The sequence below is a fragment of the Oncorhynchus nerka genome, linkage group LG2 (assembly GCF_034236695.1).
Source record: "Oncorhynchus nerka isolate Pitt River linkage group LG2, Oner_Uvic_2.0, whole genome shotgun sequence".
Lineage (NCBI taxonomy): Eukaryota > Metazoa > Chordata > Actinopteri > Salmoniformes > Salmonidae > Oncorhynchus > Oncorhynchus nerka.
Genome location: NC_088397.1, coordinates 63,132,040 through 63,204,128, shown reverse-complemented (window position 1 = coordinate 63,204,128; position 72,089 = coordinate 63,132,040). Strand labels below are relative to the sequence as shown.

General features: G+C 43.5%; 2 protein-coding genes and 1 pseudogene across 4 annotated transcripts; all 3 read left to right on the top strand.

Annotated features, from left to right (window-relative positions):
• The first annotated feature begins 3,866 nt into the window (after positions 1 to 3,866).
• Positions 3,867 to 10,444, top strand: LOC115139336 (solute carrier family 45 member 3-like). Its single transcript, XM_029676591.2, has 8 exons — positions 3,867 to 3,955; positions 5,730 to 6,439; positions 6,603 to 6,844; positions 7,264 to 7,376; positions 7,562 to 8,031; positions 8,216 to 8,481; positions 8,681 to 8,992; positions 9,107 to 10,444. The coding sequence occupies exons 2-8, from the start codon at positions 6,298 to 6,300 to the stop codon at positions 9,296 to 9,298; spliced, it is 1,737 nt and encodes a 578-aa protein (XP_029532451.1). The 5' UTR covers positions 3,867 to 3,955; positions 5,730 to 6,297; the 3' UTR covers positions 9,299 to 10,444.
• A 16,711-nt stretch (positions 10,445 to 27,155) lies between these two features.
• LOC115145853 (Krueppel-like factor 15) lies at positions 27,156 to 34,588 on the top strand (annotated as a pseudogene).
• Positions 34,589 to 55,305: 20,717 nt separating this feature from the next.
• On the top strand, positions 55,306 to 70,135 carry elk4 (ETS transcription factor ELK4). 3 transcript variants are annotated; one of them, XM_029676568.2, is made up of 6 exons: positions 55,306 to 55,825; positions 61,598 to 61,812; positions 63,549 to 64,262; positions 64,410 to 64,658; positions 65,319 to 65,444; positions 66,502 to 70,135. In XM_029676568.2, the coding sequence occupies exons 2-6, from the start codon at positions 61,606 to 61,608 to the stop codon at positions 66,547 to 66,549; spliced, it is 1,344 nt and encodes a 447-aa protein (XP_029532428.1). In that variant the 5' UTR covers positions 55,306 to 55,825; positions 61,598 to 61,605; the 3' UTR covers positions 66,550 to 70,135. The 3 variants fall into 3 exon arrangements, with proteins under 3 accessions (XP_029532428.1, XP_029532437.1, XP_029532420.1); XM_029676560.2 differs by having other exon boundaries at positions 55,308 to 55,825; positions 66,458 to 70,135; XM_029676577.2 differs by lacking the exon at positions 64,410 to 64,658 and having other exon boundaries at positions 66,458 to 70,135.
• The last annotated feature ends 1,954 nt before the right edge of the window (positions 70,136 to 72,089 follow it).

The following is a 72,089-nucleotide window of genomic DNA, read 5'->3' as shown; positions in this document are numbered from 1 at the left end:
TGCTAATTAGCTGCTAATGTCGCTATCATAAAGAACTACAAATGTCATGATGATCTGGACGAGACTGCCAAATCGAGCCAAAGGTAAGATTCTCTGGATGAATGCCTTATGCAAGTTTTACATTGAAACAATACCTTTTAGCAAAGGTGTCAGCTAGAGCTGCTGTGCAGGAGGGAGCTTGCAAGGATTTGTAGTCTTGCATGCCTACTTTTATGCTAATTAGAATGTTTGAATCTGAGAGTAAATAGTGCCGAATATTTTTATAAAAGTCACCTTGTCTGAGAGAGATTTATACGGTTATCAAAACATCACACCATGGTAAGCCTGCAGGAAACACTGCCCTTATGTAAATGTTTTCTAAATTCCTTATAGGATAAATGAATGGTGGAAAAACGATTGGAACCATTTCCCTGTTTGACCGCTAGGTTTTATGGGTATTATGAACCTTCACTGCGGGGCTCTATTCCAGGGGACTTTTCCTCCAAGGGCCCAACCTCGGCACTACACACTGTTAGCCACAAAGTGGCACTGTTTCCATGCAGTCTACGGGTGCATCACAGTAATCTAGTCTAGTGGCCTCATCCCCTTCTTTAACACTCATTTGTAGTCACAGAATAGGTGAAAACAATATGGTTTTAGATGCCCACTGGAAATATCACCTGTCTAGTCATCAGTACAGATGAAGGGAAGGAGAGGAGACAAGAAGAGCAAACCACTGTTGAGTAGACTATTGAGATGCACACTATCAATAGACTAGAATCCTCTATGCCAATCTGAATCATTCAACTTGATTGAACAATAATGAAACACAAACATCTGATTGGCAGCTGCAAATTCGTTGGTGGACATTTCACATCAATAGGACTGGACATAAAGAGGGCATTCCACTATACAGAAGCTCTGCTTTTGCAGACAATGTACCGGTATGTCAATCATTCTGTTATCATGAGCTATCAATATCAAATGTTTTGTGCATATTGAAATGGAAAGTATTTTGTTATCTAACTTACTTTTCCCCCCCAATGCAATTGCAGTAGACAGTCAGGCAGACTGTTACATATTCATTTGACTCAGCTACAAAACTTGGAAGCATCTCCAAGTACGCACACAGTCTCCACGACCTCTGCAGAATGAAGCTGCAGGTTCAACCACTGGAGTTTAAAAGGTACAGTAACCTTAAACGCATCTCTAATGTTGTAGAGTTTGATGCGGTGTGGATATACTGCACTTCAGTCAGTCAGTTAACCTAGAGCTCAAACAGTCTATCATTTTACTGGCAGCAATTTTGTTCTTCATTAGTTTTGATGTATTGTTTGCGATCTTGGTTTATTAGGCACGATTTTATAATGCTTTAGCCTATACACTGTAGAAAACATTAAGAACATCCCACTTTTGTAGGCCCATGGACCTTATTTTTTGAGGGGAGGGGGACTCAGTTGTGTTCTCAACTTACTGTTGAGAGTTAGAATAATAGAATACACAAGGTGCAATTTCAAAAATGTGGTTGTGCATCAGCAGTCACTCAATTAGTCCATGTCAGCAGAACATTCTTAGATTGGTAACATTTTTTTTTACTGGATGTGGGTACGCAGACCCACGAGCCACTGTGGCCCCTCAGGATGAGTTGTGTTTTTTTGTTGCACCCACCCCCATCAAAGTTGCCCTCCCCTTCATCTACACTGACTGAAGTGGATTTAACAAATTACATCAATAAGGGATCATATCTTTTACCTGGATTCACCTGGTCAGTCTGTCACGCGAAGAGCAGTACACTCAGTGTATAATGTCTTGACATTACGATTTCCAGAATGAGCTCTTGTCTGTGAATGAGGAACTAAAAACAGGTGTTTTATAACAACTTTGTGAGCAGACAAGGTGGGCTAGTATTCAAAATGAATGTGAGTTGTGCTCATTTCACACGTAGGCTACAGAAAGGAGGCTATAACTACAGTCATGTGAACTATTATAGGCTGTACAATCTTTCCATATGAATGTTGGCAAATATATTGAGATGAGTGAAATGTTTTGCTCACACAGTGGCTCGGCCATCCATCATCTCTGCTTTTCCTAACTCTCAGATTTTTCAGTCTGTCTTGATTTAATGGCATTTAACAGTAACAGTATAGCTTCCGTCCCTCTCCTCGCCCCGAGCTGGGCTCGAACCAGGGACCCTCTGCACACATCAACAACTGACACCCACGAAGCACCGTTACCCATCACTCCACAAAAGCTGCTGCCCTTGCAGAGCAGGGGGAACCACTACTTCAAGGTCCCAGTGCAAGTGAAGTCACCGGTTGAAACGTTATTAGCGCGCACCATCGCTAACTAGCTAGCCATTTCACATCGGTTACACTCACCCCCCTTTTGACCTCCTCCTTTTCCGCAGCAACCATTGATCCGGGTCAACAGCATCAATGTAACAGTATCACTTTAGTCCGTCCCTCGCCCATACTCTATTAGCGTGCACCATCGCTAACTAGCTAGCCATTTCACATCGGTTACACTAGAGAGTGCCAGACCTCTGTCCTTTCTCATATAGCCAGAATGTCACAACTCAGAAGATGCACTTTGGACTACAGTGGTGTATCTAAACACTTCACTGCACATTGGGGGCTGATATACTGGCCTACGTTCACACTGATGAAACCTCAGGGTGCTGTGAACAAGAGTTATCCCTCTTTCCTTTTTGTGTGGAGGGGGTAAACACACACATGCAGACATGAAGAGGCCTGCGTTGCTACACCCATGATTCCAGTTAACTGACTTTGTTTGTTTGTGTGACTGACCTCATGTGCTGATTCCCCTTCTCCTCTTTAACACTGTAAATGCCTAATTCAGCACTTTTAATGGCTGGCGCATGAACACTTTGATGTGTTTTTCTCCTTCAAAGTGCTTGTTTCAGCTTGAGCACTGTCATGATTTGCCCTACTACATGACTCATTTCTCTGCTCATGTTAAGCATTTCTTGATTATCCTGACATGAACATTATTCATGTCCATCTGGGATTTCTGTGCCAGTCAAAGGTAGTTGTGGCTCAGAGCTGTGTTTCTTTTGTAACATAATAACTATTAAATCCCTCTCATTTTGGATTTATTGAAGCAGTGACCTCCGACTGACTGTCCTAGTGGTTTAGGTTACTTACCTGTTGTTGTCACTGATACGCTTCGCTGACCGGGATGTGATTCTCAGCTTTATGGCTGCCTCAGTAAACATTCACTCGGGGCATGCTGTGTAGTGACTGACTGACAACTGCTTTACCTCTCTGCTGGGATATAATCAGGTCTTTAAACTGAGAGTCAGACACAAATAGTCTGTCTGTTTTTACAACAGTGGTCACCAACCCTGGTCCTGGAGAGCTACAGGTGTGTAGGCCTTTGTTACAGGCTAGCACTAGTCAAACAATCATTATGACCTTGATTTTTGGAGTCAATTGTGTTGGGCTGGAACAGAAGTTGTGTTGGGCTGGAACAGAAGTTGTGTTGGGCTGGAACAGACGTTGTGTTGGGCTGGAACAGAAGTCTGCACACCCTAAAGCTCTCCAGGACTAGGGTTGGAAACCATTGTCCTAAGCGATGTGTTCCTAGGAGTATGTGTCCTGAGAAGTGTGTTTTCTACTATTAGTGACAGCCGCTGTTCTGCTTTTGGCTGACACTGTCTTGTGGTGGTTAGCCCAGTCCCTACAAGTCAATTCTCCAGGACATGTAATGGGAATGCTGATATTCCAGTTCCCAACCTGATTCTGAGCCTGAGCCTGGCACTCCTGACAGCTCCCACGTCAGCTGAAGACAGGTGTGTAACCTAGGTCAATTTCTGATTACGCCTATAATTGCGTGGCTTATCGGAAACGACATGCACACACACACAGGACTTACTTCCTTCTGAGAGTTGACAGACATAGGCACATGAGGAGTGGACAGAAACAGCTCTACGAGTGACCCAGAGGAACGTTAGACTGTGAGTTTTGTAGTGATGGATTAGGCCATACTTAACAGAATTGAAGAAGTGTTAGCTATAAAATGTCTTTATTCATTTAATCATTTAAGTGTGGGAATTAGAAATGTCAAGATGTTTTTTAATAAATAATTGATTTACCTGTAAAAATAATGAAATGACAGAGAGCTTACTGTGAAATCTTATTATATATACACTACCATTCAAAAGTTTGGGGTCGCTTAGAAAACGTAGAAAATGCTTTTGAGAGAAAATCAAAACATTTTGTCCATTAAAATAGCATCAAATTGATTCGAAATACAGTGTAGACATTGTTCATGTTGTAAATGACTATTGTAGCTGGAAACGGCTGATTTTTTATGGAATATCTACATAGGCTTATACAGAGGGTCATTATCAGCAACCATCACTCCTGTGTTCCAACGGCACGTTGGACATGACAGAACTATGTATATTCCTCATTTAATTGGTCAAGTTGTCTCAATTGTGATGCCAAGTCTTTATAAGTCAGTTTCTTGTTCCTGATATAAGTCCGATAGCTTTATCTAGGCACAGTACACTAGGTATCCACGTATTGTGTCAGGGTTTGATTGCATTGTGTGTGAGGTGAGCTGGCAGCCAGGCTGAAAGAGGAGGACACACCTCAGTGTACACACTGTAGGATATCTCACACAAACAATCTTATCTCTGTGAAATGTCAACGGCGTATTGAGCATACCTGCAAGCTTTTTATTTTCAAAGCCTTTTATATTTAATTCAGCTTGTGTCATGCTGAGTTAGCTTTTTTGTGACCCTCAGAAACAACTTTGCAGACGACCATGTAAAACCCTCAAATGTTACTTTGAAAAAGCAGCACCGCACTGTCAACAGGGCTCTCGAGGGCCCCCCGAGTGGCGCAGCGGTCTAAGACATTTTAGTGCAAGAGTCCCTGGTTCGAGCTCAGTGCTTATTATTGAAAAAGTCTAAATCTGAGTTTTGGCATATAATGTTAATGATATGTTAGAGAAAGGCCATACTGAATGACTCAGAACATGAAGAATCCTATTTGTCTTGGTAAAATGCATTTTATAACATAAGGAAGCGAAATTTAATCTACTGATGAAATGACTGAGCTGATCCACAGAAGTATCACACACACACACACACACACACACACACACACACACACACACACACACACACACACACACACACACACACACACGTGACGCTCCCACATTGGATCAACTGTGAATCCTGTCCCTCAGTTCTTTAAAGCAGACATTTCTATCTGCACAATGTGTTGAATGTTAATGGTTGGATGACTGAAGGTACATAAAACTGGCAGGGTGTATGTACACAGTGATTTATTTGATTCCTTCCTGGAAAGCTACAGTATATTCCAGCTCACCTGAAGTGTCTTATTTGAATATAACACATCTTGGAATCTTAATCAATCGTTTTCCATCCTGTTTTCCCTGCGAGTTACAGGATGAGGCAGATAGATAAATGGAACCCTGCTTTCCCCCCTCTTCTCTGTCATAAGTGTTAAGCTGTAGCTTAACTACACACCTGTTTATAACCAGTTTATTCCGGTGGTTACTAAAGTTTCAGCATTTGTGACCCATCTAAAGCCCACCAATGAGTCCCAAGTCCAGGCCCACTAGTCGGGAAACACATGTATAAATGATTGTAGAAATAATTTGGAAGCTTGTTGCATCCAGTATGACTTATGATATTTGATCCTTTATCATGTTGTGACTATTCATGTTAGCCTGTTCTCCCTTACTTCTCTCAGGGCCCATGTTTCCATGTGTGGATTTCTCTGTTGGTTGGCAGAGTTGAGTTAACTACACCTACACTCACCAGGCATGACCACAAGACTGGAACCCTTTATCTTCACTGACCCTTCTCTACTACCTCCATAGGACAGAGAGAAATAGACGGAGCTAGACATACAACTCTCCCACTATCTCTGTCTGCCAGAAGTGCAATGTGAGTACAGACAACACTATACATGGGAAGCCATCCAGTCAGCTATCTTGTCTGTTATCCACTATCTTGAGTAAAGAGACATTGGGACCTCCGGACAGCAGCATGGGACACAAACACCAGCCTCCTTTCACTCTGCCCCACGTACTCATTTACATACGCAGGTCACTCAAGGACTACCCCCTGTAAGCCTAGACCCTTAGATTACATGGATAGAGAAGAGCATTCTGTCCTGTCCACACAGTCACTATAAACTCCTGTATCACAGTTGTCTCAGAAACTGTGTGGGAGAGAGACAGAAAGTAGGGGATAGACCAGAGAGCGAGATAGATAGATAGATATAGAGGTATAGACAGAGGAAGCATCTTTGAGTCATGCAGGGTCGTGTGTGTCAGCTGTTGCTGGTGAATGCTTTGACCTGTGGTCTGGAGGTGTGTATGGCTGCAGGGACCTTCTACATCCCCCCTCTACTGCTGCAGGCCGGCATGGAGGAACGCTACATGACCATGGTGCTGGGTGAGGCAACACTCTATGACCATATTGTCATTCTTGAATGACTGTAGTGTGAACACTGTATGACCATGGTTTGAATACATTATTTGTTCTTCAGCTCTGAAGTAGATCTCCTTCTCTTCCTTCCTGTTCTCTCTCTCTCTCTCTCTCTCTCTCTCTCTCTCAGGAGTGGGTCCAGTTCTGGGTTTGATCTTCGTGCCCATGATCGGTTTGTATAGTGACTCGTGGCGTGGACGTTTCGGTCGGCGGCGGCCATTCATCTGGCTCCTTTGTGTGGGGATTCTGCTGGGCCTGCAGGTGATGCCCCAGGCCTCTCACCTAGCTGCCTTGCTCTACCCACAGCACCCCCGCTGGCTGGAGAGGGTCCTGCTGGCGGGGTCAGCCTGTCTGCTGGAGTTCTCTGGGCAGGTAGAGCAGAAAATATATTGTTAAATAGTATAAATACACTAGTGCTGTATCTGTATCTGGGTTAGGCCATTATTGTAAATACAAATTTGTTCTTAACTGACTTGCCTAGTTAAAAAAAGGTTAAATAAAAAAACAAATCTGATTGAGTTGGAGTGAAGTAGTTTATGGGCTTGTAATTGCTGTAGTTTACTGGAATTTTGCTTAGATAGCATTGTGATATAGAATGTTTCTGACTATATTTGAATTCTTTATTTGAATTCAAACTGTCTTTTGCTCCTTACTGTGTGTGTGTGTGTGTGTGTGTGTGTGTGTGTGTGTGTGTGTGTGTGTGTGTGTGTGTGTGTGTGTGTGTGTGTGTGTGTGTGTGTGTGTGTGTGTGTGTGTGTTTATAGAAGCTAAATGACTGTTGTGATCCACAGGCCTGTTTCACTCCGCTGGAAGCTCTGATCTCAGACCAGTTCCCAGGAGAGGAGGAGAGCAGAAGGGCCTTCTCTGTCTACTCACTGATGATCAGCCTGGGAGGATGCCTGGGGTAAGGGACCTCTCTGTCTCTATCTATTGCTCTCACTCGCTCTCTCTCTCTATTCCCTAAAGATCAGCCCCAGGTGCTGCCTGGGGCAGGGTAACTCTCTCCATCTCTCTGAGATAGTGAATGGGACAGAGATCATATCATAAAATAGACCAGAGTCCTCCTGTGTCCTCTCTGTCTCATCCTAGGTACCTGCTGCCAGCCCTGGACTGGAGCCATGCCCCGACAGCAGCCTACCTGGGCGGCCAGGAGGCCTTCATCTATGCCCTGCTCACCCTCATCTTCCTCACCTGCCTCCTCAGCACAGTCTTCATCTCAGAGGAAAGATACACCAGAGGGGGAGAGACAACTAGGAAGGATCTTAGTGTTAGCTCCGCCCTGAGCCGATACTGTGCACACTCCTTGCTGCCGCGGCCTCAGTGTGTGCGGCTGGCGGTGGGGCGGAGTGTGTCGCTGTGTGTGTCGGCGCTGCCACGCATGTACAGTGTGTGTATGCACGTGCCGGCAGTCATACGCAGGCTGTTTGTAGCCGAACTGTTCAGCTGGATGGCTCTGATGAGCTTCATGCTGTTCTACACAGACTTTATGGGAGTGGGGCTGTACCGGGGAGTACCCAACGCTACACCTGGAACACAGGAGAGACTACGATACGATGAAGGTAGGATGGACAGACTTTTACTTGATTATTATCTTTTCATTTACCACAATGTTTGCAGCAAATTTGTCTTCTCCTTTTTTCCTTTTCACTCCTTATCTTAAACCCTTGTAACATTTTCATATTAGATTGTAAATGCATCCATTTCAATACACTCATACACCTACTTTCCCCCGTATCTCCCCAGGTGTGCGCATGGCGAGTGTGGGTCTATTCCTGCAGTGCCTGACCTCAGTGGTCTGCTCCATCCTGATGGAGCGTTGGATAGTGTTGCTAGGCACCCGGGCTGTGTATGTTAGCAGTGTGGTCCTGTTAGCGTTAGCTACAGCTGTGATGAGTTTCTCAAAGAGTGTAGTGATGATCACTGTCATGGCCGCAGCTACTGGATATACCTTCTGTGTGCTGCAGGTCCTGCCCTACACCCTGCTGTGTCTGTATCACTCTGACAGACAGGTGAGACAGATTACCACTACATGTTCTGACAGGGAAGTGATCACAGTAGATAAACCCAATCCCACCCTCTTCTCTCTATCGCTCTCTCTTCTCCATCTCTCTGGCTTTTACTCCCATCTCTCTCTCTCTCTCTCTCTCTCTCTCTTTTCTTTCTTTCTTTCTTTCTTTCTTTCTTTCTTTCTTTCTTTCTTTCTTTCAGGTCTTCTTCTCCAGTTCCAAATCCAGACCTTCTCACCCAGGAGATAGTGATGACCACATCCCCTCCAAGCCCCTTGTTCCCCCTGACTCCGTCCACATCCATGGCAACAGGTATCCAGAGGGGGTCAATCTCCCCGGGGCTCCCCTTTGCTCTTCCTCCTCCACCTCCCCCCACGTGTCCCTTCCCCTGGAGAGAGGAGAGCCCATACCCCTGCCCTCTCCCCTGGAGAGAGAAGGAGAGCCCATACCCCTGCCTCAGAGAGGGATGTGTCTAGACATGGCTATCCTAGACAGTGCCTACCTGCTTTCACAGGTAAACACTAAAGCTAGGTTCTACAGGTTAGACCAGTTGACCAGTGAACAGATGAGTGTGTGTTATTTGCCTCAACAATAATGGTTATTCTATTGTGTTCTGTTCTCTGGCCAGGTGCTGCCTGCTCTGTGTCTGGGCTCCATAGTGCAGCAGTCTCACAGTGTCAGTGCCTATATGGCCTCAGCCTGCTCCCTCAGCATCATGGCCATGCTCTGCTCCACCCGTGTCGTCTTCACACGCAGTGACCTCCACAAGCTCACAGGGTCAAAGGACAGCGCTCCAACACTGACGGGGCTAAACAGTTAACCCATTGTGGATGTATCTGTGTTGTGGAATTACAGATTTCTATTGGATTTTGTCTGACCATTATCATCGAATGGAATCCGGAATCCTGTAGAATCCGGTATGGAATCCTGTAGATTGCAAAATATGCCATCTGACTCCTCAAATGCATCAGGGGTTAAAGAACCAAGGGTGGATGATTGCAGTCCTGATATCAGCACCTCTAAGACTGCCTGAAAGGACAGGTACTTCTTGTTTAGTGTGCTGGCACAACCAAGAGAGTAGGTCAATCCTGGGAAACACTGTAATGGACAGTAAAATAGTTTCCCTTCCTAGATTGGTCACCATATATGCTGGTCAAGGATGCTTCAAAATATCAGGGGGAATACTGAGACAGGCTACTGTTCCTCTGACACAATAAAGGAGGATAAATTGATACTGCTTATTGCCATGTCTGAAATGTATTATGTTTGCTATTGGTTACTGCAATCTAACATGTTTCAAAGTACACTTTTTCACTGCTATAACTAAAATATTGCATGATTGCTATCTAAGGCCATGAAAGTATTCTGAAGTCTGTTGTGCATTTGTGTACAGTAAGTTTACTAGATGTATATATGGATGTATGTATTTATGTGATGTGAGCCCCAGGGCCAGAGGGAAAGTTGGGGTATGACTCCCACTCTGCTATTTGCATTGGGGTTGAGGGGTAAGGAGGAGAGGTGATGTGTTTTTGTGTGTGTTTTCCCCCCCATGTTTCCATGGTAATGATAAATCCTGGTGTGTTTGGGGGGGGGGGGGGGGTCAGGGAACTCCTCTCAGTGTGTCTGATCCAATGACGTATATAAATCCTCGACTGACGATGCTATGTATTGGCAATTGATAGGCTTTGAAGCCAGTAGGCCATATTGGCATTCCCCAGTAGGAGCAGTCCTCCATAGAGTTGAATGGAATTCTACAGTATTTCAATTAAATGTTTCAAGGACAAAATTACATTACATTTAAGTATTTTTTGGGGGGGGGCAGTAATATTAGTACCAAAAAAAAAACTTTACGGTAAATGTTTTATATATTTTTTCATTTTTTATCTTTGTTTAGCGCACATAATATATTTAAAAGTATGCATTCAGGTGTCTGTAATAGAATAAACATGTCAATTGAGGAGTGCCATGATGGCTGTCCGGTTGCTTCTATACAGCACCAGGGTTTTTAGACATCATTGGTCTGATCCGATCCTGCTGTGCTCTGTTGCTAGGGAAGCTATCTGGATCCACTCTCATAAGGAGTGCCATATGTAACATAGTACAGTTAAATACAGTACAATATGAAGATAGGCTAAAACTGCTTCTCTAATAGAAATCACCAATCACACTTGTAGGTGACTTTGGCTAGCGTAGAAACAAGTCATCAGGTCTAACGGTTGTCTCGCACCGAACTGCGCCTGAAAACTTGTCAGTTTGTCACTTTCATGAGGTTGGAGGAATAACGTGTAACTATATAAGACATTGGCTCGACTCTGTTGTGGCTTTAGATTTTTTTTAAATGAACAACTAAGAAACTACCTCTACCTTTTCAAACCCCTGCCTAGTCTCTTGGCTGTTTTGCAAGTGTTCCTGGAAGTCTCTTGATGTTGAGCTTCTGGGTTTAAAATCTCTGTGGTACAGTACTAGCAGAGACTCTTCTTCAATCTCACTTGTCTGTCATGTACAGTTGAAGTCACCACTTTATTTTAAGAATGTGAAATGTCAGAATAATAGTAGAAAGATTGATTTATTTCAGCTTCTATTTATTTCATCACATTCCCAGTGGGTCAGAAGTTTACATACACTGTAACGGCCGTTGGTGGAAGAAGGTGAGGACCAAGGTGCAGCGTGGTTATGTGTCCATATTTATTCAAATGAACACGGAAATAACAAAAATACCAAAGAGAAACGACCGAAAACAGAAAATAATCACCCACCAAACACGATAGAAAACAGGCTACCTAAATATGGTTCTCAATCAGGGACAACGATTGACAGCTGCCTCTGATTGAGAACCATACCCGGCCAAACACAGAAATAGCAAATCATAGAAGAACTAACATAGACAACCCACCCAACTCACACCCTGACCATACTAAAACAAAGACATAACAAAAGAACTAAGGTCAGAACGTGACAGTACCCCCCCCCCCCCCTCCAAAGGTGAACCTATAGGAGGGTCTGGGTGGGTGTCTGTCCGCGGTGGCGGCTCTGGCGCGGGACGTGGACCCCACTCCACCATAGTCTTTCTCCGCCTCTTTACCCGCCTCCGTGGCCTCTTAAGAGCGGCGACCCTTGCCGCCGACCTCGGACTGAGGACCCAAGCGACGGGTCCCGACTGGACGGGAGACTCCGGCAGCAGCGGATGGACGGGAGACTCCGGCAGCACCGGACAGGCGGGAGACTCCGGCAGCTCCGGAGAGAAGGGCAATTCCTGCAGCTCCTGGCTGACGGACGGCTCTGGCAACTCCTGGCTGACTGACGACTCTGGCAGCTCTTGGCTGACGGGAGACTCTGGCAGCTCCGGACAGACGGGAGACTCTGGCAGCTCCGGACAGACGGGAGACTCTGGCAGCTCCGGACAGACTGGAGACTCTGGCAGCTCCAGACAGACGGGTGTTCCAAACAGATTTTCTACTGAGTTAGGCCTCTCTTCCTTTTCCTCTCTGCTGTCATTCAGAAACTCATTCCAGAGTCTGCCCGCCAGCTGGAAATCTTTGCCAATGGGTGTATGTGTGTGTAGGTTACCTGCCACCCCCATCTGAAGCATAGGTTACTGTAGCCTACTGATGACATTACAAGCGTAGACAAATTCAGAAATTAGGGAAAGATGTTTAAATAGAATGGATTGACCTTATCGACGTTAGGTAAGAATACTATAGGTATCATGTTTCACATTAGATTTTTTTATTTTATTCTAGTGCTGCTCTGCACACACAAGCTTCCCAGCTAGTACAGAACGTTATTGTAACATTACCTAAAGGTTCTTCTTTTCATTTTAGAAAAATAAGCCCCCCAACAATAAACCAAAATTCTGGGAAAGTTATTTTTACTAAGAACCAAAGGAGAACCTTAAGGGAACATTGCTATTTTGGTAAGTTTAGTAACAAATTGTTTTCTGAGAAAGTTCAAATAACCTCATTAAATAACGTTATTATTTTGGTGAATTAGAACTTTTATGTAGGCAAAATGGGATTTGTGGTTCCCGTTTGGTCTTTGGAAGAAAAAAAGTTCTGGGAACGTTCTGGGAATGTTCCGTATTGAAGTTCCATTGGATCAAACTGCTGAAAGAGGAGATAAAGTGTGTGGAGGTGAGTGTCCATCATTTCGTAAATAGCTTGCTAGTTTTTTATTCCCCCCCCAAAAAACTTGATTTGAACTCTACTTTACAATTTATTTACAATACAAACGGTCATGTGCCACCTTGGTCACCATAGCAAATGTTGACCGTTGGGGAAATGGCTGCCAGGCAGTTGAGCTTGTTTCAAGTACTGCTAATATTAGTATTTGTACAGGTAAGGAGTCAGAGAAACATACAAATCTACCACGTGTTTATATTAACATGTTAGGGGATAATACAGTTATTTTTGAACATGTGTATGTAGATTTCTTTTTTTTATGCATAAGTTAGCTAGCTAAGCTAGCATGTTCTCCAGCTGCATTGGCTGCTAGCTAGGTCTGACCATAAAACTATTTTAAAAACTTATTTCCATGGAGAGTGACAATTGACGTCTGATAAACCTCTTGCCATGTCATAAATTGGGTTATAATTTGAGTATTTTGAAACGGATGGTGATAGATTTGACTTGTTGATTGACTAGGCTACTTGGCTAGTACCTGACGATGGTAACCAAGTCACATGACCCATTATGTAAATACAGTGCATTTGGAGAGTATTCACTTTTTCCACATTTTGTAACGTTACAGCCTTATTCTAAAATTAATTAAATGGTTTTTTTCCCCTTATTAATCTCCATACAATACCCTATAGTGAGAAAAGCAAAAACAAGTTTTATACATTTTTGCCAATTTTTTTATTTTTTTAATGAAATTTGTTCCTACAATCCGGTCTCTATAACTACCCTTATGTATGTTTTCTACAGAAGAGTGCCAACTTAACTTTTAAAAGTTCATACAAATCAAATCTAATGGATTTGTCACATGCGCCCGAATACAACAAGTGTGTAGATTGTACCGTAAAATGCTTACTTATGAGCCCATTCCCGGCAATGCAGTTAAAAAGTAAGAAAATTAACAATAAATATTAAGTAAAATAGTTACACAATAAAATAACAATAACAAGGCTATATACAGGCTATATACAAGGAGTACCGGTAATGAGTTAGTGTACTGAAGAAAGAGGTACTTGTGTTGATTTATTGAGGTAATATGTACATGTAGGTTTGGTTAGGTGATTGAAGTACTATGGACATCTAGCTATGGGTAAAAAAGCAGAATGTCTCGGTAGCCGTTTGATTAACTGCTTGGCAGTCTTATGGCTTTGGGGTAGAATCTGTTCAAAAGCACTTAGGTCCCAGATTTGGCACTCGGGTACCAGTACCGCTTATACCGCTGATTGAGTGTAGTCTGGCCCAGGAGTGTGAAGGTGAATGGAAAGGCACTGGAGCGACGACCCACCCTTGCTGTCTCTGCCTGGCCAGTTCCCCTCTTTCCACTGCGATTCTCTGCCTCTAACACTAATACAGGGTCTGAGTCACTGATTTACTGGTGCTCTTCCATTCTGTCCCTAGGAGGGGTGCGTCACTTGAGTAGGTTGAGTCACTGAAGTGATCTTTCTGTCCAGGTTGGCGCCCCCCTTGGGTTGTGCCGTGGTGGAGATCTTTGTGGGCTATACTCTGCCTTGTCTCAGGATGGTAAGGTGGTCCCATCTGGACAAGAGGAATACCTATGTGAGAATGCTGTTCATCGACTACAGCTCGGCATTCAACACCATAGTACCCTCCAAGCTCGTCATCAAGCTCGAGAACCTGGGTCTCGACCCCGCCCTGTGCAACTGGGTACTGGACTTCCTGACGGGCCGCCCCCAGGTGGTGAGGGTAGGCAACAACATCTCCTCCCCGCTGATCCTCAACACTGGGGCCCCACAAGGGTGCGTTCTGAGCCCTCTCCTGTACTCCCTGTTCACCCACGACTGCGTGGCCACGCACGCCTCCAACTCAATCATCAAGTTTGCGGACGACACAACAGTGGTAGGCTTGATTACCAACAACGACGAGACGGCCTACAGGGAGGAGGTGAGGGCCCTCGGAGTGTGGTGTCAGGAAAATAACCTCACACTCAACGTCAACAAAACTAAGGAGATGATTGTGGACTTCAGGAAACAGCAGAGGGAACACCCCCCTATCCACATCGATGGAACAGTAGTGGAGAGGGTAGCAAGTTTTAAGTTCCTCGGCATACACATCACAGACAAACTGAATTGGTCCACTCACACAGACAGCATCGTGAAGAAAGCGCAGCAGCGCCTCTTCAACCTCAGGAGGCTGAAGAAATTCGGCTTGTCACCAAAAGCACTCACAAACTTCTACAGATGCACAATCGAGAGCATCCTGGCGGGCTGTATCACCGCCTGGTACGGCAACTGCTCCGCCCTCAACCGTAAGGCTCTCCAGAGGGTAGTGAGGTCTGCACAACGCATCACCGGGGGCAAACTACCTGCCCAGGACACCTACACCACCCGATGTTACAGGAAGGCCATAAAGATCATCAAGGACATCAACCACCCGAGCCACTGCCTGTTCACCCCGCTATCATCCAGAAGGCGAGGTCAGGTACAGGTGCATCAAAGCTGGGACCGAGAGACAGCTTCTATCTCAAGGCCATCAGACTGTTAAACAGCCAACACTAACATTGAGTGGCTGTTGCCAACACACTGACACTGACTCAACTCCAGCCACTTTAATAATGGGAATTGATGGGAAATGATGTAAATATATCACTAGCCACTTTAAACAATGCTACCTTATATAATGTTACTTACCCTACATTATTCATCTCATATGCATACGTATATACTGTACTCTATATCATCGACTGCATCCTTATGTAATACATGTATCACTAGCCACTTTAACTATGCCACTTTGTTTACATACTCATCTCATATGTATATACTGTACTCGATACCATCTACTGTATCTTGCCTATTCTGCTCTGTACCATCACTCATTCATATATCCTTATGTACATATTCTTTATCCCCTTACACTGTGTATAAGACAGTAGTTTAGGAATTGTTAGTTAGATTACTTGTTGGTTATTACTGCATTGTCGGAACTAGAAGCACAAGCATTTCGCTACACTCGCATTAACATCTGCTAACCATGTGTATGTGACAAATACAATTTGATTTGATTTGATTTGGTGGCTAAAGATATCCCTCTAGTGGTGTGGGGGCTGTGCTTTGACAAAGTGGGTGGGGTTATATCCTAACTGTTTGGCCCTGTCCGGGGGTATCGTCGGACAGGGCCACGGTGTCTCCGACCCTTCCTGTCTCAGCCTCCAGTGTTTATGCTGCAGTAGTTTATGTGTCGGGGCTAGGGTCAGTCTGTTATATCTGGAGTATTTCTCCTGTCTTATCCGGTGTCCTGTGTGAATTTAAGTATGCTCTCTCTAATTCTTTCTCTCTGTCTATCTTTCTCTCTCTCAGAGGACCTGAGCCCTAGGGCCATGCCTCACGACTACCTGGCCTGATGACTCCTTGCTGTCCCCAGTCCACCTGGCCGTGCTGATGCTCCAATTTCAACTGTTCTGCCTGCGGCTATGGAACTCTGACCTGTTCACCGGACGTGCTACCTGTCCCAGACCTGTTGTTTTCAACTCTCTAGAGACAGCAGGAGCAGTAGAGATACTCTGAATGATCGGCTATGAAAAGCCAACTGATATGTACTCCTGATGTGCTGACCTGTTGCACCCTCAACAACCACTGTGATTATTATTATTTGACCCTGCTGGTCATCTATGAATATTTGAACATCTTGGCCATGTTCTGTTATAATCTCCACCTGGCACAGCCAGAAGAGGACTGGCCACCCCTCATAGCCTGGTTCCTCTAGGTTTCTTTCTAAGTTCTGGCCTTTCTAGTGATTTTTTCCTAGCAACAGGGCTTCTACACCTCCATTGCTTGCTGTTTGGGGTTTTATGCTGGGTTTCTGTATAGCACTTTGTGACATCAGATGACGTAAGAAGGGCTTTATAAATACATTTGATTGATTGATTGCTTACCGTGCAGAAGCAGAGAGAACAGACTGTAACTTGGATGGCTGGAGTCTTCCTCTGACACCGCCTGGTATAGAGGTCCTGGATGACAGGGAGCTCGTGCCCCAGTGATGTACTGAGCCGTATGCACTACCCTCTGTAGTGCCTTGCTGTCAGATGCGAGCAGTTGCCATACCAAGCGGTGATGCAGCCATTCAAGATGCTCTCAATGGTGCCGACAGGGCAGGAGATGCTGTGTGGATAAAGTTGAAGTCAGGTCAAAGGAAGGGAGGGCATTGATGAATGAGAAACAAACCGGGTGGTCTCGAGCACATCTCTGTCCCTTAGATAATAGTTACAAGAGAGAGAAATAATTAATGGCAGCACATCCAAGATCACAAAGTACATCAGCTACAGTATTCTAAACCTGGCACTTAAAAAAATTCAAATTGTGAAATTTGATAGTCAGGAGTCTGTGTCGACTCCAAAATGCCTTTGTTCCATTAATCTGTACTTTCTCCTGAAGTGTTCATTCAGCACTCCAACTGAAGATGAGCACTCAAACTGAAGATGGCGCTGAAAGACATGGTAGCTTTGCTTCTAGCTCCTAAGCAACTTTGAAGTTTTTAACCCAGAACATTTTTTATTTCACAGAGTAATGGCTCTCTCTGGATATACTGTCCCCGTGCATACAGACAGATGGGTTCTCAGTACATTGTGCAGACAGGAATATGGAACTCTCTGGGAAGAAGAAAGGCGGTGGTGTATGTTTCATGATCAACTACTCATGGTGTGATTGTGATAATCTACAGGAACTCCTTTTGTTCACCCGAATATCTCACGATAAAATGTCGACCGTATTACCTACCAAGAGAATTCTCTTTGGTTATAGTCACAGCCGTGTGTATTCCCCCTCAAGCCGATTCCACAACGGTCCTCAAGGAACTACACTGAAACCATGTATCCTGATTTAAGGTAACTGGGGATTTTAACAAAGCAAAGCAAATTTGGGGAAAACACTACCGAAGTTCTTTCAAGACATTGCCTGTAGCACTCGCACTACAAAAACTCTCAAACATTGTTACTCTCCCTTCCAGGACAGCTACAAGGCCCTCCACCGCCCTCTCTTCGGTAAATCAGATCACAACTCCATTCTGCTCCTCCCTTCCTATAGGAAGAAACTCAAACAGGAAGTACCCTTGCTAAGGTATATTTAGAATCCATGCTTCAAGATTGTTTCAATCACATGGACTAGGATATGTTCTGGGTTGCCTCAGAGAATAACATTGACGTATACACAGACACAGTGACTGAGTTCATCAGGAAGTGTATAGGGGATGTTGTGTCCACTGTGACTATTAAAACCTACCCAAACCAAAAAACGTGGATAGATGGCAGCACTCGTGCAAAAATGAAAGCACGAACCACTGCATTTAACCACGGCAAGGTGACTGGAAATATGGTCAGATACAAATAGTGTAATCATTCCCTCTGTAAGGCCATCAAACAGGCAAAACTTTAGTACAGAGACAAAATGGAGTTGCAATTCAACGGCTCAGACAAGAGATGTATGTGGCAGGGTCTACAGACAATCACGGATTACAAGGGAAAATCAGCCAAGTCGCAGACACCGACGTCTTGCTCCCGGACAAGCTAAACACCTTTGCCCGCTTTGAGGATAGCACAGTGCCACCAACATGGTCCGCTCCCAAGGACTGTGGGCTCTCGTTCTCCATGGCCAATGTAAGTAAGACATTTAAGCGTGTTAACCCTCGCAAGGCTGCAGGTCCAGATGGCATCCCTAGCCACGTCCTCAGAGAATCCACAGACCAGCGGGCTGGAGTGTTTACGGACATATTCAATCTCTCCCTATTGCATTCTGCTGTCCCCACTTGCTTCAAGGTGTCCACCATTGTTTCTATACCCAAGAAGGCAAAGATAACTGAACTAAATGACTATCGCTCTGTAGCACTCACTTGTGTCATCATGAAGTGCTTTGAGAGGCTAGTTAAGGATCATAACACCTCCACCTTACCTGACAGCCTAGACCAGGCCTGGGCAATTCCAGTCCTCAGGGGCCTGATTGATGTCATGCTTTTCCCCCATCGCTAGCAAACCCAGCTGATTTAAACTAATTGCATTCTAAACTGAATATCATGATTAGTTGATCATTGGAGTCAGGTGTGTTAGCTGGGGCTGGGGCAAAAGTGTGACACCAATCAGGCCCCCGAGGACTGGAGTTGCCCAGGCCTGCCCTAGACCCACTTCAATTTGCATACCGCCCCAATAGATCCACAGATGATGCAATCGCCATTGCACTGCACACTGCCCTCTCCCATCTGGACAAGAGGAATACCTATGTAAGAATGCTGTTCATTGATTATAGCTCAGCCTTCAACAGCATAGTACCCTCCAAGCTCATCATTAAGTTTGGGGCCCTGGGTCTGAACCCCGTTCTCTGCAACTGGGTCCTGGACTTCCTGACAGGCCACCCTCAGGTGGTGAAGGTAGGAAACAACACCTCCACTACACTGATCCTCAACACAGGGGCCTCACAAGGGTGCGTGCTCAGCCCCCTCCTGTACTCCCTGTTAACCGATGAGAGAGTGGCCACTCATGCCTCCAACTCAATCATCAAGTTTGCAGACGACACAACAGTAATAGGCCTGATTAGCAATGACGAGACAGCCTACAGGGAGGAGGTGATGGCCCTGGTGTAGTGGTGTCAGGAAAATTACCTCTACCTCAACGTCAACAAAATGAAGGAGACAACCGAGAGAGCAGGCCGCTATTCAGATCGACGGAACCGCAGTGGAAAAGGTGAAAACGTTCAAGTTTCTCGGCATATACATCAATGATAATCTGAAATGGTCCACCCACACCGACAGTGTGGTGAAGAAGGCACAACAGCGCTTCTCAACCTTAGGAGGCTGAAGAAATTTGTCTTGGTCCCTAAGACCCTTACGAACTTTTACAGATGTACAATTGAGAGCATACTGTTGGGCTGTATCACCACCTGGTATGGCAACTGCACCACCTGCAACCACAGATCTCTCCAGAGGGTGGAATTTTACCCCCTTTTTCGTGATCTTGTCTCATCGCTGCAACTCGCCAACGGGCTCGGGGGAGGCAAGGATCGAGTCATCCGTGCGAAACATGACCCGCCAAGCTGCACTTCTTAACACCCTCTCGCTTAACTTCTTATGGCTGCAGGGGCAGTATTACATTTACATTACATTTAAGTCATTTAGCAGACGCTCTTATCCAGAGCGACTTACAAATTGGTGCGTTCACCTTATGACATCCAGCTTGGATGAAAGGTGCCCATATCAAACAGCCTGATCCTCAGTCATAGTTGCTAATATTTGCATATTATTATTAGAATTTGATAGAAAACACTCTGAAGTTTCTAAAACTGTTTGAATTATGTCTGTGAGTATAACAGAACTCATATAGCAGGCAAAAACCTGAGAAATTCCACTTCCTGATTTTTTTTTCTGGAGGTGGCAGATTTTCAACCAAGCTCTCATTGAAATTACAGCGAGATATGGATGAGTTTTCACTTCATACGCCTTCCACTAGATGTCAACAGTCAATAGAACTTTGTCTGATGACTCTAATGTGAAGGGGGGTCGAATGAGACAGGAAATCATCACCACTGCCATGAGTGGACCATGTTTCACCAGGCGCGTTCACAGGGGAAGGACTTGTGTTCCACCGCTCATCTGAAGTCATTCTAATTCTCTGTTTGGAACGTTATTCAAGATATATGTAAACAACATTCTAAAGATTGATTAAGTACATCGTTTGACATGTTTCTACTGACTATTACGGAACTATATGACATATCGTCGCGTTATTGTGGACGCGTTTTGTGACTTTGGAATTGTTTACCAAACACGCTAACCAAAGTAGCTAATTGGACAAAAATAACAGACATTTTCGATCAAATCAAGCATTTATTGTGGACCTTGGATTTCTAGGATTGCATTCTGATGAAGTTCATCAAAGGTAAGGAAACATTTATCATGTATTTTCAGGTTTCTGTTGACTCCAACATGGAGGCTAATTTGGCTACTGTTCTGAGTGCCGTCTCAGATTATTGCATGGGTTGCTTTTTCCGTAAATCTGAAATCTGACACAGCGGTTGCATTAAGGAGAGGTATATCTATAATTCCATGTGTATAACTTGTATTAACATCTTATGATGAGTATTTCTGTTGAAACAATGTGGCTATGCAAAATCACTTGATGTTTTTGGAACTAGTGAATCTAAAGCGCCAATGTAAACTTTATCAAACAACATGCATGTATTGTGTAACATGAAGTCCTATGAGTGTCATCTGATGAAGATAATTCAAGGTTAGTGATTAATTTTATCTTTATTTCTGCTTTTTGTGAATGCTATATTTTGCTGGAAAATGGCTGTGCTTATTGTGGTTTGGTGGAGACCTAACAAAATCGTTTGTAGTGCTTTCGCTGAAAAGCCTATTTGAAATCGGACACTGTGGTGGGATTAACAACGAGAATAGCTTTAAAATGATATTAGACACATGTATGTTTTAGGAAGTGTAATTATGAGATTTCTGTGGTTTGAATTTGGTGCCCTCTATTTTCACTGGTAGTTGTTATATCGATCCCGGTATTGGGATTGCAGCCATAACAAGTTAACCCAGAAGCACCAATGTGTCAGAGGAAACACTGCTCAACTGACGACCGAAGTCAAACTGCAGGCGCCCAGCCTGCCACGAGTCGCTAGAGCGCAATGAGCCAGGTAAGGCACCCCCGGCCAAACCCTCCCCTAACTTGGACAATGCTGGATCAATTGTGCGCCTCCCTATGAGACTCCTGGTCACGGCTGGTTGTGACACAGTCTGGGATTGAACCCCAGGCTTTAGTGACGCCCCAAGACTGCGATGCAGTGCCTGAGTTCGCTGCACCACTCGGGATGCCCAAGATTCTACCTTTTATTCGTATGAGTTCCCGATATGTTTGTATGTTAAGACCTACTGCATAAAAGTATCATGGACACTATTTAACTTGGATAATCACAGATCAAAGCCAAATTTCGTAGTGTATTTTGGTGATGTTATGCTGTGGTTATTATTCACTAAGAATAGAAAACATTTAAATGAATTTTACTGTTAACTATACCCTTTGTACTTGACATAAAGTTATTACAGTATTCCAAACAACCGTGCTGATGAAGCTGGAAACAATAATCTAGAACCAAGTGGAACTACTGGCAATTCAGCGACAGCTGCTAGCAGCTGGAGTGCAAGACCTGCAAAACGGAGTCCTGCATAGATCTTGTAGGACCAAGGAGGAGGTAGAGGACCTTGCAAGAGTCTGAAAGAGGCCATCACAAGACATAAAGAGATGGTATATATCTTAATCTTTGAAAATGTTCCAAGAACTTCCCACAGCAATCTGTTGTAAATCACAGTATTCAGGATGATGGGATAACTGCCTCTCAATTTTGTCTGTCATTTTAGATCCATTACTTCCATTCCCTGGGGGGAAGGAGAGAGAAGCGTTTTTTTCCCAGGACCTGGTGATTTGCGGGTTAATAACCAGTAGATTCAATACTAACCTAAACTGAGTGTACAAAACATTAAGAACACCTTCCTAATATTAAGTTGAACCCTGCCACCCCCTCAACCCCCTTTGCCCTCAGGACAGCCTCAATCCATCAGGGCATGAACTCTACAAGGCGTCAAAAGCTTTCCACATAGATTCTGGTCCATCTTTCCACAGGCATGCTGGTCCATGTTGACTCCAATGCTTCTTTCCCACAGTTGTATCAAGTTGGCTCGATGTCGTTGGGGTGGGGGACTATTCTTTATACAAACAGGAAACTGTTGAGCGTGGAAAAACCCAGCGCTGCAGTTCCTGATACAAACCGGTGTACCTAGCATCTACTACCATACCCCGTTCAAAGGCACTTACATTTTCTGTCTTGCCCATTCACCCTCTGAATGGCGCACGTACACAATCCATGTCTCAAGGCTTAAAAATCCTTCTTTAACCTATCTCCTCCCCTTCATCTACACTGATTCGAGTGATATCAATAAAACACTGAAATATCACAGGATTCAGACCCTTTCAGTACTTTGTTGAAGCACCTTTGGCAGCGATTACAGCCATGAGTCTTCCTGGGTATGACGCTACAAGCTTGGCACACCTGTATTTGGGGAGTTCTCTCGTTCTTCTCTGCAGATCCCCTCAAGCTCTGTCAGTTTGGACGGGGAGTGTTGCTGCACAGCTTTTTTCAAGTCTCTCCAGAGATGTTCGATCTGGTTCAAGTCTGGGCTCTGGCTGGGCCATTCAAGGATTTCAGAGACTTGTCCCGAAGCCACTCCTGCGTTGTCTTGGCTGTGTGCTTAGGGTTGTTGTCCTGTTGGAAGGTGAACCTTTGCCCCAGTCTGAGGCCCTGTGTGCTCTGGAACAGTTTTTCATCGAGGATATCTCTGTACTTTGCTACGTTCATCTTTGCCTTGATCCTGACTAGTCTCCCAGTCCCTGCAGCTGAAAAACATCCCCACAGCATGATGCTGCCACCACGATGCTTCACTGTAGGGATGGTGCCAGGTTTCCTCTAGACATGGTGCTTGGAAATCAGGCCAAAGATAATCTTGTTTCTCATGGTCTGAGAGTCTTTTTGTGCCTTTTGGCAAAGCGGGCTGTCATGTGCCTTTTACTGAGGAGTGGCTTCTGTCTGGCCACTCTGCCATAAAGGCCCAATTGGTGGTGTGCTGCAGAGATGACTGTCCTTCTTGAAGGTTCTCCCATCTCCACAGAGGAACTCTAGAGCTCAGTCAGAGTGACCATAGGGTTTTTGGTCACCTCCCTGACCAAGGCCCTTCTCCCCCGATTGTTCAGTTTGGCCGGGCTGCCAACTCTAAGAAGAGTCTTGGTGGTTCCAAACTTCTTCCTGAATGATGGAGGCCATCGTGTTCTTGGGGACCTTCAATGCTGCAGAAATGTTTTGGTACTCTTCCCCAGATCTGTGCCACGACACAATCCTGTCGCGGAGCTCTACGGACAATTGCTTCGACCTCATGGCTTGGTATTTGCTCTGACATGCACTGTCAACTGTGGGACCTTATATAGACAGGTGTGTGCCTTTCCAAAACATGTCCAATCAATTGAATTTTACCTAAGGCTCAAACGTTTTTGATAATATATTGGATTGTTTTATTTATTTTATGGTTTTAAACCGTTTGTAATTGTATCAAGGGAAAGGTTAAGTTGTTACACAAAGTAATAGCAGGTTGTAGTGCCTTACATAATTTCATTTTTATTTGCAAGCTTCTCTCTCCTTCCTTTTATCTTGTGAATAAAATATTTTAAACATCAAACATTCGTTTTCATATGTAAACTAAATTATTTGAGTTTGATTGTCCGTTATGTTTGATACAGAAGTTATTCATAAGGACTCGGCTGGAATCAGATTACACCCCCCAAATCCAGACCAACACAATGAAGGGATTAAAAACACAGCAGACTGGATCATTGTGGCCAATATCCTGAATCTCCAGCAGAGATCCCCGTTGTATCGCTAAAACACTCCCAAACATGATAACGGAAGTAGGCTCTTGTCCTGCAATGTGGTCTCAGTGCATTTCATATTATTCTGTACGTAAATCCGTTAGTATGATCTGTTATGTTTGATACGGTATGTATTAATTTGTGGATGTCCATCATCCATTTCATATGATATGTTATGAATTACAATTCGCATATGTTCGAATTGTACTTTGTACAATTTGCTAGGGATTTGAAAAAGTAAAATATGTTACGAATAGAAAAAATTATGATATGTTATGAATTCCAATTTGTTGCGGCTAACGTTAGCTAGGTGACTAATGCTAACATTAGCTAGCGCTAATCAAATCAAATGTTTTGGTCACATACATGGTTAGCAGATGTTAATGCGAGTGTAGCGAAATGCTTGTGCTTCTAGTTCCGACCGTGCAGTAATATCTAACAAGTAATCTAACAATTTCACAACTACCGTATACACACAAGTGTAAAGGAATGAATAAGAATATGTACAAATAAATATATGGATGAGCGATGGATGTGTGGCATAGGCAAGATGGTATAGAGTACAGTATATACATATGAGATGAGTAACGAAGGCCATGTAAACATTATATAAAGTGGCATTGTTTAAAGTGACTAGTGATGCATTTATTACATCCAATTTTTAATCATTAAAGTGGCTAGAGATTTGAGTCATTATTTTGGCAGCAGCCACTCAATTTTAGTGATGGCTGTTTAATAGTCTGATGGCCTTCAGATAGAAGCTGTTTTTCCCTCTCTTGGTCCCAGCTTTGATGCACCTGTACTGACCTCGCCTTCTGGATGATAACGGGGTGAACAGGCAGTGGCTTGGGTGGTTGTTGTCCTTGATATTTTTGGCCTTCCTGAGACATCGGGTGCTGTAGGTGTCCTGGAGAGCAGGTATTTTGCACCCGGTGATGCGTTGTGTAGACCTCATTACCCTCTGGAGAGCCTTACGGTTGTGGGCAGAGCAGCTGCCGTACCAGTTGATTATACAGCCCGACAGGATGCTCTCGATTGTGCATCTGTAAAAGTTTGTGAGTGTTTTCGGTGACAAGCCGAATATCTTCAGCCTCCTGAGGTTGAAGAAGCGCTGTTGCTCCTTCTACACCACGCTGTCTGTGTGGGTGGACCATTTCAGTTTGTCTGTGATGTGTACGCCGAGGAACCTAAAACGTTCCACATTCTCCACTACTGTCCCGTTGATGTGGATAGAGGGGTGCTCCCTCTGCTGTTTCCTGAAGTCCATGATCATCTCCTTTGTTTTGTTGACGTTGAGTGTCAGGTTATTTTCCACACTCCGAGGGCCCTCACCTCCTCCCTGTAGGCCGTCTCTTCGTTGTTGGAAATCAAGCCCACCACTGTAGTGTTGTCTGCTAACTTGATGATTGAGTTGGATGCGTCCAAGGCCAAGCAGTCATGGGTGAACAGGGAGTACAGGAGAGGGCTGAGAATTCACCCTTGTGGGGTCCCAGTGTTGAGGATTCATGGGTGGAGATGTTGTTTCCTACCCTCACCACCTGGGGGCGGCCCGTCAGAAAGTCCAGGACCCAGTTGCACAGGGCGTGGTTCAGACCCAGGGTCTCGAGCTTAATGATGAGTTTGGAGGGTACTATTGCGATTGCGTCGTCTGTGGACCTATTGGGGCAGTAAGCAAATTGGAGTGGGTCTAGGGTGTCAGGTAGGGTGGAGGTGATATGGCACTTGACTAGTCTCTCAATGCACTTCATGATGACGAAAGTGAGTGCTACGGGGCGATAGTCATTTAGCTCAGTTAACTTAGCTTTCTTGGGAACAGGAACAAATGTGGCCCTCTTGAAGTATGTGGGAACAGCAGACTGGGATAGGGATTGATTGAATATGTCCATAAACACACCAGCCAGCTGGTCTGTGCATGCTCTTGAGGACTCGGCTAGGGATGCCGTCTGGGTCGGCAGCCTTGAGAGGGTTAACACATTTAAATGTTTCACTCACGTTGGCTGTGGTGAAGGAGAACCCGCAGGTTTTGGTAGTGGGCCGTGTCAGTGGCACTGTGTTGTCCTCAAAGCAAGCAAAGAAGTTGCTTAGGTTGTCTGGGAGCAAGACGTCGGTGTCCACGACGGGGCTGGTTTTCTTTTTGTAATCCATGATTGACTGTAGACCCTGCCACATATGTCTTGTGTCTGAGCCCTTGAATTGCAACTCTACTTTGTCTCTATATAGATGCTTAGCTTGTTTGATTGCCTTGTGGAGGGAATAGCTACACTGTTTGTACTCGGTCATGTTTCCGGTCGCCTTGCCATGATTAAAAGCAGTGGTTTGCGCTTTCAGTTTTGCGTGAATGCTGCAAAGTTGCTAATTAGCTAAAATGCTCAAATTGTCTGTGATGAGATTTGAACATGCAATCTTTGGCATGCTAGTCATTCGCTTTATACACCCCCAACCACCCCGACGGTTGCTAGATATTTGCTTCATACACCCACCCACTCACACCGACCAACCACCCTCCTTTCCTTTATACCTAAGTAACCTTCTAACTTATGTAACCATACCAAACGTGACATATAATAATTTGAGTATCCCGGATTTACATTAACTATGTTATGTCTAGTCTATGAGACCAGTCTGAGTCTAATGTTTATACATGTGCTCTCCGCAGGGCTGACAGACACTCCAACATTTGGTTAACCATGAAAAAGGCTATAATTCTTCATCCTAATTAAGCAATGCATATGCTATAATTTAACAAAATGTCCATCGTACCACCTGCTGCAGTTCAAAACTCTATCATCTTGTCAGTTCATGACACATGGTTTCTGAATGAGCCACGTTGTATGTACGATATCATTTTGAAAACACTGGATACATAACTGTGGTGGCGTTAATTCAAATTTTCCCGGTGCCATAGGGACAGTCGGCCTAGATTAATGACGTTTCCAAAATATTGGGGGAAAAACAGCGTCCATCAAGCGGAAACCAATTAAATCTCTTGTTTTAGGGCGAGCCTCCGTAACCTTAGCCAACCAAACAGCCGGAATTGGATCCTTGCCTCTGAGCGTACAGAAATGCAGTCATGTGATGGGCTCATAAAGAATGCCAACATGGAGCCTTGGCAATGACGGGATCTCTCTCTGCAACAATAACACGACGGACAAAAACTTCGAGGACGGTGTATTTCGAAAGCTCGTAATATATTACATGATACTAGACGGTAAGTTCGCCATTACTAATGTTAGTTGTTATTTTCGTTTGGGCTGGATGCTTAGATTTGTATTTATAGAACCCTCCGAACTTGAGACTCGTGAATTCCTGTCTGGCTGTTGCAGTCAGGTGGCTTGCCATGCGCCTCGCCTGCCCATGCGCTGAGTTTAAAAGCAGTTGAAGTTTTAAATAATACTGTTTGCTGACGCCGAATAACGTTTATCGATTGTATAACATGATTCACTTTGGTGTAATTACGCACTTATTACAGTCCTGCACCATGTTGTTTAGCGCCCGAGACCCATATGGGCGTCATGTGGGAAGTGTTTACGCTCGAGGCGTCATTGTGCACAATGTATCCATTTAATTATCCCGCGTGTTGCTTTATTGTTATGATGGTCGAATTAATGAAATCAAATGACACATTAGGTTTATTATTTTTAATTTGATGATAGATATATTTGCTCTGTTTTAGCACATGTGTTTAGGTCTTGATACCATTCGGGATTAGATGTTTGGCCTAATCATTTGTTGATTGTTAGCTTTCAGCCTATTATTACCTAGCTCTGGAGAACCCAATGGGGGTATACACATTTTACAGCCGGCCCCACTTTTGGAACTTAACGTTAGTATAAGCGAGAAAGAATCTTTCAAATCCAAAAGATACACGTTTGCTGTTTTCACACACCACCTTGGTTGACACATCCTCTCACCTTGCACTCGCATTTCCATTGGACCATTCCACATTTCCGCTGTTCCTTCAAATACAGCTAGGTGCAACTTTCCTAAACAGCATATCAGTATTAAATATTGCATTCTTATTCATGTTTAACCGTTCACATTTTTAACTACGCTATCCCTCACATTTTCTGTGCAGGTGTAGTGAGAAGCGTGGTTCTCTGCTCAATTTTCCTGTGTATCTGGACTGTATCAATGGTGTCGTTACGCAGCAGAGCGCTGGTCTCTGATAATGACCTCTTTAGGGACAGTGTTCGTCTGATCTCCCTGGAGCTTGAGGAGGGAGAGGGCAGTGAGGGGAGGAGCGAGGGGGATAGCTTTGCCTCCGGTTACAGCCCAGATGCTGGGGACATTGGTGCTCGGCTCAGCTTCAGCCCTGGAGAGGAGGAAGAGGAGGAGGATGATTTTACCCCCATAGAGCGGGATAGGGAGAAGCGAGAAGAAGGCATGCTGCAGGACCCCAGGCTGCCTGACTTCAGTCCCCGCCTGCCCTCGCCCTTCTCTCCCACCCTTGAGGACATCGAGGAGTTCCTCAGGGAGAAGATGGAGCTAGTGAGAGAGGGGGTTCTCTTCTCTAGTGAACCCATGGAGGAGCCTGCTCCCTCCCCTTCCAGCTCCATTGAACATACTCTCTCCTCCCCAGGAGGACAAAGTGACCCAGGGACCAGTGCTGCCCTGTCACCCCCCAACCCACAAACCCCCAACATCCCTCACACCCACAGCCCAGCAGCCCCGTGCCCCTCCCCATCCTCCTCCAACCCCTCAGTGCTCCTGGGAGCACCCTTGGTACTCCAGGTCCAGTCGCTGCCGCTGGCCCAGCCTCTCCCCCAGACAGGCTCTACTCCTGGGCCGTCCAGTGGGCTGAGACTGGCCCACCTGGTCTTGGGGCTCCACGGAGGGCAGAACTTTACCCTGCTTGCCTCACAGGTGCCCTCTGCCCCAGCCACCCTTCTCAACGTAGCCAGCATGGACGCCGGAGTTCCAGACCAGAAGTACGTGAAGATTGCCCCTCTACCGATCACCGTGAGGATTGCCGGGGGCTTGCTGGGGCAACGGTGGTTGGGGGTCACAGTGGAGGGGCCGTGGTGAAAGCTGTGGCCCCACATAAGGGGAACAGACCCCCTCCTACAGAGACGCTGAGGGTGCACAAGTGTTCTCATCCAGGCTGTGAGAAGATGTACACCAAGAGCAGCCATCTGAAGGCCCACTTCCGCAGACACACCGGAGAGAAGCCCTACACCTGCAGCTGGCCTGACTGTGGCTGGAGGTGGGTTATATCATAACAATGCTAGTCAACATGCAGAAAACACAGGAAGCTTCGGTTTGTTTAGTTCATTATCATATAGGCTAGTTATTAACATGTGATAGGATAATTAAACAGAGAGAAGAAAGCCTGTAATGACTAGTTCAAAATGAAGTGGGTGTAATGATGACAATAGAAAACATGCTATATACCCCTTGTTAGGATGTTGACACAGTATTCCACTGTAATTATTTTGCAAAGCTGAGCATAAAGAAAAATAATATCTGTCTGTGGAGGTAGGGAGTAGAGCTTTTATAAGACAATAGAGGCTCTGCAAATATGAGATATTACAACACGCTCACAGTTTCTAATGAGCAACTGCAGTGAGCTTCCTAAGGGAAGCGTTAGGGTTATTGAGGTAGTTGGAGGATGTGAAAGGATATGCTTATAATGTTTGTACACGGAGTTTACAAAACATTAGAAACACCTGGTCTTACCATGACATAGACTGACCAGGTTAATCTAGGTGAAAGCTATGATCCCTTATTTATGTCATTTGTTAAGTCCACCTCAATCAGTGTAGATGAAGGGGAGGAGACGGGTTAAAGAAAGATTTTCAAGCCTTGAGACATGGATTGTGTATGTGTGCCATTTGGAGTGAATGGGCGTACAGTACAAAAGATTTATGTGCCTTTGAACATGGTATTTTAGTAGGTGCCAGGCGCACCAGTTTGAGTGTGTCAAGAACTGCAACACTGCTGGATTTTTCACACTCAACAGTTTCCCGTGTGTATTAAGAGTGGTCTGCCACCCAAAGTACGTCCAGCCAACTTGACACAACTGTGGGAAGCATTGGAGTCCACATCGGCCAGCATGTTGACTCCCTGTGGAATGCTTTCGACACCCTGTGGAGTCCATGCCCCAATGAACTAAGGCTGTTCTCAGGACATAAGGGGTGCAACTCAATATTAGGAAGGTGTTCCTAATGTTTTGTACACTCAGTGTGTATTGTAAATACTGTTTGACCCACCATTTAGTGTTCCTATTTCCCTCAGAGTTGAGTCTGAGCGCTAGTCTGGGGGCTATCAAACAGTGGGAATAACCGGCCTCCTGACACACTTAGCTGTAACATTCCGAATTCAGAGAAATTATCAAAACACCAACTTGTTTTATCGCAGGGCTTTGGGTGTTGACCTGTGCTCCTCTGTCTCTGTAGGTTCTCTCGTTCTGATGAGCTGTCTCGTCACCGGCGCTCCCACTCCGGGGTCAAGCCTTACGAGTGCTCTCTGTGTGAGAAGAAGTTTGCCCGCAGCGACCACCTCTCCAAACACACCAAGGTGCACCGCAGCCCCCGGCCTGGCAAAAACATCAGAACTACCGTCTGACCCAGCCAGCCCAGTCTGGATCCTGATACCACCCACCCACCTTCACTCACCCTTAACCCTGTTACAGCACTTGACCAGGACGGCAGAATTATAAGAACCTGCATCCAGAATTCAGAGCAGCCTGGTCCCCTACCTTTACCCTGGCTGTGCTTGCCCAGCCCAACCCAGCTCAGTACAATCTCAACCTCACCACGGGCTGACAGACTCATGAGACTCATCCACCCAGCCCTACCCCGGGGAGGCCTTGCCAGAGAGTCTGGGTACTCATCAGGACTCTGGTGCTATAGAAGCAGTCCTGGGCCAGAATGTAGGGCAGGGTTTCCCAAACTAGGTCCTGGGGCCCCCCCTGGGTGCCAATTTTGATTTATTTTCCCTACACAGCTGATTAAAATAATCAAAGCTTGATGATGAGTTGGTTAGTTTAATCAGCTGTGTAATAATAGGGCAATAACCAAAATGTGCACCCAGAGGGGCCCCCGGACCCTGGAATAGGGCACTGAATCTGATTCAGACCCTAACTGGCCTCTGCCGCCTGCCCTCCCCCTGCAACCGGAGCAGATGAGGGCTTGTCCTGGTGCTACACAGTGAGCTAACAGGTAACGGCCATTTCAAGGATGTGATTGTTCAGCTTAAAGAAGAAGTTCACTTTATTTTAACCAAATCTGTATTTTGAATGTAAATGGCATGTTGTAAAAGTGCCCAGACATTCGATACTGTGTGATTCTAAACTTTATCCGTAACGTTATATTTAATTTTGTACGACTGAAGCGGTTTCCCCTCTGCAGATGTGCTGCTTCTCCGTGTGGAGAAGTCTTGTGGGCTACACAGAGAATTATCGCTCGAGTCGCACAAAATGGAATATAACGTTGCGGATAAAGTTCTCAATGACACACCTAAAGGCCTGCATCACTATACTGAGAGCGTTGCTGTTTCTAAAATGATGTATTTCGGTGTTTTTGGAGCCTTTGATCATGTTTAACTGCAGAACGAGCATGAGGAAGTATATCGCTGGTGGTGTAAGTTTCTCAAAAACAATTGATTGTAAAAAAGTGTCTGGGTACTACTATAACATGCTATTTACACTACAGTTCAGAAGTTTGGGGTCACTTACATTTCCTTGTTTTAGAAGACAAGCACATTTATTTATTTTTTTCATTTGAAAATAACATCAAATTGATCAGAAATACAGTGTAGACATTGTTCATGTTGTAAATGACTATTGTAGCTGGAAACGGCAGATTTTATTTTAATGGAATATCTACATAGGTGTACAGAGGCCCATTATCAGCAACCATCACTCCTGAGTTCCAATGGCACGTTATGTTAGCGAATCCAAGTTTATAATTTTAAAAGGCTAATTAATCATTAGAAAACCCTTTTGCAATTATGTTAGCACAGCTGAAAAATCTTGTCACGATTAAAGACGCAATAAAACTGGCCTTCTTTAGACTAGTTGAGTATCTGGAGCATCAACATTTTGTGGATTCGATTACAGGCTCAAAATGGCCAGAAACAAAGCACTTTCTTCTGAAACTCGTGAGTCTATTCTTGTTCTGAGAAATGAAGGCTATTCCATGCGAGAAGTTGCCAAGAAACTGAAGATCTCGTACAATGCTGTGTACTACTCCCTTCACAGAACAGTGCAAACGGGCTCTAGCCAGAATAGAAAGAAAGAGTGGGAGTCCTCAACTGTCAGCTTCATTAAATAGTACCCGCTAATGATCAATTAGCCCTTTAAAATAATAAACTTGGATAAGCTAACACAACGTGCCATTGGAACACAGGAGTGATGGTTGCTGATAAGGGGCCTATGTAGATATTCCATAAAAAAATCAGCCGTTTCCAGCTACAATAGTAATTTAACATTAACAATGTTGACACTGTATTTCTGATCAATTTGATGTTATTTTAATGGACAAAAAATGTTTTTCTTTCAAAAACAAGGAAATGTCTAAGTGACTCCAAACTTTTGAATGGTAGTGTACAAACAGATTTGGTTAAATAAAGTGAACTTCTCCTTTAAAGCGGATTTCAGGCCTTTAGGCTAAATCGCATCCTGCTCAGCCCCCCCGCCATACATATACACACACCTCGTTACCCTGAGCAGATGACAAATTTGTGACAGGCAGTTGCTCACTGTATAACACTGTTTTAAATGTAATTTAATTGTGTTTAAAACCCTATATTGTCACACATTCTATTCTACATATTTTGTTGTTCTATGAATCTGCTTCATGAGTTACTCTCTCTTCAAAACAGTTTTAGAGGGCAATGCACCGTAAATAACCCAGCTCATTCTAGCCTGTAATCTGTGCTATTAGCCCAGATGAAAGTACTGTGTTGATATGTGAGTTTAGAGATTCGCTCAGAACAGGTGAATAGTCTAAATCTCTTAAATATCCCCTCCTGCTCCCCACGGTGCTAAACTTCTGTCCCAGTCACATCCCTACCTGACCCTACAAGGGCCAATCCAGTAGTTTTACCACCGCTTCCCTGACCTCGTGCCTCCTCCCACTCCACTAAAGACCTCGGGGCTGCAGACTGGTGTCTGTTGGTTTTCACCATGGTACTTCACTGTTCCATTATGTAATAACTGGTTCGTTAAGAATCCACTCACACCCACCTGGTTTCCCAGGTTTGCATCAGATGCTGATTGAAGGGTAAGAGAGACTGAGTGAAAACCAGCAGAAATCACAGCCCTCCTGGTCCATGCTCTTAAACGACTGGAATGAGTTAAAAAATATATATATATATATTGCCAAACCTAAAGTCCTATTTGACTTTTGTCACCTTTTTGTGCTATCTGCTCACACACTGTATGATGTAGAACCTATAAGCTATTTTACTTTATTTCTATGTCTTTAAAATCAAAAGTGACTCGGCTTTACAATGCAAAGTAACCAATTTTGTAAGGTACTGCTTAGTCATTTACAGTAGTAGAGGTTAGTATGTTAGGCCAGCAAGCAAAGCTAATCATTTACAGTATAGTAGCCTACTGTACCTGAAAAGAGCAGCTGATCTTTGTCCAATCTGTATCCGTCAAATATCACATTTACATGTACAGAACATGTAGGAGCTCCTATCCCGAGACACCCCTCCCCCCCCTCCCAGTCAGTATATTAAGCTATCCAAGGGTGTCTGTGCTTGATTCTCTCATGTAGCGTATCTTGGTGAACCTGTATAATGTTATTGAGGGGTTATCAGGTCAACCAGACAGGAATGAATTATGAGACCCACTCTAACATTAATGAGTTAACCCATCACATCCCATCAAGATGAGCCCTTTGTTCTCAAGTGCACTTACTGTATGTTAGCAGGAGGTGCAGCAGGAGGGGGTTTAGCATGGATAAATGCTATGCCAAGGACTGGAGGGCTCTTATGGGTATGTAAGCTGTATCTATGAGTTTGAGTTTAAAATTGTAAAAGGTGCTTTTTCAACAGGCTACTGCACTTAGGAAATCATATAGAGAACTATGGACTTTTCAGGGTAGCAGTCTTGGCCAACATCCCTTGAGGGAACTGTACTCACATTTGCCACACATCACATTGGTTCAGAACTTTTGGTAGAAACACATGTTGTGTTGCCTTTGGATGGGTCAACTCAGAATTGAGCACTTCATCAACAGCATCACTGGTAATCATCACCATCAAATGGCCTATTAAACAGTTTGTTCTTTGAGCGTGACTAGTTCGAATAGATCACAACCACACAATCCCACTCAGAAGTCTGACCCAGCTGTGTGTCCATGGCTGGTCTAGTCCCTCTGATTCAGTCCTGTTGTGTGTTCCCCTTCCTGCCTTACCTTTAACCATGGGGTTCTCTCTCCCAATAACTATATCATCCAAAGTATACACACACTCAACTGTACTGTATGTTTGCTAAAATACAGGTTCTATTTTTTCAAATAACAGAAAAGCTATTTTCCTATATATGATAATAAAGGATAAGAAAATTGAAGCATCATCCTCGTCGTTATTTGAGTCATCATGGCTTATGTTTTGTGGATTTCAAGACACAAAATGATCCATGCTTTCATTGGAAAGATGCAAAGATTGTAAAAAGTGTTTCTTTTTCTTTTCTCCAAACAATGGTGAGGATTGTGGCAGTGGGTAGGTGGTGGCACAGCATCCACAGCGGTAGGCCATTCCTACAAGACTGCCTGGGAAGAGAATGCCGTAGGCTCCAGTACTGTGAATGATGGCATATTTCTACCATTGATTCCGCTGTTACAGTGTGAAGGAATGTGGGTGTTCAATATTAGAGAGAGAGAGGAATTCTCTCTGCACTTCAGAAGCCAGCCTGCCTGTAAAACTGGAATGTCTGGCTCTGTGTGGAGCTGAGTTGTTCTGGGAATGTCTAGGGAGAAGTCTGGGTTGCATTTCATTTTTTCTTTTTTAAATCACATCCCCTGCCCTTTTTCATTCCCCTTTACAAACCTAGGATATCTGGGTAGCTGTAAGCCTCCATCACTCACCCTAGGGCTTTTGTCAATTGATTTTGCTTAACTCATGCGTCCTCTCTCCTCCGTCTTCTGGCCTCTTTTTGGACAAAGGTCAAAAAGTCGAGGAGAGGGAAAGTATGTGAAAATGCGCTTGAATGAAATGAGACTCCTCCAACCGCACGTCGTTAGCCAAATAATGTTTACAGGGTGGAATCCCAAATTGATGGTTATCAAAACAAATGCAGCTAATTGTGCATTTTTGTTTTGATATTAAGATAAGTAGCATATCATTTTTAAATGTTAGCATGCTTTTCTACTTCGAGAAACAATAGTTGATTGAAAAGTGGGTCAGAGAGGAAGAGGTGAAGCGAGAGTCCCAACTCTGCCAAAAGTCTGTATTTTCCAGCAGGTGCCATTTCTTTTCCTTTGCTAAACCAAGCGAGGAGTTTTTGTATAGCGGTCAATAAGTGTTGAATTTGGTCAACAAGAAATGTAATGGCTTATTTGCTCGAATATAAGTTTTGTAATGCTTAGGTTGTTAAGAGTGTACTGATATATGTAGGACATGTGGCCAGGGGCACAACTTTGGTTTTAAAAGTGGGGGGTGGGCATAACCTGGCGGGGAGTTTGGGGGTCCTCGCTCAGACTTTCCTTGGGCATCTTAATGCTAATTTCCTGCATTTCTACACAATCTAATATTACCCTTTTGGGGTCATTTTTGTTGTAAACAAGAATATAATATGTTTTTCTAAACACATACATAAATGTGGATGCTACCATGACTACAGTTCCTTCGGAAAGTATTCAGACAACTTACAGCCTTATTCTAAAATCATTTTTTTTAAAACATCCTCAGTAATCTACACCCCATAATGACAAAGCGAAAAAAGATTGTTTGAATTTTTTGCTAATTTATGGCTAACAAAAAACAGAAATACCTTATTTACATACACAACTGTTCAAAAGTTTGGGGCCACTTGGAAATGAACTTGTTTTTGAAAGAAAAGCCTTTTTTTGTCCATTAAAATAACATCAAATTGATCAGAAATATAGTGTAGACATTGTTAATGTTGTAAATTACTGTTGTAGCTGGAAATGGCAGTGTTTTAATGGAATACCATCACTCCTGTGTTCCAATGGCACGTTGTGTTAGCTAATCCAAGTTTATAATTTTAAAAGGCTAATTGATCATTAGATCAATTTGATCATTAGAAAACCCTTTTGCAATTATGTTAGCACAGCTGAAAACTGTTGTTCTGATAAAAGAAGCAATAAATCTGGCCTTTCGACTAGTTGAGTATCTGGAGCATTAGCATTTGTGGGTTCGATTACAGGCTCAAAATGGCCAGAAACAAATACCTTTCTTCTGAGAAATGAACGCTATTCCATGCGAGAAGTTGCCACGAAACTGAAGATCTTGTACAAAGCTGTGTACTACTCCCTTCACAGAACAGCACAAACTGCATAGAAAAAGGAGTGGGAGGTCCCGGTGCAAAACTGAGAGTGTCTAGTTTGAGAAACAGATGCCTCACAAGTCCTCAAATGTCAGCTTCATTAAATGGTACCCGCAAAACACTAGTCTCAACTAATCAACTAAGCTAATCCAAGTCTATCATTTTAAAAGGCTAATTGAACAGTGAAGAGGTGATTCCGGGATACTGGTCGTCTAGGCAGAGTTGCAAAGAAAAAGCCATATCTCAGACTGGCACAATAACAAATAAAAGATTAAGATGGGCAAAAGAGCACAGACACTGGACAGAGGAACTCTGCCTAGAAGGCCAGCAAAATCTGCCACTCTTCACTGTTAATCAGTTAGCCTTAAAATTATAAACTTGGATTAGCTAGCAAAACGTGCCATTGGAGTGATGGTTGCTGATAATGGGCCTCTGTACGCCTATGTAGATATTCCATAAAAAAATCTGGCATTTCCAGCTACAATAGTAATTTACAACATTAACAATATCTACACTGTATTTCTGATCAATTTGATGTCATTTTAATGGACAAGGAAAGTGCTTTTCTTTCAACAACAAGGACATTTCTAGATCCTTTGCTATGAGACTCGAAATTGAGCTCAGGTGCATCCTGTTTCCATTGCTCATCCTTGAGATGCTTCTAGAACTTTATTGGAGTCCACCTGTGGAAATTCAATCAATTGGACATGATTTGGAAAGGCACCCACCTGTTTATATATAAGGTCCCACAGTTGACAGTACATGTCAGAGCTAAAACCAAGCCATGAGGTCGAAAGAATTGTCTGTGGAGCTCCGAGACAGGATTGTGTCGAGGCACAGATCTGGGGCATTGAAGGTCCCCAAGAACACCGTGCCTCCATCATTCTTAAATGGAAGAAGTTTGGAACCACCAAGTCTCTTCCTAGAGCTGGCTAAAACTGAGCAATCGGGGGAGAAGGGCCTCATCTGACAGAGCTCTGGAGTTCCTCTGTGGAGATTGAAGAACCTTCCAGAAGGACAACCATCTCTGCAGCACTCCACCAATCAGGTCTTTATGGTAGAGTGGCCAGACGGGAGCTACTGCTCAGTAAAATGATAGCCACTTTTGAGTTTGCCAAAAAGCACCTAAAGACTCTTAGACCATGAGAAACAAGATTCTCTGGTCTGGTGAAAACCAGATTTGGCCTGAATGCCAAGCGACACATCTGGAGGAAACCTGGCACCATCCCTATGGTGAAGCATGGTGGTGGCAGCATCATGAGGTGGAGATGTTTTTCAGTGGCAGGTACTGGGAGCTTTGTCAGGATCGAGGCAAAGATGAATATAGCAAAGTACAGAGAGATCCTTGATGAAAACCTGCTCCAGAGCGTTCAGGACCTCAGACTGAACCCAATCTAACATCTTTGGAGAAACCTGAAAATATGTACAGGAACGCTCCCCATCCAAATTGACAGAGCTTGAGAGGATCTGCAGAGAAGAATGGAAGAAACTCCACAAATTCAGGTGTTCTAAGCTTGTAGTGTCATACCCAAGAAGACTCAATGCTCTAATCGCTGGCAGAGGTGTTTCAACAAATTACTGAGTAAAGGGTCTGAATACTTATGTTAATGTAACCTGTTTTTGCTTTGTCTTTATGGGGTGTTGTGTGTAGATTGATGAAAAAAATAATATTGAATATATTTTAGAATAAGGCTGTAACGTAACAATATGTGGAAAAAGTCCAGGGGTCTGAATACTTTCCGAAGGCACTGTTTAGGCAATCCTGAATGAATCATGATGAGTGAGAAAGTTCTAGACGCACAAATGTCATACCCCATCAAAAATGCTATCCTCCCCTGTTATTGTAATGGTGATAGGTTAGCATGTCTTGGGGGTATGATATTTGTGCGTCTAACTTTCTCACTGATTATCATTCACAATTCATTCAGGATTATCCATAATCATGGTAGGATCCACATTAATGTAGAAGTATTTAGAAAAATATGATATTCTTATTTACAATAAATGTGACTCCAAAATGACAATACATTATTTACCATTAATTTCTACTGGACACAAAATAATCTGAAACAACCAAAAACAAACAGCAAATGCATCCAACAAATGTGTGGAGTCTCAAGCTTGATGTAGTCATTGTGTGCTATGAATGTGGGACCAAATACTTTTTACTACTTTTAATACACATACAAGTGGATTTGGCCGAATACTTTTGATCCCCGAAAATGTGCGGGGACTATTTACAACAAGTGCTCTAATTTCTAAACGGTTCACCCAATATGGATAAAAAATACTCCCTCAAATTAAAGCTGACAGTCTGAACTTAAACTTCATTGTCATTGTTCGATTTAAAATCCAAACTTGGACTATCGAGCCAAAATAATTTTAAAAATCCCAATAATTATGGAAGGTACTGTAATTCATATAGGCCTAATAGTACTGTAGAGATTTTTTTTTTTTTTACTTGTGCACACTATATAGCTGGATTGCCCTGTCCTGTCCCTAGGGATCCACCACCCTGCAGCTCCCCAACTCAGCACACCCCACTCAGCTTTAGGATCTTAGTGAAATATTCATTTCTGGATTCAGGTGTATTAGGCCAAGGCCAGAGTGACAACAAACAGTATGGCAGACCCCCAGGGCCAGGACCGAGTAGCCCAGCAGCTAGGGATCACCCCTGATGTAGGCATGTTTTCAAAACAGACTCCTTTTGTTGTACAGTATTCCATATAAGGCATCCAAACCAGTGGCGGCTACTGAGGGGCGAACGGCTCACAATAATGGCTGGAATAGAGTAAATGGAATGGCATCAAGCACACGGAAACCATGTATTTGATACTGTTCCACCTATTTCCCTCAGGCCATTACCACGAGCCCGTCCTCCCCAATTAAGGTGCCACCAACCTCCTATAAATGATAGGTTACACAGTTTCTTCTGATAAGTCTCCAGCATCAACATTTACAAGCAAACACAAATAGGAAGAAGGGTGAATCTGTAGACATGCTGCGATAAAATAACATATAACATGTGTAACATACTCTACCAGAATTCAGCCAGCCTTCACAAGAGCATAACATATGCAAATATGTCCCGTTTTGTGTTTTACACCTCCTGCAGAGGAATTACATTTCTGAGTCCATGATATTCATATTATCTTATATGGATGGTCTTAAACTGCAGTAATTTATGTCTGAGATTATATGAACATAACTGGGCATTCCAACATATCTGTATCCATTCATTATCATCAATTGTCTCCCAGGTCTTCCTCACATTTTTTGTTTTACATGTTTTGTGTCATTGGGAAAAGCCTCTATCAACACTTGATACAGTTTGGAAATCAACTTTTGTCAGACTGCCTTAAAACAGTTTCAATATTTGAAGCTTCTGGCTTGTTCAGTGTTTGCTGCACAGAGAGAATAAAGTGTTGCACCTGCAAAAGTTCACCTCAGCGCAATCACAGACTGGTCTTTCCTGGTTGCCTGACCCTGCTGAGTTCCCTGTCATCATCTGATCCTGCTCAGATGAGGCATGACAAAGAATTTCCTTGGTGTACATTTATACTATCTAACGTTAGCCAACTTTTGGCTAGCTCTATTGGTACATCAATTGGCAAAAATTAGTCAAGTTCATTTACTTCTGTTGAAACAGGACAAAACATTTCCATACACACAGTTGTTAGATACTGCTACCTGACATATAGCTAGAGGCTAGAGCTGAACTGGCTGTGGTAGCTACTAGCTAGCAAACTAGTTCATTCACTTCATACAGAACTTCAGTCGAGAGGGGGTAAAACTTACAACACATTAGCTAATGTTACATGTCAGTTACACTACTAACTCAGCACTGGGAATATTTTTTTATTTTTTTATGTCAAACAGCAGTTACCTTGCCAGCTACATCAGTCAAATAAAAGTGGCCAGTTTTTTTCGGCTTGCTCTTGCAAGTCAGAGAAAAGCACAACACACACAGACAACAGCTACCATTCGCACGGTCTGCACAACGCATCACCAGGGGCAAAATACCTGCCCTCCAGGACACCTACAACACCCGATGTCACAGGAAGGCCAAAAAGATCATCAAGGACAACAACCACCCAAGCCACTACCTGTTCACCCCGCTACCATCCAGAAGGTGAGGTCAGTACAGGTGCATCAAAGCTGGGACCGAGAGAGTGAAAAACAGCTTCTATCTCAAGGCCATCATAATCAAATCAAATTGAATTAGTCACATTTCTTGTTACTTTTATTTTTTATTCTTATCCGTATTTATTTTTAACTGCGTTTTTGGTTAGGGACCGTAAGTAAGCATTTCACTGTAAGGACTACACTGTTGTATTTGGCGCATGTGACTAATACAGCAGTGCCGAATACAACAGTGAAATGCTTACTTACGAGGCCCTAACCAATAAATGCAGTTTAAAAGAATACGGATAAGAATAAGAAATAAAAGTAACAGGTCATTTAAGAGCATCAGACCGTTAAACAGCCATCACTAGCACAGAGAGGCTGCTGTCTACATGCAAACTTGAAGTCGTTGGCCACTTAAATACTGCCCTACCAAGCAAAAAGGCAGTAACTGCTCATTTGGCCAAAAATGAATACATGCTTGATCATGTGGACAAGTATCCTGTCACGAATATTACCGAAGGTGACTCCCCTTCTTGTTCGGTTGGCGCTCGGCGGTCGTCGTCGCCGGTTTGGTTGTTAGGATAGGGTTATATATAGTCTGTTCAGCCCGCTTCTGTTTCGTGCGGGCTTGTTCTCCTGTTTCTTTGTTTGAGTGTATTTTGTTTGCATTTGGGTTTCACGCTGTCCGTTTATATTTCTGTTCATTTGTGTTTCCACTTTTGTACATGTTATGTTTCCAGGACATTAAAGTGTGTTGTTTTTCCCACATCCTTTGCTCTCTGCGCCTGACTCCACACCTCTTCACTCATTTACACGTCACAGATGCCCGCACCTTCTATGGAGTCAGCAGGAGCAGCGACCACTCCTCTTCCCACTATGGAAGAGCGAGTTCAACATCACACGTCCATCCTCCATCGCCTAGGATCAGCGATGGATCAGATGATGGAGAGGATGGATCGTTGGGAGAGGAATGGTTTCCCTACTACTACCCCACCGACCCTCCTACCAGCAACTCTACCATCTCCCCCATCTGGATCCGGTTCCAGCGCTCTGCACATGACGCCTCCGAGGAATTACGATGGAGCAGCGACGGGGTGCCAGGGATTCCTGCTGCAATTAGAACTCTACCTGGCCACCGTTCGGCCGGCCCCCTCGGAGGAGGAGAGAGTAGGGGTCCTCATCACCTGCCTGACCGGTAGAGCCCTGGAGTGGGCTAATGCGGTCTGGAACGGGCCCGACTCAGCGAAGGACAACTACCCGGAGTTCATCCGCCGTTTCAGGGCCGTGTTCGATCACCCTCCAAAAGGTCGAGCGGCGGGTGAGAGATTGTTCCATCTTAGACAGGGGACGAAGAGCGCGCAGGACTTCGCGCTGGAGTTTCGGACCTTGGCTGCGGGAGCAGGCTGGAACGACAGGGCCCTGATAGACCATTACAGGTGTAGCCTGAGAGAGGACGTCCGTAGGGAGCTGGCCTGTCGGGATACTACGCTTAGCCTGGATGGACTGATAGACCTGTCGATCCGGCTGGACCATCTGCTAGCTGCTCGTGGGCGTTCCGAAAGGGTCCTGTCAGTTCTACCTCCTTGTGGCCGGAGAGGGCACACGTCTGGTCGGTGCTGGAGGAATTCATCTGGGAATCGTGAGGGCAGGCAGAACACTCATCGGTCACCCCAGGTGAGTAAGCACCACACTCTCCCAGAGTTTCCTGTTGGTCACATGTTCCTATTAATTTGTTTCCTTAATTATTCTCCTTCTCTCCAGCATAAGGCACTGGTAGATTCAGGCGCAGCTGGAAACTTTATAGATCGCGGACTCGCTCAGAGGTTGAGGATTCCGTTAGTAAAAGTAGACCCCCCTTTTCCCGTGCACTCTTTAGATAGTCGACCATTAGGGTCAGGGCTGGTAAAGAAAGCCACAATTTCATTGGAGATGATTACGCAGGGGAATCACAAGGAGCGAATTAGTTTGTTCCTTATCGATTCACCTGCATTTCCAGTTCTGGGGATTCCCTGGCTAGCTATTCATAATCCTACGATTTCGTGGAAACAGGGAACTCTACAGGGGTGGTCTGATGAGTGTTCAGGCAGGTGTGTAGGGGTTTCCATCGGTGCGACAACGGTGGAGAGTCCAGACCAGGTTTCCACCGTGCGCATTCCAGCTGAGTATGACGATTTGGCTATCGTTTTCAGTAAAAAGAAAGCGACCCAATTACCACCCCATAGGCAGGGGGATTGCGTGATAAATCTCCAGAGTAACGCTGCACTCCCCAGGAGTCATGTGTATCCTTTGTCCCAGGAGGAGAAGGTGGCTATGGAAACTTATATCACCGAGGCTCTGGGACAGGGGTACATTCAGCCCTCCATGTCACCTGTCTCTTCGAGTTTCTTTTTTGTGAAGACAAAAGATGGTGGGTTACGTCCGTGTATTGATTATAGAGGTCTAAATTCCATCACAGTGGGTTTTAGTTACCCACTACCTCTCATTGCTACAGCAGTGGAATCATTTCACGGAGCGCAGTTCTTCACTAAACTGGATCCCAGGAGTGCTTATAATTTGGTGCGTATTCGGGAGGGAGATGAGTGGAAAACTGCATTTAGCACTACGTCGGGCCATTATGAGTACCTCGTCATGCCATACGGTTTAAAGAATGCTCCAGCTATATTTCAATCCTTTGTGGATGAAATACTCAGAGACCTGCACGGACAGGGTGTAGTGGTGTATATTGACGATATTTTGATCTACTCCGCTACACGCACTGAGCATGTATCTCTTGTGCGCAAGGTTCTTAGACGACTGCTGGAGCATGACCTGTATGTGAAGGCGGAGAAATGTGAGTTTTCCAAACAATCAGTTTCCTTCCTGGGTTATCGCATTTCCAGCTCTGGTTTGGTAATGGAGGGTGACCGCATAAAGGCCGTGCGTAATTGGCCGACTCCGACCACGGTAAAGGAGGTGCAGCGGTTTTTGGGATTTGCCAATTACTACCGGAGGTTTATCCGGGGTTTTGGTCAGGTAGCTGCCCCTATTACCTCACTGCTGAAGGGGGGGGGCCGGCGCGTTTGCAGTGGTCAGCAGAGGCGAACGGAGCTTTTCATAAGTTGAAGGCGATGTTTACTGAGGCGCCGGTGTTGGCACATCCGGACCCTTCTTTGGCGTTTATAGTAGAGGTGGACGCATCCGAGGCTGGGGTTGGAGCGGTGCTCTCACAGCGTTCGGGTGTGCCTCCGAAACTCCGCCCCTGTGCCTTTTTTTCAAAGAAACTCGGGCCAGCGGAGCGGAATTATGATGTGGGGGATAGGGAGTTGTTGGCTATGGTTGAGGCCCTGAAGGTGTGGAGACACTGGCTTGAGGGGGCTAAGCACCCTTTCCTTATCTGGACTGACCATCGTAACCTGGAGTATATCCGATCAGCTAGGAGAATGAATCCTCGTCAGGCAAGGTGGGCCATGTTTTTCACCAGATTTCGTTTCACTATCTCATATAGACCAGGTTCCCTTAACACTAAGGCTGACGCGCTGTCAAGACTCTATGACACTGAGGACAGGTCCATCGATCCTACTCCCATCATTCCGGCAGCTAAGCTGGTGGCACCAGTAGTATGGGATGTGGACGCAGACATCGAGCGGGCGCATAGGGGGGGAACCTGCGCCTCCACAGTGTCCGGAGGGTCGTAGGTACGTGCTGCTGGCTGTCCGTGATCAATTGATTCGATGGGCTCATTGTCTACCCTCGGCGGGTCACCCAGGTATTTATAGGACAGTGCGAGGTCTTGAGAGGAAGTACTGGTGGCCCACTTTGAGGAGGGATGTGCGATTCTATGTTTCCTCCTGTTCGGTGTGCCCCAGAGTAAGGCTCCTAGACACCTGCCAAGAGGTAAATTACAACCTCTTCCCGTTCCACAACGGCCGTGGACCCATCTTTCGGTAGATTTTCTTACTGACCTCCCCCTCTCAGGGTAACACTACAATCCTGGTCGTTGTGGATCGGTTCTCTAAGTCCTGCCGTCTTATCCCATTGCCCGGTCTCCCTACCGCCCTACAGACTGCGGAAGCTCTTTTCACCCATGTCTTCCGGCATTATGGGGTGCCCGAGGATATAGTTTCTGATCGGGGCCCCCAATTTATCTCTCGTGTTTGGAGGGCATTTATGGAACGTCTGGGGGTCTCGGTCAGCCTGACCTCAGGGTATCACCCGGAGAGTAATGGTCAGGTGGAGAGAGTTAACCAGGAGGTGGGTAGGTTTCTGCGGTCGTATTGCCATGACCGGCCAGGGGAGTGGGCGAGATATATTCCCTGGGCAGAAATAGCCCAGAACTCACTAAGCCACTCCTCTACCAACATGTCACCATTTGAGTGCGTGTTGGGGTACCAGCCAGTCCTGGCACCGTGGCATCAGAGCCAGACTGAGGCTCCTGCGGTGGAGGAGTGGGTACAGCGCTCTAAGGAGACCTGGAGGGCGGTCCAAGAGTCATTACGCCAAGCGAGTATAAGGCAGAAGAAGAGCGCTGACCGTCACCGCAGTGAGGCCCCAGTGTTTGCACCTGGGGACAGGGTCTGGCTCTCGACCCGAAACCTGCCTCTCCGCTTGCCCTGCCGGAAGCTGGGTCCGCAGTGTATAGGGCCATTTAAAGTCCTGAGGAGAATAAATGAGGTTTGTTATCGATTATTACTTCCTTCGTATTATCGTATTAACCCCTCATTTCATGTGTCTCTTCTCAGGCCGGTGGTAGCTGGTCCTATGCAGGAAGATGAGGTTCCGGAGGTTCCTCCGCCCCCTCTGGACATCGAGAGGTCCCCGGCGTACAAGATACGAGCTATTCTGGACTCGAGACGCCGGGTGAGAGGCTTGCAGTACCTCGTTGACTGGGAGGGGTACGGTCCGGAGGAGAGGTGCTGGGTCCCGGTGAGGGATATTCTAGACCCATCTATGTTGAGTGAATTTCATCGCCTCCGTCCGGATCGCCCAGCGCCTCGGCCCCCGGGTCGTCCCCGAGGCCGGCATCGGCGCGCTGCGGGAGCTGCGCGTCAGGAGGGGGGTACTGTCACGAATATTACCGAAGGTGACTCCCCTTCTTGTTCGGTTTGCGCTCGGCGGTCGTCGTCGCCGGTCTACTAGCTATCGCTGATCCGTTGTTCTGTGTTCGTTTAGTTCTGTCTAATTGGTATCACCTGTTTCTTGTTTGGTTGTTAGGATAGGGTTATATATAGTCTGTTCAGCCCGCTTCTGTTTCGTGCGGGCTTGTTCTCCTGTTTCTTTGTTTGAGTGTATTTTGTTTGCATTTGGGTTTCACGCTGTCCGTTTATATTTCTGTTCATTTGTGTTTCCACTTTTGTACATGTTATGTTTCCAGGACATTAAAGCGTGTTGTTTTTCCCACATCCTTTGCTCTCTGCGCCTGACTCCACACCTCTTCACTCATTTACACGTCACATATCCTGCCTCTATTGTATTGTGTTTTGGAGAAAATCGGAGTCATGTTAGCAGTAACTGCATAAAGTTAGTGTGAAACTAAGGTAAATAAAATACATTTTTCTCAGTTCCACACTATGAGCAGTTACTGCCTTTTTGCTTGGTAGGGCAGAATAAATGGAACACTGGTTACTATAATAATTACACTTTAATAATGTTTACATATATTGCATTACTCATCTCATATGCATATACTGTATTCTTACTATCTATTGCATCTTAGCTTATGCTGCTCTGTCATTGCTCATCCATATATTTATATATTCTTATTCCATTCCATTCCTTATTCCATTAGGTATTTGTTGTGGAATTGTTAGATATTACTTGTTAGATATTGCTGAATTTTCGGAACTTGAAGCACAAGCATTTCGCTACACTCGCAATAACATCTGCTAACCATGTGTATGTGACCAATAAAATTGGATTTTGATTTGAATAAATACTTTTTTTCTGTTAAATCAAACATCAGTTATCTTGCCAGATACATCAGTCAAATAAAGAGTAGCCCGTTTTTGCACTGCTTGCTTTTACAAAACAGAGAAAAGCACAACACATAGAGATATTACCTGCCTCTGTCCTCGTGGTCCAAGATCCAGCCGGCTGATACCGCCAAACAGCCTCACCGCTCTGAGGTGGCTGCATTTTTTTTAACACAGTGCAATGACAAAACTGGGTGGGGGAACAAAATACAATTTTAGAATGTGGTGGGGTCATGTCCCCCTTGTCCCCAGTGAAAGTTGTGCTCCCTGCACATGACAGCTTTGTGAAAAAGCACTTTATATCAGAGTTGTCTTGAGATGACTATGCATATTTATGACACATGGCAAGTAGTAAGCATCTCTCTCCATTGATCGCAGGTGGTTGACAGTCAACAACCCACATCAAATATTGAAAATGTATTACAATAATTAGAGGTAGCCTATCCACCAATCCAAAGAGAGAAATAGGTCGGAGATTGACAGCCCACCGTGCTGCTTTGTGGACAATGGCTCCCATTGTTAGGGTGGAGAGACAAGTATCTTGTCAGTATACCCATGATCTTTGTGGGGGTGTGGCAAATTTCAAAACTCTTCCCCGAAAGACCACTTAACTGTGGAGGAGGATGAAACCAAGATTTGGAGGGGGCGGAGCACAGACTTTTGTCTAAATTGAGAAAATGCCCTAGTTCCCGGCGTATTGCTCTCACCTATCCAGTCTTTTCAGATCTGTGAAGGGAAGTGAACAAGAGTCATTCCAGTTATCAAAAACCTGCACATCTTTAAAGGCCCAGTGCAGTCAAAAATGTGATTTCCTATGGTTGATATATATTTCCACTATGAGGTTGGTATAATAGTGTGAAATTGTGAAAATGATGATAATGGAGCATCTATTAGCAACATGGTGACATTCAACCATACGTTTCAACCGGAATATAGCGAAGAGGATTCAAAACAAAGAGATTTAGCTCACATTAGAAACTCAGCTACAGCTGATGCCAGCACCAAGAGGGCAGATGACAAACATGTCATGACTGGAGTTGGGTAGTTAGTTAGCCTGGCGCCTGCTAACTTGTTCGCAAACGTGTAACATCAGCAGCTGTAACTAATTTGACTAGCTAGCTATTCAACATCATTGACGAGGGTTGACATTGATTATGACCATGGACGAATTTCAATCTCACAGAATTATAGGCATGACGCAAGATAGGATTCCCAACAGATGTAAATAACAAGTATGGCATACCTTTACTTTGACATAAAGTAATCCAACAATATGTGCACCGCCATCGTGTCTATTTCCAGTCTTCTCACTCATTGATTGAGACAGGTCTCTGTCATCATGACATGCAACACTTTTCTGTCTCGGTCAATGAGAGAAGACTTGAAATAGACAAGATGTCAGCAAAGATTTTTGGGTAAATCAAACGATCTGGTGTAACAATCAGTAGCTACAGTTCTCTGCACTTGTGTGTCTCTACACCTGAGACACAATCAGACACACTGAAGTACACTTTTCATATTACACTAAACAAAAATATAAACTCAACATGTAAAGTGTTGGTCCCATGTTTCATGAGCTGAAATTAAAGAACTCAGACATTTTCCTTATGTTCAAAAAGCTAATTTCTCTCAAATTTTGTGCACAAGTTGGTTTACATTACTGTTATTGAACATTTCTCCTTTGCGATGATAATCCATCCACCTGACAGGTGTGGCATATCAAGAAGCAGATTAAACAGCATGATCATTACACAGGTGCACCTTTTGCTGGGGGCAGGCATACGCTACGGACAATGAACACAATTGTATTTTATCGGTGGCAATTTGAATGCACAGAAATACTATGACGAGATCCCGAGACCCATTGTGAGGCCCATTTTTTAAAGATATCTGTGACCAACAGATGCTTATCTGTATACTCAGTCATGTGAAATCCATAGATTAGGGCCTAATTGACTGACGTCCTCATATGAACTGCAACTCAGTAAAATCTTTGAAATTGTTGCATGTTGCATTTATATTTTTGTTCAGTATTGGCACGCCCTGGCCATAGAGAGGCTTTTTATTCTCTATTTTGGTTAGGCCAGGGTGTGACTAGGGTGGGCGTTCTATGTTCTTTTTTCTATGTTTTTGTATTTCTTTGTTTTTGGCCGGGTATGGTTCTCAATCAGGGACAGCTGTCTGTCGTTGTCTCTGATTGAGAACCATACTTAGGTAGCTCTTGCCCACATGGGTTTTGTGGGTAGTTGTTTTCTGTTTCTGCACCTGTTTTGTTTTCGTTCATTCTCTTGTTATTTTGTTTTGTGTTCAGTTGAAATAAAAATAACATGAACACTTACCACGCTGCGCATTGGTCCGAACCTTCATACTCCTCGTCAGAAGAGGAGGAAAATCGTTATTTTTGCATCTTACTTTTACCATATAACATTCATGTTGAATACCCAGTTCTCTTGAGTTAGCATTAAATATGTACACTTCACTGTATTTTAGAATTTGATAAACATTCCTTGGATATCAGAATGTCTAGCATCTGTTTGATGCTACAGAACCCTGTACAGCTTACATAAATATATTCTGTGAATAGTGCAGACAAATTTTTAAGATTGACATAAAATATCCATATTTATTTTATGGTGGTTCTAAATCATGTCTCTCCAATCCTGTTCCTGGAGAGCTACCATCCTGTAGGTTTTCACTCCAACCCTAAGGTAGCACACCAGATTCTAATAATTAGCAAGTTAGTTACAACAGGCGTTGGAGTGAGGGGCAATGCAAATAGTCTGGGTAGCCATTTTACTAGATGTTCAAGAGTCTTATGGCTTGGGGGTAGAAGCTGTTTAGAAGCATTTTAGATCTAGACTTGGCGCTCCGGTACCGCTTGCCGTGCGGTAGCAGAGAGAACATTCTATGACTAGAGTGGCTGGAGTCTCTGACCATTTTTAGGGCCTTTCTCTGACACCGCCTGGTATAGAGGTCCTGGATGGCAGGAAGCTCGGCCCCAGTGATGTACTGGGCTGTACACACTACGCTCTGTAGTGCCTTGCGGTCGGAAGCCGAGCAGTTGCCATACCAGGCAGTGATGCAACCAGTCAGGATGCTCTCGATGGTGAAGCTGTAGAACTTTTTGAGGATCTGAGGACCATTGCCAAATCTTTTCAGTCTCCTGAGGGGGGATAGGTTTTGTTGTGCCCGCTTCACTACTGTCTTGGTGTGCTTGGACCATGTTAGTTTGTTGGTGATGTGGACGCCAAGGAATCAGACGCTCTCAACCTGCTCCACTGCAGCCCCGTTGATGAGAATGGAGGCGTGCTCGGTTCTCTTTTTCCTGTAGTCCACAATCATCTCCTTTGTCTTGATCACATTGAAGGAGAGGTTGTTGTCCTGGCACCCCACGGCCAGGTCTCTGACCTCCACCCTATAGGCTGTCTCGTTGTTGTCGTGATCAGGCCTACCACTGTTGTGTCAACGGCAAATTGATTGATGGAGTTGGAGTCGTGCCTGGCCGTGCAGTCATGAGTGAACAGGGAGTACAGGAGGGGGCTGAGCACACACCCCTGAGGGGCCCGTGTTGAGGATCAGCGTGGCGGATGTCTTGTTACCTACCCTTACCACCTGGGGGTGGCCCGTCAGGAAGTCCCGGATCCAGTTGCAGAGGGAGATGTTTAGTCCCAGGGTCCTTAGCTTATTGATGAGCTTAGAGGGCACTATGGTGTTGAACGCTGAGCTGTAGTCAATTAATAGCATTCTTACATAGGTTTTTCCTTTTGTCCAGGTGGGAAATGGCAATAGAGACTGCATCATCTATGGATCTGTTGGGACGGTATGCAAATAGGAGTGGGTCTAGGGTTACTGGGATGATGGTGTTGATGTGAGCCATGACCAGCCTTTCAAGCACTTCATGGCTACAGATGTGAGTGCTATGGGTCGGTAGTCATTTAGGCAGGTTATCTTAGTGTTCTTGGGCACAGGCACTATGGTGGTCTGCTTAAAACATGTTGGTATTACAGACTCGGACAGGGAGAGGTTGAAAATGTCAGTGAAGACACTTGCTAGTTGGTCAGCGCATGCTCGCACTACACGTCCTGGTAATCCGCCTGGTCCTGCGGCCTTGTGAATGTTGACCTGTCTAAAGGTCTTACTCACATTTGCGTGTGAACACACAGTCTTCCAGTACAGCTGGTGCTCTCATGCATGTTTCAGTGTTATTTGCCTCGGAGCGAACATAGAAGTAGTTTAGCTTGTCTGCTAGGCTCGTGTCACTGGGCAGGTCTCAGCTGTGCTTCCCTTTGTAGTCTGTAATGGTTTGCAAGCCCTGCCACATCCGACGAGCGTCGATGACATTTACAGTATTAGGCAATTAATATTAGGCAATAATGCCTTCTCCTGTGCACCAGAGGCATGGAATAGTCTACAATCCATGCTTCATCTAGATATGTTAAGTGCCACTGAATGAATTAAACATTTTGATGGGAGTCTGTTACAGAGGAGTGTAGATGTTTTTTTTAATGTTATTGTATTGTATTTGTTGTGTATTGAAATTCTAGTTTTGTCCCTTTAAAGCACCTGTAACCCCCCTTGCCTACCTACGTTAAAATGCTTGGAATGTTCTTCCTGTGAAACGCATTAAACAATGTCCACGTTAATTTCTACTCCCGTCTCATGTCCTGTCCTTATATTAGTTGTATAAGTAATATAGTGTGAAATACAACAAAACTGGTGACGAGGAAGAAACGTTCTCACGTTTGTGCTAATTATCTTCGGCAGAAAGTCTGAGTTAAATTAGTTTCACACAGAGGATGAACAAAGTGATACCCTGTCTGAAGGGGAAGAATCATTGCATGTTTTGTCCATTTCAGACAATGGATATGGATACTGGGTGACACCACTACTGGATGGAAACGCAGTACGGATGCAAGTGGACACTGGAGCAGCCATATCTTTGCTGTCACCTCACACTACAGCCCACAAAGATGACGCTGAAAACGTACACCGGTGAGATTGTTCCAGTGAGAGGAAGCGTGATTGTTACAGTGGAGCTCAACAAAGAGAAGGTAAAGCTGCCACTCTACATTGTGAAAGGCAACCATCCAGCATTGCTAGGATGCACATGGCTGGAAAAGATCAAACTAAACTGGCAGGAAATTCACATGGTTGCAAAAGAGGACACAAACCTACAAGGGATATTGAGGAAACACGCGGGCGGATGTGTTCAAAGGAGAACTTGGCAGTATGAAGGACATGACAGTTAAACTGACCGTGAAACCAGACAGACAGCAAGCCAAAATGCTTCAAAGCTAGACCTGTCCCATACGCCATAAAACCAAAAGTTGATATTGAGCTAAACAGACTAGTGGAGAGTGGAGTATTGGACCCAGTGAATGTTAGTGAATGGGCTACACCCATTGTTCCAGTCATAAAAAAAGATGGACCACTCAGACTCTGTGGTGATTTCAAAGACACAATTAGCCCAGTCTTGACTGCTGACGACTTCTTTTCGGGTTTAGCTGGAGGACAAAAATTCAGTACGATAGACTTATGTCAGGCCTATCTACAGATGCATGTGGACCAAGAGTCACAAGAACTGTTGACTATAGTGACTCCCAAAGGACTGTACAGGTACCGGAGGTGTCACAGCAGATCTCCTCCTCTTCCTCTGAAGAGGTGAAACAAGGATCGGACCAATATGCAGCGTGGTAGGTGTCCATGTTTTAATAGGGAAAACTGAACATGAACACAAATACAAACTAACAAAGTGAACTGGCAACGAAACAGTCCCGTGATGCACAGACACAGGAAACAATCACCCACAAAATGCCCAAAGAACATGGCTCCTGAGACCTCTAAAGACTAAACAGGTTGTACAGACACAACAGAGAGCACAGGTGGAGAGACGGAGCAAAATAAAAGACAGAAGCTTCATAGCTGGAGAGAGAGTTCTTGCTCGGAACTACTGCAAAGGTTCAAAATGGATACCAGCCGGAGTGGTTGCACAAACAGGGCCTGTTTGTGTCCGACACAGTTCACACACCGGATAACATCATCTGGAGGAGATTTTACTGTAATTCTGATACCAAACTTTGCATCTGCACAGTTCTTCAAGTAAATGTGTTTTTGTTAAAATAGTATAGAAATTGTTGTAAGCATAATTCCTTTCCATGGAATTGCCCTGTAGTTCTAGAATAAAGATTCACAATTATTGGACCTGTGGCTGTAGGTCAGGGTGTTGCACACATTCCATTGAGAGCCATAGATGACATCGGAAAAACTAGAAGTGGCTTACTCTCCTTTTCTCCTCTTATTTTTCTGCATAAGATAGATAAAAAGCAACATGGTGGACTCTGATTGGTTAGACGATCCAATCGTTGATGACTTTTTGTACAACACCCCTCATTTTGACGTCCCCTCAAACGACTTCAAAAGATGGCAGTCTCAGAGTGAAGTATGTAGTGATTGATACAGTGGCTTGAGATACATAACATGTCTACCACTTTGAAGATGCAAAATATTTTTTGTGAAACTTATTAAGACAAAAAAAAAACAGAAAACTTGAGCATGCATAACTATTCACCCCCTCAATATGAATACTTTGTAGAACCACCTGTTGCAGCAATTACAGCTGCAAGTCTCTTGGGGTATGTCTCTATAAGCTTGGCACATCTAGCCACTGGAATTTTTGCCCATTCTTCAAGGTAAAACTGCTCCAGCTCCTTCAAGTTGGATTGCTTCCGCTGGTGTAAAGCAATCTTTAAGTCATACCACAGATTCTTGATTGGATTGAGGTCTGGGCTTTGACTAGGCCATTCCAAGACATTTAAATGTTTCCCCTTAAACCACTCAAGTGTTGCTTTAGCGGTATGCTTAGGGCCATTGTCCTGCTGGAAGGTGAACCCCCGTCCCAGTCCCAAATCTCTGGAAGACAAACATGAGGCCATCTATCATTCCTTCAATTCTGACCAGTTTCCCAGTCCCTACTGATGAAAAACATCCCCACAGCATGATGCTGCCACCACCATGCTTCACTGTGAGGATGGTGTTCTCTGGGTGATGAGAGGTGTTGGGTTTGATAGCCAAAAAGCTCAATTTTAGTCTCATCTGACCAGAGTACCTTCTTCCATATGTTAAGGGAGTCTCCCACATGCCTTTTCATAGCAAAGGGGTGAATACATATGCACGCACCACTTTTACATTAAAAAAAAAAGTATTATTTGAAACAAGTTATTTTTTACATTTCACTTCACCAATTTGGACTATTTTGTGTATGTCCTTTACATGAAATCCAAATAAAAATCAATTTAAATGAAAGGTTGTAATGCAACAAAATAGGAAAAACTCCAAGGGGGATGAATACTTTTGCAAGGCACTGTAGAGCAGCGGGCAAAATAATTCAGTTTAAGTCGTCAGGCAAGCTGAATGAACGTAGTCTATGGGTATCTTTTAATTTATGTTGTGGTGGTGTTCTTCAGATTGTCCTGAATTTCACATGAAGTTTGCAATAGAGAAGGGTTACTACCAGATGCTGGTCTATGAATGGTAAAACACAGTATATGTACTGTATATATAAAATCTCATCACACTGTTGTTTGCAGCCACAGGTGACTTCATGCTTCAGTTCACAGGTTAGTGTTTCCCCCTGTAATGGTTGAGGTTTAGATTGGAGAGGGATGGTAGCCCAACTGATCCTAGATCTGTGCCTAACAGCTACCTCTACTCTGTGTGAGTTCTAGACCCATCTTAGTAAAAATATACAGTCCATTAATAGCTCTCCACAACCCTCTTGGAATTTAAAAAGGTGAATAATTTGTCCACAAATTTGATATACTCCAAACAGTGATTCAATGTTTTGACCATTTGTTCACTCTAGTCTGCGTGTTTTCTGTCCAGTGCCTGAACCAGTGTCATGTGTGTAGCCTGCATTTGATCTTTCGTTGAAAACCTCTGTCTACTCTCCTAGTGCCCTCAATATGGCGAACTGTACCAGTAAAACACACTCAGACATTCACTAACCATAACATCACTACAGTATCACTTTAGTTACACAGGTTGGTATTACATTACTACTAGCCTGTGTGTCTCATACAAGTTTCCTTTATTTACATTATGCCTGGTATGAGCTGACGATATACTTTGCTTGGGGCTTAGATCATTGTAATCATGAAAAATATCCACTGTATGGAAATAGCTGAATTTCAGTTCACCACTGTCACTGAAGCATCTGATCAATAGAGGTATGACACTCCAATACCACACACCAGATGCCTCCACTGTACAGAAAAGGCTGTTCTTTCATAAGGATAAGGAAAGGAGATCCATAGGTTCATAAGATCCATAGGTTTCTGAGCATGATCTACAGGGGCAACCTACAATCCACCTCGACAGTAGACACGGGTTACTCTGTCTCTGGACATGCTTTGCCCTTTGAATTCCTGATCAAACAAATGTACATTTTGTGCAAGGCTGTCACAGAGTGGTCAGATGGGGTATTTGTTGAGCAGGTTGTCCCGATTTTATTTTGACCCATCTCTGCTCTGAACAGTAGTGTCAAAAGCAGAATGTGACATAACGCATATTTACACCTGGAAAAAAACATATTGGCAGACAACACATTCTAGAAGCACTAAATATGTTTCCAGTTGTTTTAGAATAGCCGTTAGCGATGGGTGGTTGCCGCAACATTTCTCACTCCACGTCTCCTACGCACAAATGCTTCATGCGAGACGAGCATCAGAAGCATGACAATAGCTAGTCGCTTATTTCTTAGCAAATTTGCCTTTTATATTGTAACTTGCGAAATTACATTACAGGCCTACACAATATGATTGTGGGTCGACAGCTAACTTATTTTAGCTTGCAGCATCGTTTAATATATATCATTTTTGTGAAGACAGGACGACAAATGTAACGAGCTGAAAGTAAAATTGGTTGGCGCGACGACACTTCAAACCACAGTAGCAGTCGGCGGTGACAAAAAAAACAATGCGTTTATGGAACGCAAACATAACAAGGAAGTGATCTCAGCATGGTTTTAATTTCCTGTTCTTAAATATTCGCACTGTATTTTTATCGCCAAAAACGTATACGGCAATTTATAGTTTTTACTTAAATTACGTAGTTACCCATTTGCTACTCTGCTTGCTGAACATAGCAAGCTCATTTTCTGTCATGTTTTGGGACTTTTATCGACACTTCTGGACGGCTCATATTTTAAGCGAGCTATACTAGCAAGGTAAGCTACCGACGTACCGTAACTAACGCTAGCGTAGTTCGCTAGTTACAATACTGTAAACCAGCTAGCTTGGTGACAAAGGGTATGACAGTAAATGCTAGCTAGCTAATTGCAATATGGGTAAATACATCGTTACATCCAATCTCAGCGTTAGGTTAGCTAAATTAGCGTTGGTTAACTACTAACGTTAGCGAAATGGCCATGTTGTAGCCAACTGCTAGCTGTCTGAATTTCAAGCTAGTTAATTTAGTAACTAAAAAAAGCTATGTCAACTATCACATTAACACCGTATTTTAGTGATGTGTACGGTATTATTGTTTTGGTGGACAAACTAAAACACCACTAACATATTGCAAGTGACATCTCACTCTTTTCTCTGTGGGTCCTAGCTGTGTGAGTGCTGTGTCGTTACATAGTCGGATAAACTCTAATCATATATATATATTTTATAAATAATCTTGTCTGTTGGCGGCCGCACTGAGAGCCAGTTGGTCCCTTTTTGACCCATTTTACACGGTCAGATTGTGAGTAGGGGGTGTGTCCCAGCTGGCCTGGATGAGTCAAGGCAGATTTATTATCTAAGCCTCTTAGACGCACAAGCATTAGGTAGGCAGTGTTCAGTACACAACCCTATCAGGCCTTCTTGCCCCATAAACCCATTTCCTATGCAGAGAGCAAGCAGTCAGATGTACCACATCAAACCGAGGTACAATTAGTTTTATATTAGATACTCGGTAGATATTGCGATTTCTAATCATTAATAACTTATGCAAAGAATACCATTATGATAATGATACAGTGCATTCAGAAAGTATTCAGAGCCCATGACTTATTCCACATTGTTACGTTAGCCTTATTCTAAAATTGATTCCCCTCAATCTACACACACAATAGCCCATAATGACAAAGTGAACACAGGTTGACATTTTTGCAAATGTATTTAAAATAAACAAATCACATTTACATAAGTATTCAGAACCTTTACTCAGTACTTTATTGAAGCACCTTTGGCAGTGATTACAGCCTTGAGTATGATGCAAAAAGCTTGGCACACCTGTATTTGGGGAGTTATTCCCCATTCTACTCTTCAGCTCCTCGAGCGCTGTCAAGTTGTATGGGGAGTGTCGGTGCACAGCTATATTCAGGTCTCTCCAGATATGTTCTATCCTGCCTCTAGCTGGGCCACTGAAGGACATTGAGACTTGTCCTGAAGCCACTCCTATGTTGTGTTGGCTGTATGCTTAGGGTTGAAGAGTCTCTTAGGAAGAGTCTTGGTGGTTCCAAAATTCATCCATTTAAGAACGATGGAGGCATTGTGTTATTGGGGGACCTTCAATGCTGCAGACATTTTTTGGGTACCCTTCCCCAGAACTGTCTCGACACAATCCTGTCTCAGAGCTCTATGGACAATTCCTTCAACCTCATGTTTTTTTTCTTTTTTTCTTTGACATGCACTGTCAACTGTGGGACCTTATATAGACAGGTGTGTGTGCCTTTCCAAATCATGTCCAATCAATAGAATTTACTACAGGTGGACTCCAATCAAGTTGTAGAAACATGTTAAGGATGATCAATGGAAACAGGATGCACCTGAGCTCAATTTCAAGTCTCATAGCAAAGAGTCTGAATAGTTATGTAAATAAGGTATTTTTGTTCTTTTTAATTTAATACATTTGCAAACATTGCTAAAAAACTTTTTTCACTTTGTCGTTGGGGGGTATTGTTTGTAGATTGATGGAAAAATGTATATATTTAATCAATTTTAGAACAAGGCTGTAACGTATCAAAATGTGGGAAAAGGGAAGGGGTTCAAATGCACTGTATATTCTGAATTGGACAAAAATCCACAGGTTTTTTTTTTGCAGGGGGGATGTTTTCTTTTATAATTTCTTTTCTTCTGGCTTTCAATTTTCAGTAGCTCTTACACAAAGTGCCATGACTATGAAAATGATATAGTCTGAATCGGGGAAGGATGGACAAAAATACACATCTTTTTGTATTTTATTAGAATTGTATTAGTATTTTTTTCAGCTTTCAATCTTCAATAGCTCTCGTGCCATGACTATGAAAATTATATTTTCTGAATTGGGGGAGGATGGACAAAAATCCACAGGTTTTTTATTTGATTAATTTTCTTTTAGAATTTGTTTGAAAGCCCCCAATCTTCAGTAACTCTTAGACAAAGCGTGCCATGACTATTAAAGTTCTCAATCGGGGAGGATGGACAAATATCCAGTTTTGTTTGTTTATTTGTAGGATTTGGGTGCTTTCAATCTTCATTAGCTTTTACACAAAGCGTGCCATGACTACAGAATGAGCTCCAAAACATGCTTTATTTATTGATTTTGATTATATAACTGACATTTTTATAATACATTTGTCATGCCTACTAAATGGAATTCAAACAATTGAACCGACGTCGGTCAATTAGTTGTTTAATAATCGAGGGATGAAAAAAAATCTTCTGTGTAATCACTCAGCTCTAACAGCAGCTCATCTCTGTAATGCACCACCCCTATTACATTCTCCTTTCATGCAAAATTTCAGCAGGTGTAGTTCACCCCACCCAAAAATGATCTATAACAATAAACCTTGGCTACTTTCATGTTCACCTCTTAAGAAATGATCTTACCCAAGGTTGTCATCATAGGCCAGTTGTGACACCCGCCATTGTCAGCTTGGAGAGATGCGTGTGCAGGTTGTTTTACGGACGTGACGTCACGCATTGATACTGATCCAAATGTATTTGATTCATAATATATAGTTTTCATAGTCATGGCATGCTTTGTATAAGAGCTATTGAAGATGGAATGCCAGAAAATACAAACATTTAAGGCAGGAAAACAGGCAGTAGCCTTATTTAAATTAAGATTCTAAAATGGTGTCTGGCCCAATCTCAGTATAATATTGTTTAGGGGAAGGAGCACATATGTAGGGCTTAATAGCTTTGATGTTTAGGTTGTTTTTGATTCATTTAGTTTAATTGTCTTGTTTAGCATTCATAATCAACCAACCAAAATCAGTTTTTAGCTTTACTAGCCTATTCACCTTTTTGTCATTTTAAAAACTAATGCTGTTCCTCAGTTTGAAAACAACCCAAGTCCTGTTTATAGCCCTATCCTTGTGGTATTTAAATATCTGAAGGGACAGGATAGATGTGGGCTCCACCTAGCCATTTCATGGGCCTGGACTGGAGTAGAATCCACCTTATTTCCTCCATACGCCAGGCTCATACAGTAGAGCTCTCCTCTGAGCCCCTCTGTGTGTGTTCTCTCACAACCGAGTTAAACAGAACGAAGCTCCCTGCTCCTTTGTTGTTGTCCATGAAGTGGTGCGTGATGGGGTTATTCAGAGTTGTATGAAAGGCTGCTTTACCACTGCACCCCCTCTAGTTCCCCTTTAGAGAAGTCCAAACAACACTAATGTCCCCTGCAGCTTTACAATTCAGAAATATAATGTGTCTGTCTCTCTCAAAGCCTTATGAATGAATGTACAGCATTTCTAGAGAACAGGTGAAAAGGTGTTTAAAACATGTTTTCTTCATGACTGATGACATTCAAGATGATATGCCTGACCAAGGAGCTGGGCTGTGCAGAATCACTGATCATCAAATCACCTTGAATTCCAAACAGTAACTCATTATTAGGTGATTAAGATTAGCAAATGCTGCAACTGACATTAACATCTGATAGCCTTGGTGCCAGACTTTTTTTTGTTGTTGTTGCTTTTGCGTTGTTGAGTGCAGAAAAGGGCAGATACTCTAGGCTTGTTGACTGAGGCTGTAGATTCTGAATGGGGGACTTTACAAGGCTATAAGTAGGAGCAGTTCACCAGTTTGATAAGGATGATTTAAGCGTTATGGACATAACAATTGCATGCAAAATCACAACTTTAATGTCTCACAGAATGAACAAACAAAATATAGGCTAAATTAAACATATGTGTGTCTATGGTAGCCCGTGGGGGGAGTGTGTACCCCAAAAAGCAGACGTTTTTCCCCCAATGGTGGCATGTTGAAGAAATAAAGAAAATAAGTAGCGTTATGGATGTTTCATGACATAAACAAGCTTTTTGGGTAGATTGAACATATAAGCAAAAGTCTAAGGTGTACAGTGCATTCGGAAAATATTCAGACCCCTTGACTTTTTTAAACATTTTGTTATGTTACAGTCTTATTCTAAAATGTATTAAATCGTGTGTCCCCCTCAATCTACACACAATACCCCATAATGACAAAGCAAACACTGTTTTTTAGAAATGTTGTAAATATTACATTTACATAAGCATTCAGACCCTTTACTAAGTACCTTGTGAAACACCTTTGGCAGCGATTACAGCCTTGATTCTTCTTGGGTATTCTTCTTGGTTCTTCTACAAGCCTTTTAAAAACAAAATTAAAATCCATTTTAGAATAAGGCTGTAACGTAACAAAATGTGGAAAAAGGGAAGGGGTCTAAATACTTTCAGAAAGCACTGTAAGTCTCGTATCAAAACAAAGCTATCTATTTAGCTAAACACAAAAACGTATATCTTTTGATATTGTAATTTCCATTTTTACTTTCTTTAGAAAGGTACAATGACCGTTATGAATGTTAGTCTGAATTAGACATTCAAATCTTAAAGATTTCTTGATCAAAATCTGTCAACACATTTGTTAGCATTTGGAATGTTTTAAAAATGTCAGCAAAAGGCATAGTGTTTTAGGATTGCGTAATTACCTGAGTAGGGGCGGCAGGTGGTTAGAGTGTTGGACTAGTAGCCGAAAGGTTGCTAGATTGAATCCCCGAGCTGACAAGGTAAAACTCTGTCGTTCTGCCCCTGAACAAGGCAGTTAACCCATTGTTCCTAGGCCATCATTGTAAATAAGAATTTGTTCTTAACTGACTTGCCTAGTTAAATAAAGGTTACATAAAAACAGTGTATACAAGACCAGGTACCACACCCTAAAATGTATTTTTCTCTCTCGCTCTTCATAAATATCAGCCCCTACCAGTTGAATGTCGACACAAAAATATAATATTTTGGGGTGATTACAATTTTTCTGAAACATTGTAACAAAATATGCAAATGAGACCATATGTATGTGCCTATACTGCCAATCTACTTTTCTGGACACTGGATGAAGGCAGTATATTTTGGAGGGCTTTCATTTGAAACTATTCACATATTATCTAAAAAGAAACGGTACTGCCATGTATGAGAAATGCATTTCAGCATATATTCAAGATGTTCTTAGCTTGAACCCAACTTTCAAGATATCAACAATTGCTTCAGTAAAAGTCTAAGGGATACATCTCAGAACAAGCACACAAAATCTGGTGAATGCACAAGTCTGTGAAGCTACGATTTGATAAATCAATATCCATCACATTCATAACTTATCAATGTTCCGGATATCATCATGCTGAAAAAGGGTATTGACAATGAAAAGAAAGGACTTCTTCCTCATTAACATTGGGGGACAGGTGTGAGTGGAAAAACAAGCTCTGTGAGCCCTTTCTAATTGCAATGAAATATGAATGATCTAAAAGCCTTAGAGAGTTGGCCTCCTACACTGTAATATAAAATAAATCATGCAATTCCTGCTTTAATTGGTCAAATAAAGCCTGAAATCCAACATATAGACATGAATGATAATTTGGAATGTGGTTTCATTTGTAAATGTAACTTTATTTTTACATGCTCAGGTTGACTTGGAATCACCAATAACTGCCTTTTGGTGACACTGCATGTCTGGTCTGTCATCTTCATCCCCTTTCTCTCTCTCTGTAGCGGGGAGCATGGACAGCTCCGTGACCCTGTGGCAGTTCCTTCTCCAGCTCCTATTGGACCCCACCAATGATCAGCTGATCTGCTGGACCAATGAGGAGGGCGAGTTCAAGCTGCTGCAGGCAGAGGAGGTGGCCAAACTGTGGGGCACCCGGAAGAACAAACCCAGCATGAACTACGACAAGCTCAGCAGAGCCCTAAGATACTACTACGACAAGGTACGCACACATGCATGCATAGGCTTTATACATTATTTTTCCTAATTCCATTTAGTTTTTTCACAAATTCTGTTCTCCTTTTTTGTTTTTCAAGGTTTCTGATTTGTCTAAAATGTTTTCAGGTTTTTGCTCTCAATATCACAGTTGTTAGTAGAAAAAAATCAATTGGATGTTCTAAGTCCACAACAATGCTTTAACCACATCAGCAGACCACTTTTGAGGTCTGGGAAAAATCCAAGATTCAAGTGCACACCAGCAGGTGCACACAGTGTCCTTGGCTTACTTGGTAGAGCATGGTACTTGCAACACCAGGGTTGTTAGTTTGATCCCCATGGGGGACCAGTATGAAAATGTATGAACTCACTACTGTAAGTCACTCTGGATAAGAGTGTCTGCTAAATTACAAAAATGTAAGAGCCTTGTTTGGTTAGTGCTGTTTTATGTAGTTTGCTAAACAAATACCCTCTGGAAAGATGACAATAATCATGATATCATTCTGCCAGGTAGGCATAGGCTACTTTGTAGTTAACATTTAATTGCAAAGTGTTTTTGGAAAGCCTTCCCATCTACCAGAATACACAAACGAGCACACAGACGGGATTCACACGTTGCCTCTTCAGAAAGTTGAAGGAAAATAAGAATCACTGATGCATTTTGTTCATGTCCTATGATAATCTTGGGAAAGTCAATACATTTTCAAATAAGTTAATTTTTTAATATTGTTGAATCCTGTTTTAATGTCTGGATTCCGTGATCTCGTCCGCATCACAGATTTTAGAGGGCCCCACACACACACACACACACAGACACACAGCATGAATTACAACAAACTCAGCAGAATACTGTACATAGCCCATCTATAATTTAGGCCAAACAACTAACTCTTCCCCTAATGTATTTATTTTGCTCCTTTGCACCCCATTATTTCTATCTCTACTTTGCACATTCTTCCACTGCAAACCTACCATTCCAGTGTTTTACTTGCTATATTGCATTTACTTTGCCACCATGGCCTTCTTTTTTTGCCTTTACCTCCCTTATCTCACCTCATTTGCTCACATTGTATATATACTTATTTTTCTACTGTATTATTGACTGTATGTTTGTTTTACTCCATGTGTGTTGTTATATGTGTCGAACTGCTATGCTTTATCTTGGCCAGGTCGCAATTGTAAATGAGAATTTGTTCTCAACTTGCCTACCTGGTTAAATAAAGTTGAAATAAAATGTTTAAAAAAATACTATGACAAGGTACATACACTCAAACTTACACTCCCACACAATGCACTTTGACAAGGGGCCCCTTGATGAGACCTGTTGAAAATGAGTGCAGGGTTTGGTTTAATGCTGAGCTGGGTAGAGCTATGGGCAGGGAAGTTTCTGTTTTGCCATCCTGTGATGTCACCACACCACCCAGAGTACTGCTGGGTTCCCTCACAGTACTGCTGGGTTCCCCCAGAGTACAGCTGGGTTCATGTGTCGCTGTTTGTCTCGTCCACTCTGCCTGTGGCTTGGCCTAAAGACAGCCTGCCGCTGTCCGTGGGTGGGGTGGTGAGCTGTATTTAGCTTGGTACAGACAGGAAGAATGAAACTGTCCCACACAGTGGTTACTCTGTGGGTTGTTTTTGGAAGAGAGAGAGAGAGGGAGGGGAGGAAAGCGAGAGTAGAGTGTGTCTTCTGTACATATTTTTCCACATAGCGTAACATTTCTCGCTCTCCCCTACTCTCTCTTCTAGAACATCATTAAGAAGGTGAACGGGCAGAAGTTTGTGTACCGTTTCGTCTCCTACCCAGACATCCTGAAAGGGGATGCCTCTGCTCGGCCAGAAGGGGAGGGGGGTGCAGGATGTAGCCTGCCCCTGTCCGAGAGGGGCGACAACAACTCCCGAGATGGTGAAGGTGGGGACAGGGGTGGAGGTATGACAGTGACACAGGGGTCCAGTACTAAGCCATCCAACCGTAATGACTACATCCACTCTGGCCTGTACACCTCCTTCACCCTCACCTCGCTGCAAAATGGACGCCAGCTCTTCAAGTCCATTAAGATGGAGAACCCTGCAGACAAGATGGCCGACAGGAAGTCCAATACCCAGGCTCAAGACCCGCCCTCTCAGCAGCCATTGCTGTCGGCGTCAGTTATCAAGTTCGGGACCACCCCTCCCAAGAGAAGCCCTCTGATTTCAATAGAAACACCTAATCCGCCATTGTGCCCTCCCATGGGCGATGTCGTGATGACACACTCTGTCCTCCTGCCTCAGGCTGTGTGTGCGTTTGAGCAAGCCAAGCCCATGGAATCCTCAAGTCTTCGAATCCTGAATAGTTTCAGCCTATCAGAGTTGCCCACTCGGAGCCCCTCCCCCAGCATGGTGCCTGACTCCACCCAGGAGCTAGTAATCGACAGCGACATCGAGTCCATCTCCTCCCAGCCCACAGAGACGCAGATACAGGGGGTAAGGAAAACACACATGCACACACAACCTACTGCGACATGGAGACCATCTCCGTCCAGTCCACAGAGTCGCAGATTACTAAACATGAAGATGGATTTAGCATTCATGTTTTTGCTTTCTGTGATTCAACTGCCCCCCCCCTCTCAGGTGCAGAGTTTTTGCCAAGTGTCAGGTGGTGAGGTGTGTGTAGAGAACAGGGACAAGGGAGGGAATAGGGAGATGAGTTTATCTCCGTTGTGTGTGAGTGGCCATATCACAGGGGGCAAGGCCCGCAAGCCTCCTAAAGTCCTGGAGCTGTCCACTCCTACACTGGTGGTCACCACCTCTGACCTCCCACCTATGAACCTCTACAGCCCCTCCCTTCCCACCGCCTCTCTCACACCTGCATTGCTACAGGTGAGACACACACACACACATTCATTTTTATGCAATCTTATACACTCCACACTCCAAATTATTTTTTGAGATGTGTTCTTGATTAGGAGAAGATACATTTACAATTAGGGACAAGGCTAAGTGAAATGTCAACACATTTCATTGCTAGTTTTCCCCCAGCAGATGGCAGCAATTTTGTAGTTTTATTGAACACCAATTCTACCAGTCTGAACAGAGTTACCATGACAATGAGATGTTGACGTTTGACCACATGACAATGTGTTCCTGTTGTGATCTTAAGATTAGATCAGCAGGACCTGACAATGGTCTCATTATTCTCTCAGATTCTTCCTCTATGGTTTAACGTCTATGTTAATGTGGTCATGAGACAGTGCTGTTTGAACCAGCCCCAGGCCAGCTTCTCCTCCGGGTTGACTTTTCCTTGGGCTGCTGCGAAACCCTCAAAGCCTCCATTATGGATACAGAAGAGCACATCTTTTCTCTTCTGGTCTTTATCAAGTCTGCACGACTACTTGCACTTAACGCTGGAATTCTAGTTGAGAGAACAATTTTGTGCCATAATTTGAGATCTTCCCAAATGACTACTACTTATGTGTCCAAATCTATTGCTGACAATCTCCTTTTTGTTGTGTGTGTGTGTGTGTGTGTGTGTATTTACAGACACCCACTCTGTTGCTGACCCCCAGTCCCCTTCTGTCTAACATCCACTTCTGGAGCACGCTCAGCCCGGTGGCTCCCCTCAGCCCTGCCACCCGGCGCCAGCAGGGCACACACACCCTGTTCCAGGTCAGAACACACCCCCACTCTCATCACTCATCCCTCTCTCAGGGATCCTTCCAATCTCCACTGCACTTCAGTCTCTCTTATCCCTCTTTCTATCCTTGTCCTCTGTCAGTTTGATATGCATACTAGTGTGCGTCGAGCATGGAACGGTAATCAGAGTACGAGTCCAAATCAAAGTATATGAAACGGAACATGGATGGTTGTTCGCAGATGCATACTTTGTTTGTACATATTTCTCAGTATTAATCGATTCAAGCTTCAATTGAAATATTCCCAGGATTGTTGGTGTAATATGACGAGCCAAGTAAAAAAAGTATTTAGTCAGTCACCAATTCTCTCACTTTGGAGAACCAAAGTTCTCCCACTTAAAAAGATGAGGCCTGTCATTTTCATCATAGGTACACTTCAACTATGACTGACAAAATGATTTTAAAAAATCCAGAAAATCACATTTTAGGATTTTTAATGAATTTATTTGCAAATTATGGTGGGAAATAAGTATTTGGTCACCTACAAACAAGCAAGATTTCTGGCTCTCACAGAAAGAGGCTCCTCTGTCCTCCACTCGTTACCTGTATTAATGGCACCTGTTTGAACTTGTTATCAGTATAAAAGATACCTGTCCATAAATTACAGGCCTCTCATCTTTTTAAGTGGGAGAACTTGCACAATTGGTGGCTGACAAAATACTTTTTTGCCCCACTGTAGGTGGCTCATAATTATGAAGTTACATGCTTGCATTTACTTTGTAGTTGTTTTGCCTGTATTGGTTAAAGGTAATGCAATGGCAGGGGAGTGCTTCTCAAAATATACATTTTTATGCATTCTCCACACTCTAGCATCCTCTGAGAACGAACTCTGAGCACGATAGTATGCATATTGAGAAACACCCTGTGTTTCTACTCCTTACTGTGTCGTCTGTTTATGTCCTCTATTCTATGGACCCAAATTCTGCTCTTTATGACCCATTTGAAGCAGTTCTGTGTTCATGTGTTCTCTTATGTGTTCTCTTCCAGTTCCCCTCGGTGCTCACCCCTCATTTCCATATCCCCACACACAGCCTCGATGGGACCAACACCCCTGGACCCCTCACCCCAGACCCTCATAAGACATAAGAGACCTTATCCTTGGAACCTGTGCAGCCCCCAGACAATGAGGCCCTACTTCAGCTCCCCCCACACAGACAAGACACGGTGGTTCACAACTCCCCTAAAGAGGGCTTAGCCAGACTTTTTAGGAATTGCCATAGTAATGGGTGCTGCAAAGTTCATGGATTGGATGCTGAGCAGTCACAAATGTGCATCTCTACCTGGAACAGGCAATTGTGTCTCTGTTCTTGAGACCAATGGTATTACAGATTTTTTTTTATGTAAACCTTCATATTATTTCCTTCTATTCTGTTTGATGCTGTGTTGTCAATTCCAATGCAGTTTTTTAGATGTTTTCATGGGTAATGTTCCTGCTATTTGTTGTATGTTTTAAACCAGGGGTCTCCAACAGGTCAATCACGAGATACCAGTAACTCACAATTTTCACATGTTTCACTGCAAACTGTCAAACAAATCTCACAAGTATCGGACACTGCAAGCGCCCAGCTACTATCTAACCAACGCAACATTGACATTATCCCCCCCTGGTTAGCCACTATTGGCTTAAAAAGCCAAAAATAGCACTACAGAACCATCGCTAGACCGGTACATTAGACGGCACACGAGATGCGCAATTAAATATTAAAAAAGGGGAATTTCACTCAAATCTAAATGTTCGTTCTTTTTAAGCATTGACATTGATTCAGACCATCCAGTTTGGTTGTTTCTCTGTGAACAATTGTAATTTGAGAGTGACAAACTAAAAAATCTAAAACCAGGAAAAATAAAACGGAGAGAACAGAATTTGGGAAAATATTAAACCAAATTTGGGGATTTTTATTTTATTTTTGTAGGGCCCTCCTTAGTTTTTTATTAACCATTATTTTACCAGGTATATTGACAGAAAAGAGTGCACTACTTTCTCTTGTACACAAAGGATCCAGAGAGAGAATAATGTATATATTTGAAAGCTAGAAAATAATTTGTAGCTCGTGACATGTTACATTTGTTAAAAGTTGGAGACCACCTCAGATGGGAAATGCTTCAACTGGCCTCACACTTGGTGTTGGCAAGCAGAAACTGTTGCCATAACAGATTAAGTCCTTACTGTAACGGCCTCACATCAGAACAAAACCAAAACACCTCACACCCACCATTTATACCAGAGACAAATGGGCATATGTGACCTATGGGTTGGTAATGCTTGAATTTGTGTGAAAAATCCCCTATACCTCTAGGTACATTTATGAGAAGCCATAACCATTACCTTTGTCCCAACCTTAAACCTGGCCTTAACCATATTCCTAACCTACAAAGGAAATCTAAACCAACCTGTGGCCTCAGGTAGTACAATGGACCATTATCACCTCCTTTGACAAATAGCCACGAACCTTGTGGAGATTGAGCAAATAATGATCCTCACCCTAAACTAACCCTAAGGCTATGCACTTCTGTTGATATAAAGCCATAAGAAAAACATTAAATGTGTGAAGCAAAATCACATCTAGATTCCGAATATAGAATTGATAAGTGAGGAGTACTTTCGCTGGCGCTAGTGTTGGATGGCATATTGTCACTAACCCACAGCATTGCTCCATAAGACTCAGCCATTCTAATGTGGTGCCTTAACCCCCAAGCCAAACATGAAGAGGAGGAACAACCATCCCTCCTCTCCACCCTATCCGACTCCCTCTGCCCTGGTCTCCAGTGCCTATACGCTCTCCCTGGGAGCAAACCTCAGCTTCTACAGAGCACTAACAGTATTTGGTTTATAACGTGAATTGATCAAGTAAAAGACTACATAATGTAAGTATTATAGATTTCTACCGGTCCTTTACTCATCTAAAGTCGGCTCTCCTATGTGTTTCCTCTCCCAGGTGTGGGTAAAATGACCCGTGTGTAAAAACAGCCCTTGCCATGACATGGCCAGTGAATAGCCTGGGTGGTGCCAGTCTGTTTCTGCATTGCAAACATGTCACCTTGTCAAGACTGTTTAGAAAATGGCAATGATGTGGCACGGTTGAAGGCAGAAGCAGGCTGTCAGAATACTCACACAGGGTGTTCACAAAGCCTGTCACAATAGTGTTTTTTAAACTTATTCTCATGACATAATGTGACATAACATTTTTTTGGTGTATATGATTCATGTTTTAGAACAGGTTTGCATAGGTATTATGATTTGAATGACAGTCATCTTAAGTATGAAATATCGTCACCCACATTTGCAAGTCCTGTGAATGAGGAACATGAGCTATTAATGTACCACAAATCATTTCTAGGAAGATTCTGCTAAACTTGATTTTGCACGAGCTAAAACATGTATATGATTTATCAGTATACCTTCAAACCTGTCTTAATCCCTCTCTTTGTGTCTGTTATCTGCTTATGAGATGTCAGATACTATTTTCTCTGTCATATGATTGTGATGAACTTCAGCTGACATGTATTTTCAATGAATTCCGTCTCCCTCATCACCCTAACAATCTGAATTGTAATCTGTGGTTTTGTTACATGACCAGATGCGAGGCTCCATGCTGTTCTGTTGTCTGTTTTTAATGGTGATGTCTTTGGTTTTTACACCGTTTTCTATACTCATTGTTGGACTAATGGCATTGACTATTTGAGCATCGAAGCCTTAAGGAGTGAAACTTAAATCCATGTCTTTGTTAAGTATTTTGATATTGTTAATATTGTCTGTGTAGGTGTGTGTCTTAATGTTGGCATTTAGAACAATGGGGTGCCTGTAGTATGAGATTTTACAGCATCGCTTTCCTGTGTTTCAAATTATACTTCTTTCAAAAAGCTATATTGATCTAATTATAGCTGTAAATGAATATTGTGTACATTTCTATTTCCCAATCAACAGAAACTATGCACAAAGTACTTTATAATGCAAATCTAAGGATTAAATCTTAAATGTTTATTCTAAGGAAGTGTGTCTAAGAGGCATTACTTTAAATGAAGCAGAGTCCCTATGTTTAGTTTGGCCTTATAACAGATGTGTATTACCTCTAAACTAAAGAGTTGGATTTATTAACTTGATACAGTAGTCAAACAGTTCTATATACATAACTATAGTTCTGATAAAGACAACCTCTGAATATGTAGGCATATTAATGATTGATTCATGTTTCATTCATTAGACCCTGTTGCACAAAACATTACACCTAGTGCATATTTCAGAAAAAAAATGTATTTTACATTAAACCCCCTAGAGTCGATTGATGCACCTGTTTGTCAATCTAAGTTACATAACAACAAAAAATCTGTCAAGCTAGATAGAGTTTTGTTGCATTGGACACGTCTCAATCCACCACATCCACATCTGAGGTGAAACGTGGCAGAGCTAGACCGGTGTTTGTCAGACCATGAGACATCCCGAAAATCGGTCTTCTCACATAAACGTCTAGTGTCTGAAGGGTTTGACCTACACTGTGGAAAGGGACTCACGAACACGATGGTGTTCTCTGTTTTGCTCTAGGACCCCCACAAGTGTCACGGGACTCATCTGAAGGTAACCTGTACCTGTATAAAAAGAAATGTATTACGGTAGTTTTGTGCCTACCCCAAAAAGGGGTTAAATAAATAAAAATATTTATTTCCTGAGTTTTTAAAATATTTCCTAGATTTAAGACGGGACACTTCAAAGCCTTGTTTCTTATGTATTTTGTTCACTGTCCCTTTTATGAACGTTATTCAATGCGTTTCTATGGGCTTTAGTAGTAACGGCCGAAATCAATATTTTATCAGAATATATATATTTTTTTGATACCTTAAGGTGTCCTAAAATTTAAAAGGAAAATGATCCATAGTATGACCATTTTAAAACAATTCCATGTGTCAGCTTAGCACCCCCCCTCCCCCAACACCTTTGACTAAAGAATTTAACCACTTTTCCTTGAATCACAATTCAATTATTAAACCGGTACTTTCAGTTTAAAATCGTTGTCTATTGGCTCACCCGTAACATATTAAAATAAAATCCCAATCAAAAGCTGTCAGTTTAAGCTAAAGATATATATTTTTTGTATGGGCTGCGTCTCAATCCACCTCCTCTGCCTGTCGGGCTTCCGCATCTGCGGTGGAAAGTGTTTGTCAGACACATTTATGTTGTGTCTGAACAGTTTGGCCTACACACTGTTGAAAACTCTATGGAAAGGGGAGACTCACAAATATGATTGTGTTCTGCTCTAGGACCCCACGAGTGTCATGAGAATCTAGAATCTGAAGGCAACCCATACAAACAAATGGAGGTATTGTGCCAACAAGGTAAGGGATTAAATGTGTGTAAAAACATTATATTTCCTGACCTTTCTTATACACAAGCTTGGCACACCTGTATTTGGGAAGTTTCTCACATTCTTCTCTGCAGATCCTCTCAAGCGTTGTCAGGTTGGATGGGGAGCGTTGGTGCACAGCTATTTTCAGGTCTCTCCAAAGCTGTTAGATAGGGTTCAAGTCTGGGCTCTGGCTGGGCCACTCAAGAAACATTCAGCCACTCCTGCTTTGTCTTGGCTGTGTGCTTAGGTTTGTTGTCCTGTTGTAAAGTTAACCGTCACCCCAATCTGAGGTCCTGAGCACTCTGGAGCAGGTTTTCATTAAGGATCTCTGTACTTTGCTCTGTTCATCTTTGCCTCGATCCTGACTAATCTCCCAGTCCCTGCCTGTGAAAAACATCCCCACAGCATGATGCTGCCATCACCATAGTTCACACTAGGGATGGTGCCAGGTTTCCTCCAGACATGACACTTGGCATTCAGGCCAAAGAGTTCAATCTTGGTTTCATCAGACCAGAGAATCTTGTTTCTCATGGTTTGAGAGTCTTTTAGGTGCCTTTTGGATAATTCCAGGCTAGTTGTCATGTCCCTTTTACTGACGAATGTCCTCCGATTGGTGGAGTGCTACAGAGATGCTTGTCCTTCTGGAAGGTTCTCCCCATCTCTACAGAGGAAATCTAGAGCTCTGTTAGAGTGACCATTGTGTTCTTGATCACCTCCCTGACCAAGGCCCTTCTCCCCCGATTGCTCAGTTTGGCCGGGCGGCCAGCTCTAGGAAGGGTCTTGGTAGTTCCAAACTTCTTCCATTTAATAATGATGGAGGCCACTGTGTTCTTGGGGACCTTCAATGCTGCAGACATTTTTTGGTACCCTTCCCCAGATCTGTGCCTCGACACAATGCTGTCTTGGAGCTCTACAGACCATTCCTTTGACCTCACGGCTTGGTTTTTGCTCTGACATGCATTGTCAACTGTAGGACCTTATATAGACAGGTATGTGCCTTTCCAAATCATGTCCAATCAATTGAATTTACCACAGGTGGACTCAAATCAAGTTGTAGAAACATCTCAAGGATGATCAATGAAAACAGGATGCAACTGAGCTCAATTTCAAATCTCATATCAAAGGGTCTAAATACTTATTTACATAAGGTATTTCTGTTCTTTATTGTTTATACATTTGCAAACATTTTAAAAAACTATTTTCACTTTGCCATTTTGGGGTATTGTGTGTAAATTGCATTTTTTTTATTTGAGCCATTTTAAAATAAGGCTGTAGTAACA

What these genes read in the sequence shown, in the direction of transcription:
- LOC115139336 (XM_029676591.2), top strand. Translation starts at nt 6,298, where the DNA reads ATGCAGGGTCGTGTGTGTCAGCTGTTGCTGGTGAATGCTTTGACCTGT. An exon ending in TGCTGGAGTTCTCTGGGCAG is followed by an intron (nt 6,845 to 7,263) that starts GTAGAGCAGAAA and finishes TGTGATCCACAG; the next exon opens with GCCTGTTTCACTCCGCTGGA. An exon ending in GAGACTACGATACGATGAAG is followed by an intron (nt 8,032 to 8,215) that starts GTAGGATGGACA and finishes GTATCTCCCCAG; the next exon opens with GTGTGCGCATGGCGAGTGTG.
- elk4 (XM_029676560.2), top strand. Translation starts at nt 61,606, where the DNA reads ATGGACAGCTCCGTGACCCTGTGGCAGTTCCTTCTCCAGCTCCTATTG. An exon ending in TCACACCTGCATTGCTACAG is followed by an intron (nt 64,659 to 65,318) that starts GTGAGACACACA and finishes GTGTATTTACAG; the next exon opens with ACACCCACTCTGTTGCTGAC. An exon ending in GCACACACACCCTGTTCCAG is followed by an intron (nt 65,445 to 66,457) that starts GTCAGAACACAC and finishes GTTCTCTTCCAG; the next exon opens with TTCCCCTCGGTGCTCACCCC.